Source organism: Panthera tigris, chromosome X, assembly GCF_018350195.1.
Source record: "Panthera tigris isolate Pti1 chromosome X, P.tigris_Pti1_mat1.1, whole genome shotgun sequence".
In the NCBI taxonomy this organism is placed as follows: domain Eukaryota; kingdom Metazoa; phylum Chordata; class Mammalia; order Carnivora; family Felidae; genus Panthera; species Panthera tigris.
The window spans coordinates 107,055,534-107,116,758 of record NC_056677.1 but is presented as its reverse complement, the minus strand read 5'-3'; the positions used below and the strand labels follow the sequence as shown (position 1 = coordinate 107,116,758).

At 40.0% G+C, this 61,225-nt stretch overlaps 2 protein-coding genes across 4 annotated transcripts; one reads left to right on the top strand and one right to left on the bottom strand.

Moving 5' to 3' along the window:
* Nucleotides 1-5,627: 5,627 nt before the first annotated feature.
* Nucleotides 5,628-6,665, top strand: GPR119 (G protein-coupled receptor 119). Its single transcript, XM_015538999.2, has one exon. The coding sequence runs from the start codon at nucleotides 5,628-5,630 to the stop codon at nucleotides 6,663-6,665; it is 1,038 nt and encodes a 345-aa protein (XP_015394485.2).
* Nucleotides 6,666-21,071: 14,406 nt separating this feature from the next.
* SLC25A14 (solute carrier family 25 member 14) lies at nucleotides 21,072-50,997 on the bottom strand. 3 transcript variants are annotated; one of them, XM_015539004.2, is made up of 11 exons: nucleotides 50,916-50,997; nucleotides 50,050-50,206; nucleotides 44,640-44,733; nucleotides 42,497-42,644; nucleotides 39,550-39,644; nucleotides 38,173-38,258; nucleotides 34,473-34,568; nucleotides 30,236-30,360; nucleotides 29,140-29,275; nucleotides 22,461-22,541; nucleotides 21,072-21,512 (listed from the first exon to the last, which is right to left on the bottom strand). In XM_015539004.2, exons 2-11 carry the CDS (start codon nucleotides 50,182-50,184, stop codon nucleotides 21,471-21,473), a joined length of 1,038 nt encoding a protein of 345 aa, XP_015394490.1. In that variant the 5' UTR covers nucleotides 50,185-50,206; nucleotides 50,916-50,997; the 3' UTR covers nucleotides 21,072-21,470. The 3 variants fall into 3 exon arrangements, with proteins under 3 accessions (XP_015394490.1, XP_042830832.1, XP_015394491.1); XM_042974898.1 differs by lacking the exon at nucleotides 50,916-50,997 and adding an exon at nucleotides 50,307-50,322; XM_015539005.2 differs by lacking the exons at nucleotides 50,050-50,206; nucleotides 50,916-50,997 and adding an exon at nucleotides 49,673-49,901.
* Nucleotides 50,998-61,225: the final 10,228 nt, after the last annotated feature.

The following is a 61,225-nucleotide window of genomic DNA, read 5'->3' as shown; positions in this document are numbered from 1 at the left end:
CTCATAAGGTGTTACTTGAATGTCCAAAAAGCTCTGAGCATAGTAACGATCACAGATCAGGCACTCCATCAACATGCTGGAAGGGGATGTTGACAGGGGAGAAAGACAGGACAAGCAGTTAGAAGGCTATAATAGTGCAGATGAAAGATAAGAAAAGTGCTAAAAGGGAGAGGCACTAGCAATAATGGAAAGCAGGAGTGGGAAGATAAGTGGAGAGGTATACATGAGTCCAGAGTCATATATTTCCTTGGACTCACAGTAAGAAAAAAAAAAAAATTCTCGTCCACAATTACTGGGCTTTAGTGACCCAACAAGGGGGAAGGGTCTTCTATTTAATTTGAGCTCAAGCACCTGTAAAAAAACCCAAAGCATAAAAGTGTCAGCATTAAGGTTGAGGTAATAAGATGTGCAAAGGCACAGAGTCACAAACTGCCAAAACAAAAAGGGGGGGCGGTGGTCTCTATGGTTGATAAGAGGACAAATTCTTGGTGGCTGTTCCACACAAGCTTCTGGCCTGAGAATTTCCAACACCTGCTGCTTGTATGAGCTGTGTGGCCTTGGACAAATAAGTCACCCTCTGCATGCCTTGGTTTGCCCATCTGTAAAATTGGAATATTAACAGTACCTACCTTATAGAATTCTTGTAAGGATTAAAGAATATGTTGTACATTTAGCATGGTACTCAGCATTTTAAAGGCCCCATAAATATTAGCTGGTATCACTGTTGCACGACGGCTCAGAAGCCCCAGAAGTCTAGGGCTGTTTCTTCAAAGTGCCTCCCACTGTAAGAAGTGACTAAAGCCTCAAATACTGATCCACCCACCCCATTTTGCCCTGCCATTTCTCGCCATACACACACACACACAACCTCTTTCTACAACTGTAGCACTGGCAGGTAACAAAGTGTAAGCAAAAGCAAGTGTAAAACTATGTGTATACATAATGTACGTGTGTGCACAGAGGCATTTGGCTGTGGTCTGCAAAGGGCCTTTGCAAAGTGGTGCCTGAGCTGAAATGGGGAGAAGGGGGTTGTTATTGAGGAGGTTTTATTTTAAGTTTATTTATTTATTTATTTATTTATTTATTTATTGACAGAAAGAGAGGGAGGGGGAGAGAGAGAGAGAGAGAGAGAGAGAGAGAGAGAGAGAGAGAGAGAGAGGGAGGAGATGCCAAACAGGCTCCACACTGTCAGTGCAGACCCCGATGTGGGGCTCAAACTCACAAACTGTGAGATCGTGACCTGAGCTCAAGTCGGATGCTTAACCAGGCGCCCCTTTCTTTTGAAATTACATGAACACATCCTCACTGTGAAAATACATAACAAGTCAGTATTCCAAGTAAATTGTGACAGTCGCTTTCCATCCCGGCTTCTCACTCCCCTCCTTAAAGCTATTCACTCTCTGTTAACATGTATTTATGGTGATCTCTGTGCACTTCTACACACATAAAGCTGGGGTTTGGGATTTTACTTTTGTAAGTGGGTCCAGATGCTACATACTGATGTGTGACTTGATTTATCAGTCAACAATAAGGCTTGGAGGGCTGCATCAGGACATATAAGCCTATCCCATTCTTTTCACACCACTGCGTAATATTTAACAGCAATGGATGTATGGTCTAGTCATTCACAGAGGGATATTAAATGTCACTGCTGCTTTTGTCCCTGGGCAAGATGCAGCTAAATCATACAGGCAGATGGCTGGTCTACGCACTACAAGTAATCAGGCATCACTTGTCTTGGATATCTTCCTAGAGCTCCTCTCCCAGGGGCCTGGCTCCAAAGGCGGGCTCTTTTGAAGCCTGGCTTCTCCTCCACACTCATTCCAGTTGAAACCTCTGGTCCTTGGTCCCATGCCCTCAGGGTGTACAAAGCACCCCATTGCATCCTTAGCCCACTACAACCAGCATTTAATGCTTTGGTTATGGGATAGTTTGACCAGAGAATAAGCTCTCTCGTCCTTTACCTTCCTCCCCTTTGTCAACCCCAACTTGTTTACCTTGTCAATCAACACTCCACTCTGGAGACTCTGAGAACCCTCAGCCTTAGGACCATAAGGACTAACCACTGGCCTTCCAGGAAGGAACCACATTCTCTGTGGTCTTGACCTCACAGCATGGGCAAAGCCAAAGGACACACAGCTGAGTCTGTGTGGTAGTGTGAGAAAGGGAACAGAAAAAGCCAAGGAGGACACAGAGGTGGGGACAACAAAGAAAGAAGGGAGGGAGCTGAGGAACGGAAGACTCCCAGGGGCCCATCAATAATAGGTTGCATAGGGACTGAAAGACAACGCAACGGGAATAACGATGTTTTGCAGATGTTTTGCACTGCTGCAGGAATTATCTCTAAGGCCTTCCCGACAGGTGAGCATTCAGGCTCTGCTTGCATAAATCCAGTGACAGGGAGCCCACTCTTTTCCAAAGCTTCCTAGATTAGATTAAATCACCTTGTGGATGCCTAAGGAGATAAGACAGAAAACAAGAGAGTGTTGATGGGTAAAAGAAATAAATGTCTAGGACATGAGCAAAGGAAGATTACACTGAGAAGAGCATCTTTAGGGGATGGAGAGAGAAGATGTGGGCAGCAGAGAACACTGGTATGGTAGGCACAAAAATGCCCCCCTCCAAAGACGTGCATGTCCTAATCCCCAGAACCTGTGAATATTTTACCTTACACAGCAAAAAGCACTTTGAAAATGTGACATGGGGAGGATATCATTGATTATCCAGGTAGACTCAATATAATCACAAGAGTCCTTAAAAGAGGGAGGCAGGGGGCGCCTGGGTGGCGCAGTCGGTTAAGCGTCCGACTTCAGCCAGGTCACGATCTCGCGGTCCGTGAGTTCGAGCCCCGCGTCAGGCTCTGGGCTGATGGCTCGGAGCCTGGAGCCTGTTTCCGATTCTGTGTCTCCCTCTCTCTCTCTGCCCCTCCCCCGTTCATGCTCTGTCTCTCTCTGTCCCAAAAATAAAAATAAAAAACGTTGAAAAAAAATTAAAAAAAAAAAAAAAAAAAAAGAGGGAGGCAGGAGGGTCAGAGTCAGAGAAGATGTGACTACAGAAGCAGAGGTTGGAATGATGTGTCATGAGCCAAGGAATGCAGGCAGCCTCTAAAAGCTGAAAAAGACAAGGAAATTATTTTCCCCTAGAGCCTCCCAAAGGAACCCAGCCCTGATGACGCCTTAATTGGAGCCCTGTGAAACCTGTTTCGGACTTCTGACCTCAAGAAGGGTAAAATAATACATCTATGTTGTTTAAGCCACTAAGCTTGTAGCAGTTTGCCACAGCAGCAAAATAAACCAACATAACCAGGCACCCGAGAGTAGGTGCTGGGAAAGGACACCTTTAATGTGCATACGGATCACCTGGAGATCTTGTTCCAGTGCACACTCTGCTTCAGGAAGTCTTGGGAAGGGCCTAAGATTCTGCATTTCTACCAAGCTCACAGGTCCTACCAATGCTCCTGATCTGATACACACTTTGATTAACAAGAGACTAGAAGACACTCGATAAAAGTACCTGTGTAATATTTTATAGTTCATGAAGCCTTTTAATATCCATCATACCTCGTTCTGTCATCCCCACAACCTTGTGACATAGGAATTATTGTCCCCATGGGACACACGAGGAAGCCACAGCTGAGTCAGAGAGGTGAATTCATTTCTCCAAGAAAAATCACAGAGATAGTGTCCTGACTCCAGAGCCTGTGTTTCTACCAATGAACAGTGGTTCTCACCGCTGGCTGAGTATTATAATCACATGAGGAGCTTTCAAAACTCCGGATGCATAGGTCACACCCCAAACTAATGGTATCAGAATCTCTTGGTGTGTGACCCAAAACATCAGTATTTTTGGTCACCAAGTAACTCCACAGCACGGCTAAGGTTAAGAACCATTTCAAAAAAAAAAAAAAAAAAAAAAAAAGAACCATTTCACTAGAGCACTGGTTCTCAAATGGGGTCCCTGAATCAGCATCACCTGGGAACTTGTTAGAAATGCAGATTCTCAGGCCCAGACATAAATAATCTAAAACTCAGGGTGAGGCTCAAGAATCTGTGTGTTAACAAGCCTTCCAAGTTTGAGCATGGGCTTCAAAAGGACCATCTTGACTCCTAGACAAGAGCTAGGGAAACTAGAGCACACCTTAGATCCAGGCATAAAATCAGGCCAGGTACTAAGCAACCTGAAGTCAGCTTCCTAATGGAGGTACCAAAGCATAAGAACTGTTCTCAGACTGGCAGCTGGAGTACCAAGTCCCCATGCCACAGCCTTTGTGATCATTTGTAGGAGAGACCTCTGTCAAAAGCCCTCTCCGACTGTCAAAACATCCTGGATATAATATTTGCCTCCAACTCTGCACCTTGCTCTCCACTCCCTCACTTAAAACACTAACCTTTCCCATTTGTGCTCTCACCTGAACTGAGTAAATAAGCTTCAAACCACTCTTCTCCCCACCCCTCTCTTCTTGGTATCCAAGAGTAGCAGGCAAAAGGTTAGTTCTAATGTACCCGAACAAATGGATATACAACTTAAAATGGGAGTGACCTACACAGCGGCGGCCCTGCCTGAGCCCATCTCACCTGCCTCGGCAACACTGCCACCCTTCAGCCTAACACGATCCATAGTGGAAATGGAAAATTCCACAACCAAATATTACAGCAGACACTTTCCAGAATGCAGCTCGCCTCCTCTTCTCCTGTCCCAGAGAGACCTCGGGGCTACAGGATCAAGAAAGTCAAGGCTGGCAACCACGACTTCTGACCAGAGACACGTTTTCAGTGAGTATACCCAACAAACAGCAGCTTTAGACAGGGAGTGGGTTCTGGTCGAAACTGAATTAACAACTGTTAACAATTACCTGCTTTCATTTTCCTGCCTTTCTGAATCAGCCAAGATCTGAGGGATGAAAAAGAGGGGGATGACACCCCCTATTTTAGAGAATTAGACTCTGAGGTGTTAGGAAGCAAAAGATAGCTTAAATGCGTGGTAGCTCCCCTGAAAGTATGCTGGGCCTTGAAATAGTCTGCCCGCCCTCACTTCCCACTTCAACTGATTATGATCATCTTGCTTGATTGAAAGCAGTAATAGTAGTAACTGAGAATTTGTTATTAAGCAAATGCTTAATTAAGCTGAGATCAGTTGTTAAGCTAGTACTTGAAGCTTGGGAAAAGAAGAAGTAGGAGTTTAATATCAAGCTATGGAGGAAGAAAAAGTGTGATTAGAGTCAATTATATCTTCTGCCAGACAGGAGATCAGATGAATGCCCCAGGCCCTCCAAAGAAAGTCCTTGAAGCATCAATGGAGGAAGAGAGCCTGGCGAGACAGTATGCACAGGTACTTGGGAGTTGTCTAGTAACTTGGTAGTTGGAGGGGGAGGGACTAGCACAGCGGCCAGGGGGAGGGCTACACAGGGATTGCTGCCTTCAGAGAGCTGGAGAGGCAAGAGGCTGAGGACTGAAAGAGAAAGGGTGAGTGAATCTCATTGATCAGCAGGATCTGAAAGATGGCAAGCTGCCAGTCGTGGCCAGATCTCTGATGCCCCTCTGAACCCAGCCCTTTCTCTCCCAGCCCGTGAGAATTTGAGCTGGAGAGCCAGAATGCCCTGGTAAGTGGAAATCCTGCCACTTCAAGACATGGAGTCATCTTTTCCATTTGGAGTGACTCTTGCTGTCCTGGCCTCCCTCATTATTGCTGCCAATGCACTAGTGGCTGTGGCTGTGCTGTTGCTGATCCACAAGAATGATGGTGTTGGTCTCTGCTTCACCTTGAATCTGGCTGTAGCCGACACCTTGCTTGGTGTGGCCATCTCTGGCCTAGTCACAGACCAGCTCTCCAGCCCACCTCGGCCCACACAGAAGACCCTATGCAGCCTTCGGATGGCATTTGTTACTTCTTCCGCAGCTGCCTCTGTCCTCACAGTCATGCTGATTGCCTTTGACAGGTACCTTGCCATCAAGCAGCCCCTCCGCTACTTCCAGATAATGAACGGGCTCATGGCTGGGTCCTGCATTGCCGGGCTGTGGTTGGTGTCTTACCTTATTGGCTTCCTCCCACTTGGAGTCCCCATATTCCAGCAGACTACCTACCAGGGTCCCTGCAGCTTCTTCGCTGTGTTTCACCCACGCTTTGTGCTGACCCTCTCCTGCATTGGCTTCTTCCCAGCCCTGCTCCTCTTTGTCTTCTTCTACTGTGATATGCTCAAGATTGCCTCCATGCACAGCCAGCAGATCCGAAAGGTGGAACAAGCAGGAGCCATGGCCAGAGCATACCGGCCTCCTCGGACTCCCAGCGACTTCAAGGCTGTCCGCACTGTGGCTGTTCTCATTGGGAGCTTCACTCTGTCCTGGACCCCATTCCTTATCACTGGCATTGTGCAGGTGGCCTGCCAGAAGTGCTACCTCTACCTGGTGCTGGAACGGTACCTGTGGCTGCTCGGTGTGGGCAACTCCCTGCTCAACCCACTCATCTATGCCTACTGGCAGAAGGAGGTGCGGCAGCAGCTCTACCAGATGGCCCTGGGAGTGAAGAAAGGGCTCACTTCATTCCTTCTTCTTCTCTCAGCCAGGGATGGTGGCCCAGAGGGGCCCAGGGAAAGTTCCTGTCCTATCACCACTATCTCCCACTCACAGCTTCATGGCGAAGATGGTGAGGGCAGAGAAGTTTCAAAGTGACTTCTCCCTCTCCTCTCTGGGCCCCAACTAGGAAATCAAAGCTAGGGGAATGAAAGTGCTTGCTTCAGACAGTTGACTGCCCCCACCCCAGACTGAGAGGAACTGAGGTAGGGTGCTGACTTTCTTCTGTAACCAATTTCTCATTTGCAAATCTCCATTCCTCCCTATGCTTCTTTTGCAATTAATCTGTCTCTCCTATACAGGTAGGTAGAAAGAAATGTACTACTGAAATAATGCTAAAAAATCAAATCCTATTCTTGAATACACTACAGCAGCAGTATCCAACATAAGTATAATGCAGGTCACATATAATTTTAAATGTTCTAGTAACCGTATTTAAAAGGTTTAAAAAAGGCAATGTTAATGTTTCATTTAACCCAGTATATCTAAAACATACCTTCAATATGTAATCAATATAAAAATTACTGCACTGTTTTTTTCATGCTAAATCTTTGCATCTGGTGTGTGTTTTACCTTTCAGAACCTCTAAATCCAAACTAGCCATATTTCAAATGCTCAACAGCCACATATGGCTAGTAGCTACCATATTGGACAGCACAGCACTAGAGACATGAGGTTGTTCCTCTCAACTCTTTACTATAGTGATGGCTTTGGTAAAGTGAGGAGTCCTGCCCTCCCTGATGTAAATCAGACATTTTAAGTAGTGAGTTTGCCTGAAATGTAGGAACCTGAATTAGATTCTACAGCTTGTCTTCTCTCGCACTTCATGGAGTTCAAAACACTGTTTCTTTGGAAATAGCCAATCTTGTGGTTATTTCTGCTACGACCCCTCCCATTCTACCACTAACTCTGTGGGGCCCCTTCCCCTCAGTTGGCTTATGGTCACTTGTAGCTACTTGATGAGAATGCTGAACCACAAATTCTGAGACCCTAGAAGTGAAGGAGGTGGAAAAAGGGTTAGGTACCAAGAAAGGCACTGCCAAGCTCTTAAACACTCTTAAATCTGCATTTTCCTAAGAAACTCAGTCACATAAGGGGATACCTCCAACATGTCCCAGGAGACCAGCTGAGGAACAGGTGTCTCATCTTGCTTTCTGTGGGTACAAAAAAAAAAAAATGGCTGTTGGCAGCCAGGAATTATGGCCAGGCTCCCTCTGGGCAACGCTGGCAGCAGAAATTCGAGAACAGACTGGGAAAGAAACCCAGGAATTATGCTCAGTCTTCCTGAGCTTTCTTGTAACCCTTTCCTCAATCTCCTGGTCTCCACAGAGGATTCTTAGAAATTTGTCTCTTGAGGTCCTAAACTAGATTAACTCCCTAGAAAGCTGCTGAGTGGACAACCAAAGAAGGCAAGAAGAAACCAATACAGTATGGATTAAATTTGAATTTGGTGCCAAAACAACCATGGAAGGTTAACCCTTTGATATCTCTAAAATGATGGCCTGAGGATGCATTTGAGTCCAATGTGTAAAGGCTAATTCCAAGAGGCCCATGAACTTTTTCATTCACATCTGAAACTAAAATGTTGCAAACCAGGATGGAATCCGGCTGTCCTCCTCTCCACAGGATGGCACCACACCATGATGTTTTGCACTTGGGTTTTAATTTCCCTTCAGTCTTAGACTAACTCCCAGCTTGTATCCCTCAGTTGTTTGGAGGTGAATGTTCATCCCTTTCCACTTCTATACACTTGAAAATTCCCTTCTTCCTATTTTCACCCTCTACCTTCAGCACAAATGGCCTGTTTCTCGCTGATCTATTCTAATACACACCAACCCTCCTTTGGTAGACTATTTTGTGCAGTTGCTCTGTTTACCACAGTGGCCCAGAGGAGGACCATGCTTGCCTTCACCAGAGCAGGCTTTATGTTCCTACAACTGAAGAACTTTTTGGCTCTCAAGCGAATGATGGAACCCCAAGTGCCTTGAAGTGCTGAGCACGCAGCAAGTATCACTTATGCCAGCAATAGGCACCCTCTTGGATTGGGTTATGAGTTACTGGGAACTACGTAAAACACAAACAGTGACGGGGTTTGGGGACAAAATGGGAAGCAGGCTCAAATCAATGCCCTCCTTACTGGTGGTCCAAAGCTTAACTTCCTGGCCTTGCTGCAAAGGACTGATCTTGCCAAGGTAACACAAGCAAAGTGGAATGAAAATTATAGGAAAAAGGAACTGAGGGGAAGCTAAGTGAATGCTGTGGTGTTAGGCTCAGTCTAAAAAAACTCTGCTATTCCTGGGAGGCAGTATATTCAGTGGAAATCACAAACTTTGAAGTCCAATAGACCAGTGTCCAAATTACCATTCAGTTGTTTAATTGTCAAAGCTACAGCTTCCTCATTTGTAAAACTGGGGTAATAATGCCTACCTTATATTGTTATCAAAAGGATTAGCTCAAATAATGTATAGGAAAATGTCTAGTAAATGACAGCACATGGTTAGTGCTCAAGTAATGTTCTCTTCCTCATACTTAAAAATCCTAAAGAATAAAATATCCAGCTGGCCAATTTAAAGGAGTCTGTCATATCTGTAGATATTATGGCCTCCAGGACAAAGACAGTTAGGCTCCAAACTGTGAATTCCTCAACCCATGAATGTTTTTGAAAACAAGCGGTGAGAGACAACTCAGGTTGAAAGAGACAAACAGTAAATCTCAGGATCAAGGGACAGCAAATACAAACAAGGCCCTATTATCATACATTTGGGTTTAAGAGTAACCGCAAATAAGAACACTGTGTTTAATAAGCCACCAAGAGCAGAGATACAGAATAATATGCAAAAAGTCTAATGGCTTTCTTTGACACAAGCTCTGGCACAGATACCGGCATGCACTGGAGAGGAAACATTTAGATTTCATTCATACATCTAATGGTGTCTCCTGATGGCCTTGCAGAGAAGCCAGATCCTGTTCAGCAATTTGATCAAAATAGCCAAAAGAAATTAACACCGTGGAGGACAGAATGTAGATCAATCGGTCCCATTTATAATTTCCATAAAGAGCTTGTGAATTTGTTATAAAAACTGTGACATGACTAAGTGTTCTACTAATTCTTTGGGTAGCTAACATTATTCATAGCACAAATGTTTCAGAGAGGACTACTCACAAGAACATAAGAACACACAGCCCTCTGTATAGGGGAACTGTGAGTGGTGTCACAAGTGTTAGAGGCAGATTGCCCTTATCTACCAAACTCTCCTGCTTGTATAATAAGTCCAAGTCTGAGAGTTGGCCAGCCAGAGTTAGCCTTAGTATATCTTCTCCTCATATGGAAAAGTATTTAGTGATTCAAATGGAAAATGAACTTGTGGCTTTGATGTCATTCATACTTTCTCAGTCATTGGTCAAACTGAATAGAGACCAATGAAAACAGCAGGCACAAGAGATACTTCAAGGACACACATAGAACAAGAGGAAACATGGTGTTGATAGCCGGGCAACAAGAGCAGCAATGGACCCAAGGCCAGACTACAACTCCTTGGCTGCCATCAGCCACTCATTTATTTTGTGACTCCTTCAGTAACTCCCATGCCATCCTTCAAACTGCTGACTGGTCTGGAATCTTCTCCTTTTAATTAACAAACCTTCATTTTTTATTTCAGCAGTCATATAAACTCAGTAATGGTACTTACAAGTGTCAACTGTTCTTCATTCATTCGTCCATCTATCTACCTACTCCAAAAACATTTTTTGAGAGCTAGGTGCTGAAATTGCCCCAGGTTTGCTGGGATTTCTTTCAGAGATCTATAATGATGTATCAGTGAGGTTCTTTTCTGATTATAAAAACAATTTTTGTTCATTTCAGAAAAAAATTTAAATACATAAAATCATAAATGTACCCATAATTGTACCATCCAGAGATGATCACTGTTATTCTTCATCTGTTTTCTTCACTTTATATTGTGCATATTTTCTTTTGTCAAAGTTTTCTTCAAAAACATGACTTGTAACGGTTTCATGTTATTTCATCATGAGTATATGTTTTAACCATTTCCCTATAGTTGTACATTTGTTATTTCCAATGTCTCACTGTTTTAATACCACTATAAATACCTTTGTGTATAAATCTTTGACACGTCTAGGGCGCCTGGGTGGTTCAGTCGGTCGAGTACCCGACTCTTGATTTTGGCTCAGGTCAGGATCTCCTGGTTCGTGAGACTGAGCCCCATGTCAGGCTCTGCACTGACAGCATGGAGCCTGCTTGGGATTCTCTCTCTCTCCCTCTCTATCTGCCCCTCCCCTGCTCTCTCTCTCAAAATAAAATTTTAAAAAATAAATCTTTGGCACATCTGTTTAATTCCTTAGGATAAATTCTACAAAGAAGCATTACTAGGTCAAGAAGCATTAAACATTTATAAGAATTTTGATTCACGTTTTTGCTGGCATTTCTCGAAGTGTAATGTTTCCCTAGGGTATTTGCTAAGAGAGGTCAAGAATGAGCTATAAATGAACAGACCACACGGATATGAAGATCTCATAGCAATAAAAGTTGCTTCCTGAAAGCATAAACTGTACTAAGGGGTTTACCAGTTGTTTTCTTAAAAAAAGGAACCCTATTTATATGTCCTACTGCTGGAGTTAATCTGTAAATTTAGAAATCTGGACTAATGGGACACAGCAGATTAAGAACACCTCTCACAGTACAACTGCATCATCAATATGGTACTGTCTAATATCCAGGTATTTCAGTGTTTTCACTCTTCAAGTTTTCTGAGGTAGTTGTGTTGTGCAACACCGTAAAATGCTACGTAGGCATGAGAACATGAAAACGTAATCACATGGAGCCAAGAGACCAGTCCTGATGCAGTTGAAGCCTTGAAGCCATAGTTTTGCAGTGTTGCTGAAAGGGAAACGTGCTCCACCTAATGGATCAACCGTGCAGGGTAAAGTACATGAGAGCTTAACATGCTACTACCCAACCATATGTTCGCTGGATTTACAAGCTGTTGGGACCATAATCACCCACTGGGCTCAAAGAGCCCTCTCATAAGGAGTCCTAGAAACCACCAATGCAGCTGCTAAGGGTCTCAGAGTCTGTTTTAATGCAGTTCCTTGTTCTTTAAAATGCCTGCTACACAACGGGACAGGCAGGATCCATTTGCTCCAGCGCACTGGAGGAGACTAAAGTCACGTATGACCAAGAGGCTGAGGAAGGTCTCTTTATTTGTTTAGGTTTCGTTTTATTTGGTGCATGTTGCCCAACAATCCCATGATTGAATCAGATTTCCTATTTACTCTAATAAATCCATATCAGTTCCAGTTCTGTCTCAGTTGTGTTGACATTAAGGCACTAAAAAGCTGATAAACACTCTGAGATAACAGTCATTGGCCCAGTAAAATGCCATGCAGTCTTACAAAATTGTTCATTGTGCTTTTACCACTCATAATATTTTTGCAGATTTGCCCACTGAGCCATTCAACAAATACTAAAGCACTTCCTACAGACAAGCAAACTGGTACCCTGTCATTTCAGAAGTGGTTCCCAGAAATGATAGCTGAATGACTATGAGGTTGTTTCAAATGAGGAAAAGATTCATAATCCCAAATTCAAGCTACCACTTTAAGATTGCCAGGTCCCTTAGTAATCTTATACAATGATGCATTAAATTGTTTTTATTTACTAAATAAATGGGAAAGACAAGTATGCATAGTGTTTATAGTGAGTTGGGCACAGCCCAAAATACAACTGAATTCTGATGCTGAAAAAGTGAATAGAGAGAAGAAACATCCTTTAGTGAAATCTCAGGAATTCATACAAAGTAGCCACTCTTGGAAAATATTTGTTTTTTAAAAAGCAATTTTATGGAGCACCTTGGGTGGCTCAGTCAGTTGGGTGTGCAACTCTTGATTTCAGCTCAGGTCAGGATCTCACAGTTCCTGGTTCAAGCCCAGCGTCAGGCTCTGCACTGAGAGCACAGAGCCTGCCTGGGGTCCATATCTCTCTCTCTCTCTCTCTCTCTCTCTCTCTCTCTCTCTGCCCCTCCCCTGCTCGTTCACTCTCCCTCTCTCTCAAAATAAATAAATAAAACTTTTTTTAAAAGCTATTTTATGACTTTAAAACTTACATGCAATACCCTCACTGGGCTTGGCTAACAAAAATATTACCCCTTAAATGATATGCTTTAGTGAATAGAAAAGAACTATTTATAATCAGGTTCTTAGTTCAATTGTTCCTCCCATAAATTTGTTTATAAGCCTAACAATACACTTGTTTGCATTGGAGGAGAGAGGGAGAGAAGTCTAGCTCCACATCCAAATTATTCTATTTTAAACTAGTGGCATCTGTTTTAATAATTCCAAGTTCTTTAATAAATAGTATAACATACAACAGAAACAAGTTCCTGTGTGTATGGTGAACTGTGCTCACTTAGACTGGAAGAAGAAGGGGTGGGCTAGTGATTAAGGAGGTTATGGAGAAGAAAGGCTAACAGAGAAAATAGGGGGAAGAAGTAGAAAGTGGAGAATAAGAGGAAAATTATGTATTTGCACTCACAGGTCTCCAGGAAAATAAAGTCAGTGTTACAGTTAAGTGTCAAAGAGTGACCAACCACAACAACTATTGACCTTCTTTCTCCCAGGGTGTTATAAAGATAGGGGAATTAATGAAATCAATACTCTTTACTGCTCACCTGCCATAAACTTTAAGTGACCTTGGACAAGGCTGAGTCCATACACCCCTAGCATAGTGATTATAAGCATGGGCTCATGAGCCAGACTGCCTGGGTTAGAATCCTGGGTCTGTCATTTCCTAGGAACAAAGTATTCCACCTTTCTGTGCCTCAGCTTCTCATCTGAAAAATAAGAATAGTATCTACCTCCTAGAGTGGTTGAAAGAATGTAAACAGTTTTATAAACACAATACACTTAGAACAGTATCTGATACATAATAAAAGCCATAAGTATTAACTATTATCATCTGAGTTGCCTCATGCTCTAGCCTCTTAAAAAAAAAAAAAAAAGGAAAGAAAAACAGTGAAAGTTTTTTCATCTTATAGCCTGCAAATTTTGATCATTTTATCCCTTCAAACCTGGGGTTTGCTGCTCAGAAATGTCAGTTGTTTGATCTTCAGATGGCCGGTAATATGATGGATTTGCTCATTCTAATTTTTTTTTTTAATTTTTTTTTAACGTTTATTTATTTTTGAGACAGAGAGAGACAGAGCATGAACGGGGGAGGGTCAGAGAGAGGGAGACACAGAATCCGAAACAGGCTCCAGTCTGTCAGCACAGAGCCCGACGCGGGGCTCGAACTCACGGACCGCGAGATCGTGACCTGAGCCAAAGTCGGCCGCTCAACCGACTGAGCCACCCAGGCACCCCTCATTCTAATTTTTTTTAATGTTTATTTACTTTTGAGAGAGAGAGAGAGAGAGAGAGAGACAGACAGACAGACATAGCATGAGTGGGGGAGGGGCAGAGAGAGAGGGAGACACAGAATTTGAAACAGGCTCCAGGCTCCCAGCTGTCAGCATAGAGCCCCACATGGGGCTCAAACTCATGAACCATGAGATCATGACCTGAGCCAAAGTTGGACGCTTAACCAACTGAGCCACCCAGGCACCCTGGATTTGTTCATTCTAAAGGAAAAACATCCATGTGACCTTCTGGAGTTAATATGAATCAATCTTTATTTTGTAACCAAACAGCTTCATTGAAATTGGAATTAATATGAATCAATCTTGATTTTGTTACCAAACAGCTTCATTGAAATTCCTCACTAGCCATCCTAATCAAGCTAAACCACATGCTGGGTGGGCTTTTTTAAGTTTTATTGAGATATAATTTATATAGCATAAAGATCACCTATTCAAATCATACAATTCAATGTTTCTTAGTATATTTACAGAGTTGTGCAACCATCAACCATAATCTGTTTTTAGAACATGCTCATCCCAAAATGAAACCTTATACCCATTAGCAGACCTCCCCATTTCCCCCAGCCGTAAGCAATCACTAATTTACTTATGGGATTTGCCTATTCTGGACATTCTACTTAAAACTGGAATCATACAATATGTGGACTTTTGTGTCTGACTTCTTGCATTTAACATAGTGTTTTCAAGGTTCATCATGTTGTAGCGATGTGTCAGCACTTCATACCTATTTATGGCTGAATATTCCATTGTCTGGATATACTACAATTTCTTTACCCATTCATTAGTTGATATTTGGGTTGTTTCCATCTTTTTGTTATTATGAATAATGCTGCAGTGAACACTGGTGTACAAGTATCTGAGTCCCTGTTTTCAATTCTTTTGGGTGTATATTAGGAACAGAATTACTGGGTCATATGGTAATTCTATGCTTAACTATTGAGGAAGTGCCTGACTGTCTTCCAAAAGGGCTGCATTATTTTACAATCTCCCCTGCAATGTAGGAGTTCTAACTGCTTCACATCCTCACCAATTTCTGTTATTGTCTGGCTTTCTTTTTGACATGCTGGGCTTTTTACCTGGGAAAATCATTATTTCTCTTCCAAATCAGTGGTACCTGCTCATCCTTGTATTAAACCTTCTCATTTTGAGCACTTTTAAGAAATTAATAGATGGGGCACCTGGGTGGCTCAGTCCGTTAAGTGTCAGACTTCAGCTCAGGACATGATCTCATGGTTCGTGAGTTCGAACCCCACATTGGGCACTCTGCTGTCAGCACAAAGCCTGTTTTGGAGATCCTCTGTCCCCTTCTCTCTGCCCCTACCCCACTTGGGCTCACTCTCTCTCAAAAAGGAATAAACATTTTAAAAATGTATTTTAAAATAAAAAAATTGTAAAAGAAATTAATAGTTTATCTTTTAGAAGTTTTAGGTTTACATGTAAATTGAGCTGACAGTACAAAGAGTTTGTCTTGTTTTCTGACAAACAAGTTTTCAGCCAAAGCCCTTAGTTCCTTTAAAGACTGTTTCCTTGTATTCAACTGAATCTGAAAGTTTTCCCTTATCAATCTACCTTCAAAAGACATTGGTGTGTGGGTGCCTAGGTGGCTCAGTCATTAAGCATCTGACTTTGGCTCAGGTCATGATCTCACAGTTCGTGAGTTCGAGTCCCATATCAAGTAATCTAAAGCCCCACTTCAGTTGAGCATGAGCCCGCTTTGGGTGAACACGAGTCCTACTTAGGGTGAAGCCCACTTCTCTCTCTGCCCCTCATGGGATTTTCTCCTCCTCTCTCTGCCCTTGCTTGCTTGTGCCCTCTCTCTCGCAAAAAAAAAAAAAAAAAAAAAAAAAAAAAAAAAAAAAAAAAAAAAATTGGTGTGTCTATTTCATCTCTGATATGTCCCTAAAAATTCATTTTTCAATCAAAAATTACAATTTAAATATCCAATGGGGAGCTGTTACTTAAAGGAACTCTATAGTGAATATTTTTGTGAAACACTGAATTCTTCACACGTGTGAAATAATCACATGTGAAGATGTGAAATCTTCAAATTTTGTGTGGTAAGAGTCAGACCCTTACTCTCTGAGGCACCTTTACTGTAGTAGCCTATTTCACTATAGAAATGGGTTAGTCCTTAGTGTTCAGTCAAAGTGCTCTATTCATCATATTGGTTACCTGAGGGGATACTTTATTAATCCATGACTAAGGATAGGATAGGATAGGATAGGATAGGATAGGATAGGATAGGATACCTAAAATAAAAATAGCAAGTCAAATTCTTTAATTGGAACTACCTACCCATGATTATGGCTACTATATAAAGGCATTAATCTTTAAAGCTTTGCCAATTTGGATAAAGGTATCATCAGCTTCAAATTCTTTTTCTTCAAAATTTACATTGAAAATTATTGGCCCCTACTGCCCCTCTACTCTTTTTCTACCACTAGAATATTAGTCCTTTTTATACTTCACGCTGGTATTGTCATCACCAGTGTCCTCTGTGATGTCCTCCCCAAACTGTTTTATACTGGACTGGCCCAGGCTCACTTCTTGGACCTCTTTTCTTGCTACTGGCACTCCCTTGGTGGTCTCCTTCAGTATCATGGCTTTGCATTGCTTTAACCCTAGACTGGCTCCTTTCTTACCTCCAATAGACTTCAACTAAATTTGGCTTTCTCGGTGTGCAACCCTGCCCTAATATTATTCCCCATCCCCCTTCCCTGCTTTATTTTTCTATAAATGATTTATCACCACCCAATACACTATTTATTTTACTCATTAATCTTTTTATTATGTTTCCCTTCTGTGGACAAAAAGCTCTAGGAGGCAGGGATATCTGTTGAATAAACGAGCGGATAATCAGTTAAAAATATTAGGTGCATCTCCCTCCCCAAAGACCCCTATTTATCCTTAATAACCTACTCTTTGCCATCCCATCCTTATCTAGTAATTCAAAATTTAATTTCATTCCATTTAAATCCCACAGTATTTGCTTAACCTTCGCTATGTTTTAGGCCTTTTATCAGATCTTTGTGTACAGATCAATTCATTTTTTTCATTTAACAAATATTTTCTGAGTATATAGAACAGTGCTAGGCATGGAGAACATAACAGTAAACAAAATCAACAGAATCTCTATTTTTATGGAGCTTACAGACTGATGGGAAATTTAGATATTAACCAAATAGTCACACAAATATAGTATGTAGTTATAAATATGTGGCATAAAAAATTATAATGAGGTAAGTTATTTAGACTGGTAGAGAGAAAATCAATGTAAGGTTTCTCTAAAGGAATAACACTTAACCTGAGGTGAATAGAAAGCCAATTTCCAATATATATAAACCCTTCAAGGAACTACCTTTCAGTCTACACCCTTGTGAAAAACTGGCTTCCTTTTTGCTCATCTATTCAGGAATAAGAGGGTATCTGACTGGTGTAGTAGTCTTGGGGGGGGGGGGAGAGAAAGTGTGTGTGTGTGTGTGTGTGTGTAATATTATTCAGCCATAAAAAAGAATGAAATATCGTACTTGCAACAACTTGGATGTAGCCAGAAAGTATAATGCCAAGAGAGATAAGTCAGAGAAAGACAAATACCGTGTGATTTCACTCATACGTGGAATTTAAGAAAATAAACAAAGGAAAAAAACAGAGAGAGAGACAAACCAAGAAACAGACTCTTAACTATAGAGAACTGCAGATTACTAGAGGGGAGGTGAAGGGATAGATGAAATAGGTGATGGAGATTGAAGAACGCACTACAATGTATAGACTCGTTGAATCACTATACTGTTACACCTGAAACTAATAGCACACTGTATGTGAACTCTACTGGAATTCAAATTTCAAACTTTGAAAACAAAATTTTAAAGTGACAACTGAAAGAGGAAAAAAAATAAATGGTGAGATACCATTACACACCTATAAGAATGGTCAAAATCCAAAACACTGACACCAAAAGCTGGCAAGGATGTCGAGAAACTGGAACTCTTGTTCATTGTTGGTGAGAATGCAAAATGGTACAGCTACTTTGGAAGACAGTTTGGCAATTTCTTACAAAACTAAACATACTCTTACCATACCATCCAGCAATTGTGCTCCTTGTTATTTATAAGCAAATGAGTGGAAACTTGTGTCCACACAAAAACTTGCACATGAATATTTATAATAGCTTTATTCATAATTGCCAAAACTTGGAAACAACCAAGACATCCTTTAGCAGGTAAATGGATAAATATACTGTGGTACATCCAAAAGAAAAAAAAGAAAATGAGCTATCAAGCCATGAGAAGACATGGAGGAATCTTAAGTACATATTACGTGAAAAAGCCAATCTGAAAAGGCGACATCCCAACTATAGGACATTCTGCAAAAGGTAAAACCATAGAGACAATAACAGGATCAGTAGAGGGGTGCCTAGGTGGCTCATTTCCGTGCTAAGCATGGAACCTGCTTAAGATTTTCTCTCTCTCTCCCACACTGCCCCACCACTTGTGCTCATGCATTCTCTCTTCAAAAAAAAAAAAGGATGAGGGGATTACAGCGGTTAGAGAAGAGGGAAGGACGAATAGGCAGAGCACAGAGGTTTTACGGGCAGTGAAACCATTCTGTATACTATAATGATGGATATAGGTCATTATACATTTAACAAAACCCATAAAATGCATAACACGAAGAGTGAATCCTAATGTAGATGACAGATTTGGGGTGATAATAATGTGCCATTGTAGACTCATTAACTGTAACAAATGAATCACTCTGGTGACGAATTTTGATGTGGGGGAAGCTATGCATATGTAGGGGTAGGAGAACATGGGAAATCTCTGTACCTTGAACACAATTTTGCTGTGAACCTGAGACTTCTCTTAAAAATAAAGTTTACTGGAATGCAAACTGGTACAGCCACTCTGGAAAACAGTGTGGAGGTTCCATAAAAAATTAAAAACAGAACTACCCTACGACCCAGCAATAGCACTGCTAGGAATTTATCCAAAGGATACAGGAGTGCTGATTCATAGGGGCACATGTATCCCAATGTTTATAGCAGCACTCTCAACAATAGCCAAATTACAGAAAGAGCTTAAATGTCCATCAGCAGATGAATGGATAAAGAAGATGTGGTTTATATACACAACGGAATACTACTTGGCAATGAGAAAGAATGAAATCTTGCCATTTGTAGCAACGTGGATGGAACTGGAGGGTTTTATGCTAAGTGAAATAAGCCAGTCAGAGAAGGACAGATATCACATGTTTCACTCATACGTGGAACTTGAGAAACTTAACAGAAGATCATGGGGGAAGGGAAGGGGAAAAAATAGTTACAGAGAGAGAGGGAGGCAAACCATAAGAGACTCTTAAATACAGAGAACAAACTGAGGGTTGATGGGAGGGAGGGGGGAAAATGGGCGATGGGCATTGAAGAGGGCACTTGTTGTAATGAGCACTGGGTGTTGTATGTAAGTGTTGAATCATGGGAATCTACCCCCAAAACCAAGAGCACACTGTACATACTATATGTTAGCCAACTTGACAATAAATTATATTAAAATATGAAAATAAAAATAAAGTTTATTAAAATTAATTTTAAAAAGATAGTACTTTAGACTGTCAGTTAAGAAGGCACTGTGGAGTGGGAGAATGAGACAGAGAAGAAATCTGAGAACTATGTGCTAGTTTCAAATCTGCCACAATACAGTCATGTGACTTAGGACAAATTTTCTTCATTTTTGTGAACCATATTTTGTCTACCTGTACATAAAAAGTAGATTTCAGTAGGTCTTAACGTTTTTTGGGTTACTCCCCCTCCAGGCTACCCTCCACAACAGGGTTATCTTCCTAAAAAAATAAAAGCTGGTTATATTATTCCCATATTTTAAACTTCCTTTACCTGCCCCTCCTCCAGGATAAAAAAAAAGTCCAATTCTTTATTAGGGCACATACAGATCTCTCATAATTTGACCCTTCTGGTCACACTATTCTTATTTCCTTTCATTTTAGCCACAGTTCTGTACAAGTGCTTCCCAAAGTGCAATCTAAGGACCACCTGTATCAAGTACCTGTGATGAAAGCAAACTTTGCCCCAAATAAAGTTAGGATCCCAGGCAATGGATGTAAGAAACTACATTTTCATGAGATCTCCAGGCAAATCTGCCTCACGTAGTATTTGAAAACCCCTGCCCTACATTTTAGCCAAACTGAACTTTCCCCCACTCCCCTGCCTGGAATGTTCTTCGCTGCCTTATCCATATGGTAACATCTGCTATTTACCTCAAATGTCACCTGCGCTATGAAGCCTTTGGCCAATCCCCTAGGTAACTGGCTGTTATTCCCTACTCTGTGCTTCTAGCACTTTGTTCATCTTTTATATAGTACTTAGTACCTACTATAATTATCTAATTACATGTCTGTTTCTCCTCCTATAATGTGAGCTTGAAAATAGAGACTATGTCTTAACTTGTTTTTATACTCCCAACATCTAGGACGTAATAGACATAAAATAAATGTTTGCTGAATAAATGAATGAACGGATAAAAATGAAGAACTATTCATTCCACAAAAATTTGAGTGCCTACAATGTGCTAGGCACTGTTCTAGTACAAGAAAGTCACCAGAACTTTTTGCCTAAGAAATTTAGAACCCTGCACACAGTGTTCTATTTTAAGCCTCTTTTAACATTTTATCTGTAGAAACTTCCAAATGAGCCACTTGTTTATTTATTCATGCTTAGGAAAGAACAATTTGCCTGATGTTTAAGTGAGTAACACAACAGCTCAGACCCTGGAGCCTGCTTCAGATTCTGTGTCTTCTCTCTCTCTCTCTCTCTGCCCCCTCCCGCACTCGCACTCTGTCTCTCTCTCTCAAAAATAAATTTTTTTAAAAAATTTTAAAAATGACATTATGACAAGTGGCAGTGGAAAAACACAATGCACTTAGTCTATTTCCATAAATGTGCTTGAAGAGTCTAGACTCAATTTCACAGTAACCCCCTCTTTATCACCTTCTGGAGAATGTAACTTAAAGAGCTGGCAAAGGAGAAAGTAGTAAATGAAGACAAAGCCGAAGTGATTCTGCCAATAAATACTTTAATGAGAACCGAGGTCTGTAACATACATAGCAGTAACTGCCCTGGCCTATGCCTTCTGCTCTAGCTCAAGTTTGGGGCTAACCAACTACATTTAACCCACATTTGAAAAGAAGGCCATTTTAATGTCATCTATCAGTATCCATCTTCATAGAAGATACCAATCTGGGGCCAGAGTCGCAATGTTAACACTTCCTCTCACGGAAAAGTTAACATGGTAACACAAACACACGAACAATTTTGAAGCATCCTGTAGTTCTTCCATCAGGAGGCCCTTGGGAGACCAATGGTTCAGTAAACACTTACAACTTTGTCAAAATACATTAGAACACGGAAATAGGGAAAAAAGTAGAAACGCTGGCAGGGCTTGGCTCACGTATAATTCAGTTCTTAGATTTGAAGCCTCTTGAGCTGCTCATATGTAATAAAAAACTGAGGAGTAAGTCATGGAAGATCATTGGGTTGACAATGAAAGCTAAACCTAGTTCTAAAATTGTGTATTGCATTCTCTTACACTGAGGTAGTCTATCTCAGATTCTGAGTTGTACTTGCTTAAGACTTTTTAAAAACAATACCTGGCAAATCAAGCATGCATTGAGTGCCCACCACGTACCCCTTATGATTTGGCATTTAGCAATAAAAACAGATTAGAACTCTAACATACTTATAGTCTTCAGTGGCCAACAGGCCACACACACTCTCTCACACACACCCAAGAACATTAATGACAACATATATATAATTCAATGCTAAGAGTAACTGTTACTCTTAGGTGATCAGATCAATCCCAAGGAGAGAGAGGCATACTCCCTCTCTCAACCTATAGATTCCACAAGGGCAAGGAATTACTTTTAAACCCTGCAATGCTCACCACTATACACACAAACTATATACAACATTCAATTCTCTCTGCACAAAGGAGGCACTCAAACACAGCTAAAGAAAGAAGAGCCATCCGTGAGGAAAGAGACCTACTTGGCCTGGATTCCTTCACCCTATGAGTGTTTTCTGTCTTATTATTTCTCCAGTTGCTCTGGTCCTATAGTTAGGAGTAGGAAATCTGGACCACCTCAGCATGTAGTTTCCTGTGGGCAAATCCCAACAGGGTTTCCAAAAACTTCATAACCCCTTCCAGATTTGTTTGTACTTGTTTTGTTTTAAAGAGGACACTTTGGTACATCTTTTCCACTGCCTTTAGTTTGTACTAGACTCCAACTAAAAGCCATTTCTCTACTTAGTTCTGTCCTCAATGGTCACCATTAGAATGCTTGAGTTACTCACTTGCCTAAAGGTGTCAATAACCAAATTTTCCTTCCCATAGTAAAAAATTACCTGGGAGCTTAAAGCATCTGCTTTCATTCTCATATTCTAAAAGGATACAATGATGTTCCAGGGTCCAAGTCGAAGCCAGTTTGGCCAAAATCCTTTATAGAGTGCAAAAAATCCCTCATGTTTCCACATCTGAGGGAAAGATATAATCAAAAATAGAGTGAATTCCCCTTACTATGTACATCTGACAATTACTTTTATTTTTAGTACTCATCTTCCATGTCCCTCCCCAACAACTTATGGCTCCATTAATGCTGTTTTTCTAAAGCCATACATTTTGAATTCATATACAGTCTAAATCTACCCACTCATTCAACAAATATTTAAGCACCTTGCCTATGCAAGGTACTCTTCTTGATGCTGGGATAATAGTAATAACAGTAAACGAGAGAGAAAGTGTCTGTGGTAGCCAGCCTCCAATATGACCCCAATGAAAGCCACCACTAGTTATTCATATCCTTGTGTAACCCCTCTCACAACATACCAGGAGAGGTCTAGGTCACCAAGAAAATACAGCAGTAGTCTGTCACCTCCATTATGGTATAAAAGATGTTTTAGATCTAAAAGGCTCCTGCTTCTATCTTCTTCTCTCTTGAATTGTTCACTATAAAGTTAGCTGTCACGTCATGAGAGGCCCAGAAGGGGAGAAACTAAGGCTTCCAGCCAACTTCCAGAGAGGAACACAGGTTTAGTAGCCAACAGCTAATAATTCCTGCTAATAGCCACATGAGTGATCTTTGAAGCAGATATCCCAGCTCCAGTCTAGCCTTCAGATATGGCTGTAGCTCTAGCTGACATCTGACTACAACCTCACAAGAGAATCTAAGCTGAAATCACTAAGCTAAGTTGCTTCTGAATTCCAGACCCACAGAAACTGCGTGATCACAAATGTTTACTGTTTTAAGGAAGTGAGTTTTGGAGCAATTTGTTATAAAGGAAGAGATAACTTATACACTCCCTGCCCTCAAGGAGTGCACTCTCTAGAAAAGCTGACAAATACATAGATTGATTTATATTATATTCAGAAATGGAAGTGCTAATAGGAAAACTAAAGTAGGGTAGGGAATAAGGAGCTGAGCAGTCACTATCCTCCTCTGAGTCTGTTTCATTCTATCAACTTCTGTGTAATGCCATGGACTGCCTGATGTAAATGCTTTCAAGATTGCATGAGGAACAGTGCGTAAATTGCTTTGAGTTTAGGTTTCCTGTTTTATACAATGGGGGTCCTAAACACACCAACTGAGTAGTTATTTGAATTAAATGACATATTAAATGACAAAGGTCATAAACTGGTGGTGTGTTGAATTCAGCCAGCAGAAACAGTCCCTATTTTGTGTACTATTTTAAAATATCTATTAAGTAACTCCTGTGTGTTAGGCACTGGGTTAGACATTGCGATGTTATTTTGCCCTTCCCCTGGTGAAATAAAACCCGCCACTATACTAAATAATTGATATATTTGGATAGGACATTAATATGAGAATCCAGACTTGTAAATATCCCCTATCCCATCCTGTAGATTAAGAATACTCAAGATAATTATCCTTACTAATCATTTTTTGAACAAATAGTAACAGAATAAGGGGACTTTTACAGAATCATAGTGGTAATATGCTTTCCCCCAATGGATTACCAGCAAATGCTGAAGGTCTGAGACCAAAATTGACGTTGGAAAATTGTGAAATTCAGCCAGATGCAGATAACCTAGAATCATAGACTGCTAAAATGACATGGGACCTTAGAGATACAATCCAATATAAAAAAAATATAATTTATACATTAAATTATAAATAGTGTCACTTTCCTGCTTCAAGCTCTCCAATGGCTTCCCAGTGGATTTCACTGTAATTGCAAATTTTATGTGATGATCTATAGGATCCTACATGATTTAGCCCCTGCCAGTCTCTCCAGTTTCATTTCCTACTACTTTCTCCTTCATTTACCACACTCAGCCACACCAGCCTTCCTTTTAACCTCTGAACATATCCAGTTCATTCCCAACTCAGGGCCTTTGTACCTGTTCCCTCTTTTTGAAATGTTTTTTCTCTCAGATCTTCATCACCTTCTTCTCATCATTCAGATCTCTGCTCAAATATCACCTACCCACAGCCTTGTCCTGGCTATCCTGGCTGAAGTAGTTCCCTACTATCATTTCCAAGTCACTGTCTCATGCTCTATTTATGTCTTAATAGCATTTAATTCTATCTGAAATTATATTATTATCTGTGTGTTTATTGTCTGTCTCCCTCAACTAGAATGTAGTCTCCAGGAGAACAGGGACTATGTTTGTCTTGCTCACCATTATATCCCTACCACCTAACACTGTCTGACACAGGAAAGTTTCCAATAAATACCTAAATGAATATCTGTTGAGTACATGAACATACAAACACAGTAAGGGTCTCTAATACTCCCATGAGCCATATGAATCTTTAAAAAGCTCCAAAACAGTGACTAACTTCTATAGAACATTAGGACTGGGAGGCCCAGTGCCTGGCTTCAGACAGTTGTATGAAAACAAACACAAGAACTTTTATAGATAAACAGAGACAACAGACTACTTCATAAAGTTGTGCATTCATTCAATAAACAATCTGCTGTGGATAAAGTGATAAGATGCACATGGCCCTGCCTTCATGGAACTTACAGTCTACTGGGGCAGACAGGCATTAAAAGCAATTACAATAAAATGTAACAAATATAAATGTGATACAGCCACACAATGGAGTATCACCCAGCCATAAAAAGGAACACACTGATACGTACTAAGACATGAATGAACCTTGAAACATTGTGGTAAGTGAAAGGAGCCAGTCAAAAAGATCACATATTGTATGATTTCATTTATATGAGATATCTAGAATATGCAAATCTAAAGAGTTAGAAAAGTAGGTTAGTGGTTTCTTAGGACTGGGAGTGAGGGAACAGGGAGGTGATAACTAAAGAGTACGAGGTTTATTTTTGAATTCATGAAAATGTTCTAAAATCAACTGTGGTGATGACAGTCACACAAATCTGTGAATATACCAAAAGCCACTTTGAATAGGTAAATTTTACAATATGTAAATTAGTCCTCAAAAAAGATGTTTTTAAATAATAAAATAAATGTTGTCAGAGTAAGTACAAGAAACTGTGTACACATAACCTAGTTCATCAGTCAGGGAAGGCCTTTAGGAGAAAGTAACGAGGTCTGAAGAATGAATAGGAACTAGCTAAGTGAAAAGGATATATAGGGTAGGGTGGGGGCATCTAACAAAGTATATGGCATGGATGAAAATTTGGGAATGAAGGAAAGTCTACCAGTGGAAATTGTATAGTACATCTGGAATGTAGAATAAAGGTAGCAGTGATAAGGCTGTAGAAGTAAAAAGTGGCCAAATCATATAGAGCCTTGGGTCAACGAGAAGCCATTCAAGGGTTTTAAGACAGGGGTGACAGGGTAAGATTTGCAGCTGTTGGTTTCTATGGCAGAAATGAATGCAGAACTCCATTCACTAGTGCTCTGGGACTCTCGCTGATGAAGTAATAAAGCAAGATGCTATTATATACAATGACAATATAGAGCAATCAGTATAAAGAACTTTAACAGCAAGTAAATGAATGAGAGAGTGAATATAGGTAAAGGTTACTGCCAACATGAAAATATGTTTCTGACAATATAACACAGCATGGTGGTTATAAGTTTAAACTTTTGAATCAGACTCTGGTTTAAGTCCCAGATTTGCCACTTATTAGGTGTATAATCTTGGGTACTTAGCCACTCCCACCCAAGTTCCCTTGTTTATAAAATCAAAACATATCTACTCCATAGGGTTGCTGTGAGCTAAAAGATAGACTATAGTGTGTGGCACATAATAAGCATTCACTAAATGCTAGCTATTACTCTATTATTGTACATTCTATCTCCTGTTAGCCAACCTTCTTGAAAGAGTATTTTACACTTGTCTATTTACCCTTGATTCCTATGTGTTTACCTGTCTCTATTAGAATTAAAGTGTCATGACAAAGGCCAAAACTTTTCTGTTCACCAAACTAGAACAGCACCTGGCACATAAGACTTAAACATTTTTGTACTGGATGAATGAATAATTAAACACACTCCTCATGCACATCAATCTAGCTTTTGCAAACATCATTCCAGCAAACCTCCTCTAGAAAATATCAAATCCAACAGATAGTTTGTAGTCCTTATATTGGACCTCTCTATTCCAGTTGGCATTAAATAACTACTCATCTCTTCTTCAAACTCATTACTCCCTGGGCTTCCATGGCTCTTCTAAGTTTCCTCATATCTTTTGACTGTTATCTTTCGGTGTCTCTCCTAGGTTTCCCACCTGCCAAGCCCTTAGCAATTGGTATTCCTCAGAGTTATTTCCTTGGCCCTCCCTTTCTCTCTCTCTATACCAGTGATTGTCAAGTGGAAGGGTAAGCATGTCAGAAATAGCAAAGAGGGGCTTTTACCAAACTCTACTCCCCAAAGTCTGACAATCACTTCCTCTGTGAATCACTATTAGTGAAAGGAATGCATAATACTCTAGTGTGCTAGAAAGGCAAAAATGATGTGAACTCCTCTACGTTCTCTCCTTGGTCTCCCCCTCCACAGTTATGTAACACCTGTACACTACTGCTTCCCCAGGCTCCTATCTATATCCCTAAACTCTCCCCTGAGTTAAGACTAAGGTCTCCAAATATATCCACTGCATGTTCCTCATGCACTTCAAACTAAGTATCCAAAACTATACTGTCTCCTCCCACCCCACCCAAAAAAACCTGTTTTTCCTGTGATAACTGTGTCAATGGGAATCACCACACAGTCACCAAAACAAAGAACTGGGAACTTATCTCTGGCACTTCCTTTCTCTCACACCTCTCCACACCTACTCAAGCAAATCCTATTGACTTTATCAACTAAATTATTCTCAACTCTATCCTACCTTCTGCATCCCCACTACAGTGCTCAAATTCAGGCTTTATTGCCTCTATCTTAGATTACTAACAGCTTTCTAATCAGCTTCCCTATCTCTAGGTCATTGTTTCTCAAAGTGTAGTATCCAGAGTCTCAGTATTGCCTGAGAACTGGTTAGAAACACAAATTCTCAAGTCCCTATTCAAGACCTGCTGAATCAGAATCTGGTGATGGGCCCCAGCCATCTGCATTTGAATAAGCCCTCCAGGTGATTCTGAGGCAAGTTAATGCCTTAAGAACCACTGCTCTAGGCTTACCCCTTAGATAAATGGCTTTTCAACCTTAGGTGAACACTGCAATCACCTGAGGACTTTTAAAAATACTTTCAACCTGGGTCCCCTACCCCCATAAGTTCTGAGTTCATTGGTCTACAGTAGACACAGGAGCTGTGAAAGTTTCCCCAGGTGGCTCCAATGCACCTGAGAACCACTGTCTTAACAAACCCAAAGTGATCTAAAATACAAATCTGACCTGATTAAGATCTTTCAATAGCTCCCCATCAAGTTAAAAAAAAAAAACCCAAGTACCTCAGCATAGCATTCAATATCCTTTATAACCTATTTTGGGGCGCCTGGGTGGCTCAGTCGGTTAAGCGTCCGACTTCGCTCAGGTCATGATCTCACGGTCCGTGGGTTCGAGCCCCGCGTCGGGCTCTGGGCTGACAGCTCAGACCCTGGAGCCTGTTTCGGATTCTGTATCTCCCTCTTTCTCTGACCCTCCCCTATTCATGCTCTCTCTCTCTCTCTCTCTGTCTCAAAAATAAATAAATGTTAAAAAAAAATTTAAAAAAAAAAAACCTATTTAACCCCTTAGCCATCAACATAAGAAAGGCACTACAGTGTAGAGGTTAAGAATGTTAGTTTGAAGCCAAATGGTCTGAGCTGAAACCCCACTAGCTGCAAAATTTGGGGCAGGTTAGTTGATCTCTAGTGCTTTAGTATCTACCACATGGGGTAATGATGAGGATTAAGTGAATGAATACATGTAAGTCTCATTAGGACAGTTTCTGATACAAAGTAAAAACACTCAACAGATGTGAGTTATTCAAGATGCCACCATCTACAGGGAGCCTATCCTAAACTTCCAAATTAGACTAAAATTTCCTTCCATAGGTCCCTGAGTTTATCAAGTTTACCAGGCTGTGCTGATTATCTGTTTGTACACCTGCAGTATACTGTAATTTCTCTGTATCTACTAAAATGGTTCCTGTTAGATAATAAATGGTTGTTAAACTAAACTGACAGCACAGAGAAACCATATGGAAATGTCGTATTTTGGCCCCAAATTTGCTTTTTGTAGAAGGATGATCACCAGTGATTACACAACACATTTGTGATATTCAGTTTCCTACAAACATAGCATCGCAGAAACTTTCAAAGGCAAAGTGTAAGCAACAGCACAATACTGAACTGAAATTGAGTACCAGATTTTCTATTACAGGGTCTCTGTCTTACCTGAAGCAGGTAAATGTGGGATATCTTAAGTCCCTTCTATCTCAATAATTCTACATGGTGCTATTAATAAAAGTATCCTGCAGTCTCAAGTATTCAAACTGGAATGATAATATTAAGGACCACTGCATATCAGCAGATTGCCAAGGAGACAGCTTTTATAACTGGAAATTGTTCTGAGAGGCTATTAAAAATATACATAATGATTCTTCCATCTTCAAAATGATACATAGCAACCAAGAATAAGGACTGAAAGAATGCCTGAGACATCTAAAAAAATCAAAAATGCAAACCAAGCCTACAGTGTGCATACCTTTAAAATACCATCTAAAGTACCCTTGTAAAGGTCCACATGTCCCACGATTGCCCTCTGGTTCATCATGCGAGTTCGAACCACATCAACTGGATTGGAAGCCAGAGCACCAGCCAAGCCGCATGTAAAGCTGGAACTAAAAATGAAAACTTTAAGATAAACCACCTCACTTCCAACCCTGACTAAACAGAAATTATGCCAAACATAAATTCATAACTGTATGATGAGTCAGACTCATCAGATAAAACTTGGCACCTGCCCTTTCATTACAATCTAAAGAGAGAGGAAATGTGTTCTAAAGAAATATCATTCAAAAGGTATCCCTGTGGGGCACCTGGCTGGCTCAGTCCGTAGAGCATGTGACTCTTGATCTCAGGTAGTAAGTTCAAGCCCCATACTGAGTGTAGAGATTACTTAAAAATAAAATCCTTTAAAAAGTATTATGCCCTTCACTTTTCAATCCAAAACTTAGCCTTTGGTTGGGGGCGGGGGGGGGGGGGGCAATTTAGAAGTCTAGCAGGATCCCTAAGCAGAAACTAACACACATCATCTATTAGATATATAAGTTTTCATACCACAGCATCATATACCAAATGCGGTATACTTCGAGCAGTAAAGTATCATAAAAGTTCCAATATGAAGAGAACGTAGGATAAGGCTAGCAACAGTCTTTAGCCCAAAACTGTGGTTTTGTTTCACAGGCCCTATAAATTTTCACTTTTTTCTGATTCTCATTGAGAAAAGTTTGCTTTCTGATCCAAACTTAACCAAAGAAAATAACAGATAAAATTAGATATAGAGGCTGTGTATGAACAAATGCAAATCCTAGACATCTGATAGGCTGTTGTATTAGACACTGCTACCAAGTACAGTGGTAGTACAGTATCTACAGTATCTACCCACAGTACAGTATCTACCCACAGCATCTAGGATCTCTGTACAAGTATTAGAAGGCTTGAAGTTCTGGAGATAAGACAGAGAGGAGTATCTAGACCATCTGTACCCATTATTGATTCTACATGAGGACCTCAGTGAAAGATGCTTTTTGTGCTCAAAATAATGGAAATATGGAATAAGCACAGCCTATAATACTTACACAAAGTGAGTTAAAATTGTGTCTCCCATCACCCCTGACAATATTAAGTGCTTCTTTGTAATATCATAGACTGGTAACTCCACGCCCACAACAATGGCAGCCCGCTGAGCAGTTGGGACAACACCCTGCAATATGTAAGTGATATTACACACCAAAGAAATACACAGGTTAGTGACATAAATTGTAAAAAAGTGAACAAGGGGCACCTGGGTGGCTCAGTCTGTTAAGTGTCCAACTCTTGATTTAGGCTCAGGTCATGATCTCATGAATTGGATTGTGAGATCGAGCCCCACGTTCAGCTCTGTGCTGACAGTGCAGAGCTTGCTTGGGATTCCCTCTCTCTCTGTCCCTCCCATGTGCACGTTCTCTCTCTCTCAAAATAAACATTAAAATATGAGAGAGGAGCACCTAGATGGCTCAGTCATTAAGTATCTGACTTCGGCTCAGGTCATGATCTCGTGGTTCGTGAGTTTGAGCTCCACATTAGGTGAGCTCACGCCCCGCTTCGGGTGAGCATGAGCCCCATTCCAGGTGAGCCTTTCTGTCTCTGTGTCTCTCTCTACCCCCCAACTCTGCCCCTTGTGGGATTCTCTCTCTCTGCCTCTCGCTCACTTGAGCCCCCTCTCTCTCAAAAAAAAATATGATTTAAAAAACAAATAAATAAAAATAAAACAGAACAAAACAGGTTGGGAGTTGCAAAGTGACATAAAAATCCAAGTCTGGGGGCACCTGGGTGGCTCAGTCAGTTAAGTGTCCGACTTCGGCTCAAGGTCATGATCTCAAGGTTCCTGAGTTCGAGTCCTGCACTGGGCTCTCTGCTGTCAGCGCAGAACTCACTTTGGATCCTCAGGCTCCCTCCCTCTCTGCCTCTCCCCAGTTCTCACGCATACATGCTCGCTCTCTATTTCAAAAATAAACAAACATTAAAAAAATAAAATAGGGACTCCTGGGTGGCTCAGTCGGTTGAGCATCCAACTTCGGCTTAGGTCATGACCTTGCAGTTCGTGAGTTTCAGCCCCACAAGGGGCTCGCAGCTGTCAATGTGGAGCCTGTTTCTGATCATCTGTCCTTCTCTGCCCCTCCCTTGCTCATACTCTCTCTCTCTCAAAAATAAACATTTTAAAAAATAAAATAAAATGTCATTTACATTTGAAAATAACATACCACGGGGACAAGTGCTTTCTGGGATACCTGTTATAAAGTGCTCAATCATTTATAAATTCCCAAATTCAACTCATAAAGTGGAAGTGACGTAGCTGTGCTATCATCAGAAGATGTCTAATTCTGCTGGTCGGGCTGGCTGGCCCAACAGTGCCTTCCTCTCGGACACTTCCACCTGCTCAACAGTGTTAGAAGATGATCTTCACAGAAGACTACCTTGCTGAACAGTAACGCCCCAAATTGGAGCCCATGAGCCAAATTCAGGCAACAGACATGTTGTGTATGGCCTACACAGTGTTTCTAGAAGGCCGAATTAGCTGTCAGTGTATAAAAAACAGGATACTTCCCATAGGAATGCAGATTTTCAGCTTCTCTTGAAAGCCCAAACACTTTGGCCACACTGGACTCCCATCATGCAAGACAACAATGAATAGGGTCCACACTCCTCTCCAGTTCACCAGGGTCCCCATAACTCTCTACCATGTCTCCAACTCTGACTTTCACTTGTGCTGTTATTTCTTACAATGAAGTTAGAAAATAAAATGTTTCCAGTACTCATGTGACAATTAAAGCAGGAAAATAAAACAATGACAAAGGAGACCATGTGTTTGAAGAAAAATGTAAACCTATTTCCGTGTTGAAATGAAAAAATATTCCTGTATTTTTTTTAAGTTTTGAGAGAGACAAAGAGCGTGTGAGTGGGGGAGGGGTAGAGCGAGGGGGACAGAGGATCCAAAGCAGGCTCTGTGCTGACAGCAGAGAGCCTGATGCAGGGCTCAAACTCACGAACCTCAAGATCATGACCTGAGCCGAAGTCAGATGCTTAACCAACTGAGCCACCCAGGCACCCCTATTCCTATATTTTAATATGCAAATAATACACGTCTGTGTCAAAAGAGTACATAACACAATGTACTTCACTTCTTTATCTTACATGCCTGGACGATTTAAGCAGCCTGGATCATGAAAGTAGCTATGTTCCATTCCTCAAAACATTAAACATAGAATTACCATGTGATCCAGCAATCTCGTTTCTGGGTATATACACAAAAGAACTGAAATCAGAGTCTTGAAGAGATATTTTCACACCCATATTCAGAGTAGCATTATTCACAAAAGCCAAGCTACAGAAACAACTTAAATGCCCATTAACAGATGAACAGATAAATAAAATGTGGAAATAGATACAATGGAGTATTGTTCAGCCTTAAAAAGGAAGGATATTCTGACAAGTGACGACACGAATGAACGTGGAACAAATTATGCTAAGTAAAATAAGCCAGTAACAAAACACAAATACTGTATGATTCCACTTACATGAGGTACCCAGAATAGTCAAATTCATAAGAGACAGATAGAAGGATGGTCACCAGGGGGAGGGGAAAATGGGGAGTTGTTTAATGGGTACAGAGTTTCAGTTTTGCAAGAAAAAAGAAATCTAGAGACTAACTGTACAACAATGTAAATGTACTTATCACTACTGAACTGTACATTTAAAAATGTTTAAGATGCTAAGTTTTATGTTACGTGTATTTTACCACAATTAAAATTTTTAACTAAAAATAAAGTAGCTATGTTTTGACAAAAACTCCCTATTGTCATTCCTGCTTTGTCTTTCCCTTTGCATTAGTTTGTGAAAATATCTAGTTAGGTCCATTTTCTGGTTTTAAATTAGACTAATCAAGAAAGTGCACCCTGTTATCAAAAAGCAAACCTCAAGGATCATTAATGGATGCTAAGACCATTAAGTGAAAGGTTATTAAGTAACAGGATATATGCATGTTGCTAGAGTATCACCCTACAGGTTACCTGCTAATTACAAAGGGGGACAAATTTTTATCTCTTACAATGGTGAGACCTGGTGGACATCATCTTACCAAATAATCAAACTTGGCATCATTAATTGTGGGACAAAGTAATATGTGCTTCTTGCTTTGATACAATATGAAATATACAGTGTAACCTATGAAGTTCTCTTACCAAAATGTTTAATGTGAATCTAATCAAGTCAACAGACCTAACTTCCAGTTTGAAGGAAATACAGGGGAAACATTCTATAAGAAAACTGGCCTGGTCTCATCAATAAGGAAAATTTGAATACAGACTGGATGTTAGGTATTAAGGGCTTGTTAATTTTCTTAGATGTGATAATGATATCATTATTATGTATTATTATATAGGAGAATGTCCTTATTTCTTAGGAGATGCATAACGAACTATTTAGGAGAGTACCATGATGTCGGCAACTTCCTTTCAAATAAGTTAGCAAAAAAAAAAACAAAAAAAGAATGTGTGTGTATGTTTATCTGTGTACACACATATAAACAGATAAAGCATATATGACCAGATGTTAACAGTCATTTAATCTGGGTATATAAGGTGTTCACTGTTCTGTTCTTTCAACTTTTCTGTATGTTTAAAATTTTTATAGGAAGTTGGGGACAAATATGAAGGAAGGAAAAAAAAAAACACAAAGCTCTCTTCTTTAAGAGCCTATTAATGGATTTCCCATTCTACTATCTGTGTATATTCTACAAGTAGTCTTATTAAGTGATTAAAATAAGATAAAAAGTTATAGGAACAAAAACAAAAACAGGAGTAGATAGAAGACTGGAAGATTAAATGGCAAAATGTTAACAGTGATTATCTCTAGTTAATAATACTGGATTTTTTTCTTTTATAGATCTCAATATTTTTAGTACAATTTTTACTTTTTATAAGGTTAAGAAAAGCTGTTTTAGGTAATCAGAGACTATCACAAATATATAGTGCAGCGTTAGTACAAAACTGGCAAAAATATGTATTGAAGACTTAAATTCACTGTGAATTTAAACAAATCAAAATGACTATCTCAAGTAATGTCATTAACTTCTCTCACACAAACATCCCCAAACATTAAGCAGAAATGAAGAAACTGGTAAGTTTTGGTCCTTTCATAGGTGATAAGAAAGTTTCTTACCTTATGTTCTGGGTTACAAAAAATTAAACAGCGTAAGCTGACAATTCATAATTTTATGGCTTCGTATAAGAAGTATTCTTTGCAAATTTATAGGAAAGGGGCATAAAGAGTACTTACCCTCCACAGACCCCTGGCACCTTCTTGTTGGTATATATCGATGAAGCTGCCAATCATGCTGCCTTGGAACAGACTTCCTTGAGCCTGCATTCGAATCTAAAGTAAGAAGGGGTGAACATTTTGTTTTAACAGAGACCAAAATGAGAGGTTTCACTCATTTAAAATTAAGAAAACAGTATTTGGGAATTCTCAGAAATGTTACCCTGTTATTCTGATGAAATTAATGACAACCTATATATTTTAGAAGTGTAATTTGTGTAAAAGTATGTCTCATAAAAATGATTTTCATCAGGGGTGCCTGGGTGGCTCAGTTGGTTAAGTGCCAGACTTCAGCTCAAGTCATGATCTTGCGGTTTGTGAGTTCCAGCCCTGTGTTGGGCTCTGTGCTAACAGCTCAGAGCCTGGAACCTCCTTCAGATTCTGTGTCTCCCCCTCTCTCTGTCCCTCCCATGCTCATGCTCTGTCTCTCAATAATAAATAAATGTTAAAAAAAATTTTTTAATTAAAAAAATGATTTTCATTAGCCTCACGTTCCTTATACTAAGTCAATCAATTCTAGAGCTGGAAGAAATTCTGGGAAAAAGAGAACAAGTACTCAGTGAGGGTAGAAAATAATTCTTCTAAAATGTGATTAGTTGGGGCAACTGGGTAGCTCAGTCGGTTAAGCGTCCAAATTTGGCTCAGGTCATTATCTCACCATTCGTGAGTTCAAGACCTGCATTGAGCTCTGTGCTGACAGTACAGAGCCTGCTTTGGATTCTGTCTCCCTCTCTCTCTGCTCCACCCCAGCTTGCATGCACCTCTCTCTCTCAAAAATAAACAAAAATAAACAAAAATTTAAAATTTAAAAAAAAAAGCCACATGAAAGATTTGGTACAATTCCCCCCGTGACTGCACACATAGAATCATAGCAGCCAGTCGCTAAATACTAGTGGCCCAAATGTGGGCCTGATTTTCAGGATGCACAACTCTAGGTTTCAATAAATGTCTTTGGTAAATCAGGAGACAACAGCATGTTTTTACATGGAAAGTCAACTGCTACTACTAAGAGTTTTGAGATAAAAACCTAAACTCAGTTAAATCGGAATAGAAACTATTACAAAGATAAATTTTAAAAACTACAAATATCCTATGGTAAGTAGGAGACTTCTTTAAGGAGGTAATTCCTGAGCAGGGCTGGGACTAGGGTGAAGCAAGTAGGAGACTTCTTTAAGGAAGTGATTCCTGAGCAGGGCTGGGACTAGGGTGAGGCAAGTATGGCACTTTCCTCTGGCACAAAATGTAGGAGGGGGACTCAAAAAAAACCCTCAGTAATCCAAATAATAATGCAATATTTTAAGACATGAAAATGAATGCAGAAAAACCCACAATGAACCAAATATCAAAAATTTAACTAAAGACAGAATCCAACAGGATGAGATTAGGGTGAGGAGGTGAGATGAATTATACAAAATATTGATACTTTATTCATCGTGAATAATTTGCATTCATTTTAATTTTTGAAAAATATTGCATAAAAGTGTTATCTCTCGGGGTGCCTGGGTGGCTCAGTTGGTTAAGCGTCCAACTTCAGCTCAGGTCATGATCTCATGGTTCATGAGTTCGAGCCCCACATCAGGCTCTGTGCTGACAGCTCAGAGCCTGGAGCCTGCTTCAGATTCTGTGTCTCCCTCTCTCTCTGCCCCTCCCTGGCTTGAGCTCCTCTCAAAATAAAAAACGTTAAAAAATTTTTTTTAAATGTTATCTCTCTTGATTACTGAGGTGGTTTTCTTTTGTGCCCCCTTCCATTTTGCATCCACAAGGAGCACCTCATTTGTCTCATCCTAGTCCTGGCCCTGTTCCTGAGCAGTCCTGAAGGATAAATTCATGAGAAAATGGGTAAAAGGCATTACAGTCAGAGAGCTATATATACAAAGGCAAGGAAGCAACACATAGATCAAAGAAAGAGCTGTTCAAGGATATACGCAAGAACTGAACAACCCGATTATGATTATAGATCCTATATTGGTACCATCACAGTCTAAGTTTGTGACTCACCCCACCCCCAGTGCCTTCAGCCCTACCCAGGTATAAGAAAGGAAAAGGTAGATTATAGCATGGGTCAATGGTTGTAATTGTACCAAGCAGGTCAAAGGGACAGGAAATTGAAGTGAATCACTTAGGTGATTAAATCTAGGATCCACATGGATAAGAAAGGAAACTTTAGGGAGTTAAGTATTATTGTTCTTGAAAAGGTCAAGTGTAATTATATTGCAAATATTTTAGAGTTTTAGGATACAATCAGTTCTCTTCACAAATACTTACTCTTCAAATCAAAAGTGATAAAAAATTCTGTATATATTACTCTCAATTTAATCTAGAAAGTTCATTTCTTATCCTTTCTCCATCAACCATCACTGGTTTCTTTCTCGTGTGCGGTTTTTCATGTCACTCTCTTGGTTCTCAAAACTCTCTGAATTGCAATAGATCTCTCCTTCACTAACCTAACCACCTATGGTTTCAAATAATTAAAGCATATGTCCTCTTTTTTCTCATATTCCCTCTAAAATAACTCTCAAAAACTTGTGACCCTCTCACACATTATAACCATATATTTAGTGCTTTTAATTAATCCTAAGTTTACTTTTTTTTTAACGTTTATTTATTTTTGAGACAGAGAGAGACACAGCATGAACGGGGGAGGGGCAGAGAGAGAGGGAGACACAGAATCGGAAGCAAGCTCCAGGCTCTGAGCCATCAGCCCAGAGCCCGACGCGGGGCTCGAACTCGCGGACCGTGAGATCGTGACCTGAGCCGAAGTCGGATGCTTAACCGACTGAGCCACCCAGGCGCCCCTATTAATCCTAAGTTTAAATAAGTTAGTAACTATGTAGAAACTGTTTACCATTTTATGAGATAAAATAAGATGAAGATTAATATTATCAAATAAATGTTTCATCCTGTCTTTTGATAAAACCTGAAAGAAACCAATTATATTTTTAAAAATCAATACCACTAACCTATACTGTTCGAGTTTTGTATTCAGAATATCCCAACACAAACCAAAATATACCATTTAAAAGCCAAATCTCATCCTTAACGGAAATATAGGTAAGACAAGAAAAGACAGATGCATTATAGACTAAGGTACCTCAATTAGCTATTAAAGGAGTCTTCTCCAAAAACTATATTTTGATGTATCCCTTTGTTTGGTACCCCAGGTTACACCACTGGTCAATATACCATACTGAGATTTAAAATGGGTTGGGAGTATGCCTTTCTTTTGTAAAGTGGGAAAAGAACTATTAAAAATAAAAACACAAGTTCTTTCTCAGATCAATTTTAGAAGAATATAAATGGAAATGAGGTATCTGAAAACTGATTCCCTTAAAATTACATAGTCCTTGGAAAGAATCTTATACAGCTTTGCATACTCTAAAGACCAAAGGATCAATGCATATCATAATAAATTGACTATTATTTACTGAGCATCTACAATCTACCAAGTGTGATAGGCAGTCTACACATATTATCTCTAATCCTAAGCAAACCTATGCAATAAGTACTAAATTATCTTCATTTTACAAATGAGGAAACTAAGGCTTAACACAGTTAAGTGATTTGCCAAAGGTTTTACAGCTGGCAAGTGGAGATCTGACTCAAAGTTCATACTCTTTTCACATCACATTGCATACATCCAATGCTACCAGACCTCTCTTACCTTTAGTACATCAGTGGGGTTGGCTATAGCGGAAGATATCACTCCTGACACTACCCCACAGATCATATTAATTAGAAGAGTTTCATCTGTAAAAAGGAAAAAAAAATTCTGCTTGTATTAAGTACTAGTTTCTGAGAATAAAGTACTGATCTTTCAGAGGAAGGGAACCCTAGGCAATTGACTGTAAGAAATGAACCACAAAGCTTATGAAAATTAAAAAAAAAAAACCTCAAATATTTCTAGATCCCATATCATCACTGCAACATAAAAATTATAAAACATAAATCACTATTTTTTAAAGGTAGTTCTAAAGGACACTAGCACATGTCCTATTATTCTGTATAGAGCAACTGGCAATAGCCCACATAAATTCAGAATGTGGTACTTCTTCCTCAATCATTTCAAACACCTAAAAAATTTCTTTAAGTATTTTTCTGGAGAATCATCAACTCTAAAGACTTAGCAACAGAATTTTAAAAGGTAAAAGCTTACGGATAACAGAAAAAAATTACTTAAATATTAATTTTGACTGGCCTTGATATCTACTGGCCTCTATTTACAGGTTTCTGTAGTTCAAATGTGAAAAACTAGTCATTTGAAATTAAATCCACTCAGCCAAAAAAAAAAAAAAAGAAAAAGAAGAAGAAGAAACAGAGCATAATATTCTAAAATGAAAATTCCATCTTCACCATGCCTTCTTACCATGGAGAGCCTACAAACAGAAACTAGGTAAACCCAAGTGAAGCATCTGTGAAAGGAAATTATTTTAGGAAGTAAATCCTTCAGAATCCTCAAAGAAGAGGCTCCAGAAAAAGTCAATTTAGCACAATCAAGTAACTCAAAAGACATTACTAATCAAAAGGCTCTCCAGCTATCCACAACCATGCAACAGCCCTGTGGTAAAATAACCATTTAGTACCATATCAGGATAGAAATGCTACAGCAACAATAATAGAGACATAGGATAATGCTGAATGTGGGTAAGGTGGTCATAGGTACAACAGAATCTAGAATAGTCTAAAATTACTCCATCTAACAAAAGCTTATCAAAACTGGCAGCTACAGAAATGCTTATAGTTGAAGTCTTTTTGGCAATGAAGATAGCGTTAATTTTCTGGACAAACTTGTCCATGTTCCCTCTGTGATGACCAGAAGCCTTTTTTTTTCTTTGATAGAAAAAGGGACAAACTTAAAGAGCAGGTCCTTCTAACTCATAGATCACTCCTGCAAGGATTAATCCCAAGTCAGTATGAACTCGCTTTGTCCTTGCAATGACTGTCATCCACTCTCAAGCATCCCATGATGAATGCTTCTTAGTAAGCATGATTTTGATAATCCTCTGAGTATCACCCTAAAAGAGAAGAAGTCTATACTGACCTTCTAGACGTTCTACAAATAATCTCTTCAAGCTTTGGTAAATGCCAATTTTGATGGTGCCATATGATGCCTGTCTTAGCAAAGCAGGAGCGATTCTGCCAAAAAAAGAAAGAAAAAGTCAACTATACTCAATGTGCACTTGCAGATTAAACACATCTAGATAGTCTACTCATTTCCATTACTCACCTCATTCCACCCAACTACTTCAGAATATGCATTTATTCAAGCACAGTGGAACATTCACCAAGAGAGAGCACATTTGGATCATAAAACAAAACTATTTTTTTTATTTTTTTAAGTTTATTTATTTATTTAGAGAGTGAGCGAGTGCAGGGGAGAGTCAGAGAGAGAGGGAGAGGGAGAATCCCAAGTAGGCTCCATGCTGTCAGCACAGAGCTCGACACAGGGCTTGAACCCACAAACCATGAGATCATGACCTGAGCCAAAATTAAGAGTCAGACACCTAACCGACTGAGCCACCCAGGCACCCCAAAACTCAACAAGTTTAAAAGAATTGAAGTCATATAGAGTACATTCTCTGACTATAATGGAATCAAACTAGAAATCAGTAAGGAAAATCCTCAAACACTTGGAAATCAAACATCACATTTCTAAAATTTTTTTTTAACGTTTATTTTTGAGACAGAGAGAGACAGAGCATGAACGGGGGAGGGTCAGAGAGAGGGAGACACAGAATCTGAGACAGGCTCCAGGCTCTGAGCTGTCAACACAGAGCCCGACGCGGGGCTTGAACTCACGGACCGCGAGATCATGACCTGAGCCGAAGTTGGCCGCTTAACCGACTGAGCCACCCAGGCGCCCCAAACATCACATTTCTAAATAATCCATGGTTCACAGGAAGTCTCAAAGGAAATTTTTAAAATACATAGAACTGAATGAAAATGAAAATTGAACCTGTTAAAATACATAGGGCACAGCCAAAGCAATGCTCAGAGGGAAATTTACATCACGAAATGCTTACATTAGAAAGGAGGGAAATCCCAAATCAACATAAGTTCCTAACTCAAGAAACTAGAAAAAGAAGAGCAAAATAAAACCAAAGCAAGCAGAAGGGGAGGACATAGTAAAGAGCATAAATTAATAAAACTGAAAACAAAAATAGAGAAAAATCCAGCTTTTTTGAAAAAAATCAATAAAATTGATAAACCTCTAGCAAGGTTCATAATAATAAAAAGATGGAAGTCACCAATATCAGGAACGAAACAAGCAACAGCACTACAAATTCTGCAGCCATTTAAAGAATAAGGGAATACTACTATAAACGACTTTATGCTCATAAATTCAACAACTCAGAAGAAATGGACTAATTCCTCAAAAACTACAAACTACCAAAACTCAATCAGAATGAAACAGATAAAAATATGGGAATCATCAAAAAAACATGAAATAGATCATTTGAATAGTCTCATAACAATTAAAACATTTTAATTCATAATTTAAAAGTTCCCAAAAAGGAAATCTCCAGGCCCAGAAAATTTCAATGGGGGAATTCTACCAAACACCTAAAAAAATCAACACTAATCTTACATAATCTCTTCCAGAAAAAAGGAGAGGGAATACTTACCAATTCATTTTATGAGGCTAGTATTACCCCAATATCAAAACCAGACAAAAAGAGTACAAAAAGGAAAAACTACAGGAAAATATCTCTCATGAATTTAGATGCAAAAATCCTTAACAAAATATTAGCAAATTGAATCTAGCAATGTAGGAAAAGAAGTACACACAATTATTCACCTCATGGAGATTTTTTAAAAATCAACCTTACTTCCTAACAGCTGTACATGTATCTTTCATCTATCAAGAAGACACTAGAGCCAAGATTTCACCATATTTAAGTTCTGCTTATAAACTGAAGACATTCTCACTCATACCCCCTTTGAGATTCTTCCAAGTTGCAGAACTATACTTTAGTAGTTATAAATAGAAAGACGACAGCAGCTTGGATGGTTAAGATTTTAAAAATGATGACTAAATATGCATATTTCTGACTTTACTGCTTGCTATTAGAAAAAAATAATCTTGTGATTGTCCATGCTGATTAAAGAACAAGGTGAAACAGATGATCCATGATTCACTTGCTTCGAGATGTATTACTTGATTTTTTTCCCTAAGAAAATTGTCTTTCAAAATTAAGTCTAACATAGGTTAATAATAAAATTGATGTCCCTTCTCTGAGCAGTAAACTGGTAACCTAGATGCAGGAGTGGCCTAGGAAACTGGCAGCAGATACATGACAAAATGGGCAATAAACCACAAACCTATAACTAATTAAAAATTGACAAAAAAAGATCAGTCTCCCTCTCTCACATTCTGCATTTTATGCTTAAACTACCAGAATAGTATTTCTTTAAAGAGGAAAATTTTAAAAGAAGTATTTGGCAACTCAGGAAGAATACCACAGAAATGTAAGCCATTAATTGGTGCTGCTATTCACAGGGGCTATTGATGACTCTCAGGAAAACAGGAGAAAGCCAATGCTGCAATGAGATATCCATTTTAAAATATATCACGCAAAGCCAGATGAACACAAAATCTAAAGCTCAAGACTTACAAGCAAGTGAAATAGAAACTTGCACAGGAATATTGAATTAAAAGTTAGAATGGTGAATATGAAGGGCACACACTATCAGACCACTGAAATACATGGTTTCTTTGAAAAGTGTTTTGGGGCGCCTGGGTGGCTTAGTCAGTTAAGCGTCTGACTTAGGCTCAGGTCATGATCTTGCGGTTCGTGGGTCTGAGCCCCACGTCGGACTCTGTGCTGACAGCTCAGAGCCTGGAGCCTGCTTCAAGTTCTGTTTCTCCCTCTCTCTGCCCTTCCCCTGCTCATGCTCTGTCTCTCTTTCTCTCTCAAAAATAAACATCAAAAAAATTTTTTTGAAAGCGTTTCTATTCAAGAGGTAAAGAAAGAATCCAGTCTCACCCAGAATACAAAGCCAATACGCCTTCTTCTTTATAGATTCGGAACAAGGCATGAAACATTCCTCGGTATTTTATTTCTTTAAAACGGACATCAATGCTTTGGCCCTGAACTTGAAGGCGTGTTTTAGTCAGGTCCACAGGGAAAGTTCCTATGAAAGAACACACTGATTTATAAGTTTCTCCAAAGAGTCATGGTTAAATTTTGGCTGAATTTAAGCCAATGACAATTTGAAAACATAAGACAAAGTCCTTTTTATAACACATAGGGGATATCTCTACTAAGATATCTCTACTAAGAGTACCACTTTCAGAAGAGTTGTATGTGGTAAAGTGAAATATACTGTACTGTATCTAGGCAGTAGGATTTGGCCCACAGTATAGTTGAAACTGATATAATAAAATGCTTTAAGATGGTCCTAATATACTGCAAATACAAAATAATTTAAATGTTTTAATTTCATCTATAACATAATACAGTTTGGCATTTGAATCTTCCTCTGCACCCCCCCCCCACCTTGACTCCCCACTTCTTCATAAATCTCTCTAATTTTTCACAAAGAAGATGGGAAAGCATGGGATTGCTGTTCCAGGTACTCTTATATACTATTATAAAGTTTTGTCAGTTTTTTTTCTTTTATCTGTTTACAAGAAACAAATAGTTCCCTAACATTATGAAAGATAACAGCAAAGTCCTACTTGGCCGACTCATCTTGGTTCTACGTTTAATTCTGGACTAATAACTAACACAGTGCCTGGGAAATGTCTTGAACCAAACTTCTTTAGTTACCTCAATACACAAAAGTGGTCATTACATTGACAAAATGTGTTTTAGGGAATACTTCGAAGTCTAAAACTAACAAGGTGATTATGTAGGTCTGGTCACTTATGACTTTGGTATCATAACACCAGAGCATGTGCCAAGAAAGTCAACAAAGATTAATGGGTTGGGTCACTTACAAATAGCTTAGGAAAGAGAAAATTGGGAGATGAAAAAACACAGTCTAAAAAATATTTCCAAATTAAAATCAAATAGAGAAGAATCCAGTTTGATCTTATTAATCAATTTTCTTCTAAAATGGGACAGAGAGGCGCCTGGGTGGCTCAGTCGGTTGGGCGTCCGACTTCGGCTCAGGTCATGATCTCATGGTCCGTGAGTTCGAGCCCCGCGTCGGGATCTGTGCTGACAGCTCAGAGCCTGGAGCCTGTTTCAGATTCTGTGTCTCCCTCTCTCTCTGACCTTCCCCCATTCATGCTCTGTCTCTCTCTCTCTCAAAAATGAATAAACGTTAAAAAAAATTTTTTTTAAATGGGACAGAGGTTTGAAAAAAGAAGTCTGGGGGTGCCTGGGTGGCTCAGTCAGTTAAACAGCCGACTTTAGCTCAGGTCATGATGTCACAGTTCGTGAGTTCAAGCCCCCCACTGGCTCTGCACTGTCGCAGAGTCTGCTTCAGATTCTGTGTCTCCCTCTCTCTCTGCCCCACCCTCCACTCATGCTTGCTTTCTCTCTCAAAATAAATAATAAACTTTTAAAAAGAAAAGAAAAAAAGTCTGAATACTAAGAAAGTTATAAACAACTTAGCATAAAGGAAAGACCATTAGTACAAAAATATAGCAGAAACCCCTATATTATCGAACTCCCTTTATCTTTTCATGTACATTACTTAAACCTAGAGCAAATTAACAAATCATTAAACTATAAAAAAAATCTTCCTAAGTTTGACTTTTATTAAAATTTTTTTTAACATTTATTTATTTTTGAGCAACAGAGACAGAGCACAAGTCGGGGAGGGGCAGAGAGAGGGAGGGAGACAGAATCTGAAACAGGCTTCAGGCTCTGAGCTGTCAGCACAGAGCCTGATGCGGGGCTCAGACCCACGAACTGCGGGATCATGACCCAAGCCAAAGTCGGATGCTTAACCAACTGAGCCACCTAGGCACCCCCTAAGTTTGACTTTCTTAACCTCACTCACCATACCATTAGTAGTACTTTTTTAGAAAATATTACTCGATGGCTTAGAGACAATAGTTTTTAAAACAAAGTGAGCTTCTTTTCACTTTTTCTCTAATTTTCACCAAAAATAACTGTCACCATAAGCTACCATCTATACCATAAGAAGCAGATTCGTCAGTTTTCACATTCTTACCAAACTCAGCAACAATAGAGGCAAGGCCGCCATATACAAAGGGTTTCCAATTCAGACCAGACATCTCATGGCTTACAGTGGCACTTTTCTGGGGCTAAAAATAAACACAAATCAGAACAAGGCACAAGAGTGAGGAGCATTTGTTAGTGTTTGATCACATTATTTATATCAACAAAATTAGTAAATGAAGCAGATGTAGAGGAAAAACCCTACCAAGTGGAATGAAACAAAATGGGGGATCCTGTTTTATGTACTAGATGATCATGAATGTTTTCTTTACTGCCACTCTGTACGGGTAGGCGTGCAATTCCCTCAAAGATCAACTTGTGCCCTTCTTTCTCTAGTTTCTTTAATGTTATCCATAGCCCCACCCAAAGAAGAGGTTGTCCATCCAGCACAACCAACTTAGACATTCAGCTAGACAATTACAAGTGAAGGAACCTGGAGTTCAAATTATATAGGCTGAGGCATCTCATAAAAGCAGTTCATGGTATTCAGTTATCTTGATTCAGGTGCAAAGCAAAGGCTGACACCACTACCCTCTCATATTCCTAGCCCTCTCATCTCTCCACTAAACTGCAGGGTTTTAATTCATCTAGCTACTTCTAGCTATACACAGCTTCTCCCCACAAAGCCCAAGCTGAGCTAAGTATCTTTTCATCTTCTTCTGGTTCCCAGAGGAATGAAAATAATATAAATGATGTCTGTCTTCTCCCTGACATTTAACTTACATTCATCTAGTGACTCTTTTTCCTTGGTCTTTTTAAAGCACATACATACAAATAATGTTTTTCTTTGATGTTCTGACTTTTTAACAATGTATTCTACTCCCAGTCCCCTTGCCTTCTTCCCCATCCCACCCCCAGTAGACCTGTCATCTTCAATCTTTTCATTTTTGTTTTTCCTATCACTCAGCTATTTCTCTTGGATTCTTTTCCCCACAGTTCTGCCCTCTAGATCAGTGGTTTTCCAATTTTATGTGCACCAGGATAATCTAGAAGAGAGATTAAAACAGAGTGTTGGGCCACCCTCAGAATTTCTGATTAGTGGTCTGGGTCCTGCCTGAAAATATGCAAGTTTCCAGATAATGCTGGTGCTTCCATCCTTTAAGAACTACTACTGTTCTATGCATTGCCTCCTAAATCCTGGTCCAGCTGGAAGTAATCTTTTAAGATGGACTCTCAGATTTCTTTTAAATATTCCTTTTTCAGAACTTCACAGTACATATACTATTGAATTTCAAAAACATCTTCCAATGTTTTATGGTCAGGAATAAAGACTCTGAAGTAAGACTACCTAAGTTCAAACCCTGACACTACCACTTACTAGCTCTGTGACCAAGTTACTTAACCACTCTATGCCTGGGCTTTCTGCACTGTAAAATGGGGATAATTATAAATCCTATATTACAGGGTTGTTGTGAAAATTAAATGATATATGTAAAATACGTGAAAAAGTACCTGCCACCTAGTTCAACTTTTTTTAAGTTTATTGTTGCATGCTCTTCAGACTGAGCCAGCCAGGCACCCTCTAGTTCAACTATTAGCTACTATCATTACTACATTTTGAAAAGTACTAAAATTTACATTTTAGCAGATATTACTTACTGCCCACCTCCCCCACAGCCCAATCTGAGGTTAGCACCATTGAGTCACAGTCTCTTTTTAGAGGAGACAAGGTTTTGCTTTATTTCCCCAGAAGGAAATCTCTGTAACTAAGCACAAATGAACAATTTCCCAAAAGAGGATAGCAAACATGCAGACAAATGTTTTAGTTAGAGGCCACAAATAATTATGGAATAATTATGGATTATGGAATAATAATTATGGAAATAATATTCCATAATTATGGAAACTTCCTTTCAAGCTTAGTGGGATCAGCCAGTCCATCTGATATACAGAGTCGGGAACCGATAGCTCTTTGGGAGGAAAATTATTGAAACGAATTCTGGAAAACAAAGCAGCAATAGGCACTTCTAGTACCAGCTACAGTCTGAAATGAGTCTTGAGTACTAAATATTATCTTATTAACATTTTCAGTTATGCGCACATTTTATTACAATTAACAGTAACACATGACACACACAGCGAGAGGGGAAGCATGGAAAAGCAAGGACCATGACATATCCCCTCTCTTAGTTTGGTCAATGGAGAGGGCATTTTCCCCCCACAATTTAGAGATTTCCCAAAACAGTCAAGCATTTCAAATGGCTGCTATGCTTCTCTCCAAAGCTTTCTTTTTACAACTTCTTTCAATTCATCTCATTACAGAGAAAGCCTCTATCGGAACTTTATTACCTGCTACCCAGACTTTTAATAAGGAAGATGTGCTCAGGGAACCATAATAATAAATCAGTTAAAGGCAGGGGGCAGAGCCATAGCAGGGAATGGAATCTCAAGTCAGTCGGCCCAGTGGTTCCTTAATGAAATTTTTACAATTCTGAGATGAAATAAAGAAAATAAGGGCACCTAATACCTTTTTCTTCAGCCAAATGTATTTAATTTAAAGGACTATCTATTAGGAAATCCTGTTCTTCCTACTCCTGGAGCATTTTTTAAAATCACCTTTCTTGTATGAAATATAGTTGGTAGTTGACTTTGTTTAGTGCCTTTCTTAGCAAAATAAGACTGGCTACCTTAATTTATGTCTCCTCTCCACACTTTCATTTAAATATTATTGATCCATGAAATCCAAAATTCTGAGGACCACTGGCCAAATTTGACACTGCTACCACTGTCACCTTCCCACCCCCATCTGACAGTAAAATCCCTTTTCCTCCAATGTTAGGAAAGAATCTTGTTACAAAAAAGTCCTTTATCATCTTTAGTTAGGTCTGATTTTAAACCTTCTTTCCTCGTACTGAGCCAAAAGTCTGCCTTCCTCTAGTTTTCACCCATTTGGGGAGGTAATATTAAACGAATGTATTCTTTTTCCCTACAGGGTCCTTCAAGTATTTAAAGACAGCTATCATGCCCTCCTATATCTTATCTTTCTCAGGGTAAATACCCACAATAGTTTTCATCACTCACTATATTATACTTCAATTACTACAGCTGAAAATGGCAGTCATTTTTGTGAGACCATATCACACTACTGAATCATTAAAATGTCACCTTAAAACCTTTAAGTCTGCATACATGTCATGTCATACCTATTCCACAGTTGTGCAATGTTTTTAGAACCTTCATTCACCCCCTTCTATATCTTAATTTCAGGCACACAGGATGAGGCTTATCTTCCAGTTGCTCCATGTTATTTTTCTCTTAACTAGCTAAGATCCCTGAAGGCAAACACCATGTCTCACAGTACTTTTCATAACCCTTAGAATAGCTTGCACAGAATTGGGTACACATCTATTAAATACTTGGTTGGTTCCCGTGTAATATCCTTTATCTATGTATGCAGTGTGTACGTAAAAGATTATGTGAGAACTTAGAAAGTTAACTTGCTGGACCAAAGCAATGCTACACTCTGTAAACAACATTTTGTTTTTGTTGATCGTCAGAGGTTCTCTGCCTAATTCTCTTCCATTGATTTTGTTGCAGAGAATTACTTGTGTAAAAGACCCCAAGCACACTAAAAATGATTTTTACTTGTGAGGGCTATCCCCAGATATGGATAAAAGGAAACAAACCACATCTGAATTAAAACAGAAACCTTAAATATTTATCGCATAAAGAAGCCAATGAAAATGTATTTAAAATGCAAACGTGTATACTGAAGTCTGACTAAGGAAAATCTGATAGCCTAGAGAGTGGAAGAAAGTCCTAGAATACAAGTTACATAGCCCTACATTACTCCAAAGATCTGGTCAGAAAAATCTTGAGTGTTTTTCTCACTTTCTCCTTTTAAAAAGAGTAGGCATTATAGATACTCAGACTTGGGAAGTAATAATGGAGAATGAAGCAAATATTTATTGAAAGCATACAAAATGCCCAAACCTGCAACATGCTATGAGTATAAACCTCATGTTAAAAAAAAAAAACAGAACACATGCTCTAACATCAGGACAATATTTATCATTCAACCTATCTTTCCTGGATAATCAAGGAGATTGGGGTGGGGATAAAGTTGTATGAAATTCAGTACTTGCCTTTCAAGAGCTTATAGTCTGGTGGAAGAAATCAAAGTTGCTCATTAGAGAAAAAATTAAGTATTAAATTACATAGTACAAACTGTAAGAGCAGGAGCATGGTAAAGGAGACAATCAGCATGGGCCTGAATAATTTGAAAGGCTTGTGGAGATGAGAGAACTTAAAATGGGCCTTGACAGAGTACAGGTAGAATCAGGATAGGTCTAGGTAAGGGAGGGGTGGAGGAGGAAAAGAGGATGAACAGAGACACAAACATGGTGGGGGGTGGGGGTGGGGGGACACAGCATGTGGAGGCAGGCATCAGCATAGCTTGTTCTGAGAAGGAATAGTGCAACCTAACCTGAACAGAGAATTCTCTTAACAGATTGATAAAATTATCAGACAAGAAGTATGATAAAGAAACAGGCTGAAAGGCTTGAAACCAAAATGTGTGTTTGGCAGGGTGGGAGGGAGGCTGTAAGTTTTTGAACAGGGAAGGGACTTGGGGAAATCCACATTTTAGTTAGCCTACTCAGGCTGCCGCAAACAGTGGATTCCAAACAGGATAGGCAAGGAAACTAGCTTAGGATGTTGTGAAGTAAAGCAGATAAGATGCTTGTTGACAATGAGGTTAGAGATAAACTTCTAAAATGGAGACACAAAGGAACTTGATGATGTAGGGAATGAAGACAAAAGTTCACAATAACTCTAAGCATCCCTAGCCTGGAAAAAAAAACAAGGAAACACTGACAGCAAGCTACAAACGTCCCTGCTGTTTGTTACCTTATCTGAGAAACTAATTCATGTTGAGAATAGCTGTCATCCCAATTAGTTAGCTGAACTGCATTTTAATAGATGCCTTCAATGCCTTGACCTCAAAGAGTGGCAGGGGGTAGAAACTGAAGGGGAGCATCTTTTAACAGCATCCCTCACACTAACACAATGGAGGTGTTTGCTTACTCCGCTTACAATCACGGCCGCCGTTGCAAACTTCACCCTTAGAAAAATTAGGATTATTCCAGGAAAGATACCCATTCACCCTCTGGGTAGCAGGATCTTGCCAGTTCCTCAGCTGTCAGAGCGAGTTCGTGGAGAGAAGGGAGGCGCCTGAAGAAGGCGGCCTCCCAAGGGGGTCGAGGAAGCAGGGTTCAATCGAAGAAGTAAAACCACCGATGCCAGAAGAGTGAAAGACAGGGAAGGGACTCAGCTGAGGGGAGAGAGAGATCAAAGGACCGTTAAGCCCCTCCCAGGCCGGGAACCAGGCCAGCCCGGCCCCGCGCGGCCTGGCGCGGCCCAGCCCCGCTCCCCAGCCTGGATGTCCAGGAGCTCCCCCTCACCTGCTCAGGCTCAGCGGACGACTGGGAAGCCGAGGCTCCCACAGTCGGAAGCGGCACCGCAACGCCAACCCGGAAGCATTGAAACCAACGGAAGTAACCAAGTTGTCGCCTCGGCAACGGTGGTGGCTCCGGCATTCCAACACCGCCTCCTCAAAGCCTAGAAAAGAAGGCGCAAAATGAGAGGCGGGAACTACAGAGGTCTAAGAGGGGGAGTCGAGCAGGCTGCGGGTGCAAAGGCTCAGAGAGGGCAACCTGACTTTTGGGATGTGTAGGGAGAAAGAAGGAAGGCGTGACGATTTGGCAGCTTCTGCAGTTCACGTGCTCGCCAGTTGGGGGCAGACATGTCGCCTCGTTCCCGCGTTACCAGGCAACTGGCGCGTACCAGGACTACGGGGGGGGGGGGGGGGCGGGGTTGCGGCGCGTACTAGGAGCAGGAAGGGGGGGGTGGCGACGCGTATAGGACTAGGAAGGTGGGGGCAAGAAGAGTGGGGCCAGCCAAACCTAAGGGACGCGAGGGGCCTGCCGACCGTAGTGAAGGGGTGGGGCAAGGCGCCTGCGCGCAAAGTACGAAAAAGGAGGGAAAGTTAGGGGGGCGGAGCAAAGGAGTTAAAAGTAGGAAAATGAGGGTAAGGAGTGAGCGGTATTTAATGAAGTGTCCGAAGTCATTAAGAAAATAAAGATCAAGTAAGTAAATAAACCTCAGCACCGACTAGACGCCAGGTATTAGCGACTGAGGACTCAGACTCAGGCCCTGTACTCAAAGCACACGATTGAGAAAAAGCAGATTGGAAACAGAAAGTGGGACCACAAAAAGTTAGAGTCTTGAGAGTAGAAGTGCTGACGGGGGAGTCCAAGCTAATCCGTACCTCACAACCAGCCGGAGAATGACGAGCGAGCGAGCAGGTTGACCAAGCCCACTGACCAGCTTCTGGCCCCCTGGTACCAGAAGGAATGGTTGCAAAGCACCCTGGGTAATTCTGTTGGCCAATGGACTACTTTTGATTTTCAAACCTCGCACGCGAACGTTCCGAAATCACGCGAGGATACGAAACAACAGGGCTTATGTGGTGAGTACAAGGAAAAGCGGGTAAATGCCAGGAACATCACATAAGTGATTGTTGAATTAACAATCACATAAGTGATTGTTCAATTAATGCTTGGAACACCTTTGTTGTGAAAGGACCTTTCTCATTGTAGTTAACACCTTGGTTTTTACCCCTATTAAAAAATTTCTTCGGGCAGCACACATAATACCACCTGATGTACAATGATTACCAAGCATGAGGCAAATAGCTTCATGTGCAGACAACTACTCAATGAGACAGGTACTATTATTTTACCCTTTTGGTAGATGAGAAAACTGAGGTCTTACGAAGTTACTAGAGTAACTTGGTAATGGCAGAGCTGGGATTCAAATTTGGGTCTGACTCAAGAGCCTAGGCTCTTAATGACCATGCTATACTGATTCAGCTTTAATAATTCCCTTGTTACTTTCAAAAACTTTCTTACTAAAAATAGATAATATAAAAACCATGTGCATGCATTACAAAATTTGAATTCCCTTCCATTTACATCTAAGCAAAGCACTCCCTTCTAGCCAAACAGGCTCATAGCTTAGAATCCCTATTCAGAAGAACTGTACTCTCACCAATGATGTGAAGTCTATGTCTCCAGTGGGGACCTGGTCTTGTCCCTCACATCCAGGTCACCGAACCTTGTAGAATTTAGGCCCCCTCTGTGAGCAAATCACCCAATTTTTCTACAAGACAGCACTTTTGCCTCCTCAGCCACTGCTACCACCAGCTAATCTCACTGATCACCTAGATAAACCTGTTAAAAAGGAACTTTGTTTTCAAATGACTTATTTTAAAAGTTCTACAATAGATGAATTTAAAATAGCATTTGTAGCACCATTATAAACACATACCACACTTTTAACACATTTGCTATTTGCTTATTTTATTTTCAACATTTTTCTAAAACATACAAAAGATCTAATCCTCATTATCAAAGTTGGCTATTTTCCTTTTTAATTACCTTCTATTTGTAGTCTCTATCACACAGACCAGTATTTAATTATACTCTGTCTTGTGTTATGCCTGAATTCTGATATCTCCAAGAGATAAAGTATTGAAGAAGATAGAATACTGGAATCTTCAAGTTGGAAGGAGATTTAGAGGTTGCTTCTATAATATTCATTATGAACAGTTATTCAGTCTCTGTTAGAATACTTCCAGTGTAAGTACACATCACAAGTCAGCCATTATACTATTTTTATTCAATGACACAAGAGAGTGAAAAGGCAAGGTACAATCTGGGAAAAGAGATTTTTAATCCATATGTCCTACAAAATCTCACATCCATTATAAAGAACTCCTAAAACTCAGCAATAAAAACAGAGACACCTCAGGGCGCTTGGGTGGCTCAGTCTGTTAAGCATCTGACTCTTGATTTCAGCTCAAATCATGATTCCAGGATTGTGGAATCAAGCCCCATGCCAGGCTCTGCACTGAGCATGGAGCCTACTTAAGATTCTCTCTCTCCCTCTGGCCCTCTCCCCGACTCGTGAACATGTGCTCGCTCTCTCTCTCTCTCTCTCTCTCTAAAAAAATTTTTTTAAATAAAAAGAAACACAGGCAACTCAGTGTGTATATAGAATATCATTCAATCATAGAAAAGAATGTGATCCTGCCATTTGTGACAATATGGATGTATCTAAAGGGTTTTATGCTAAAACAAGTCAAAGACCAATACCATATGATTTCAATTATTTTTTTAAGTTTAGTTATTTATTTTAAGAGAGAGAGATCAGGGAAGGGGCAGAAAGAGGGAGAGAGAACCCCAAGCAGGCTCCGCAGAGACCAATGTGGGGCTCGAAACCACAAACCATGAGATCACGACCTGAGCCAAAATCAAGAGTCAGACGCTTAAACAATTAAACCACCCAAGTGCCCCTGATTCCACTTATATGTGGAATCTAAAAAACAGGGGAGCATGGGTGGAACAGTCCGTTAAGTGTCTGACTTCAGCTCAGGTCATGATCTCATGGTTCATGAATTCCAGCCCCAAGTTGGGCTCTGCGCTGACAGCTCGGAGCCTGGAGCCTGCTTCAGATTCTGTGTCTCCCTATCTCTCTGCCCTTCCTCGGCTTGTGTTCTCTCTCTCTCACACAAAAGCAAATAAATAAGCATTTTAGAAAAAAGGAATCTGAAAAACAAAAAAACCCAAAGAGTCATAAACACGGAGAACAAAACTGGTGGTTGCCAGAGGGGAGGGGGATGAGGGAATGGGCAAAATAGGTGAAAGGGATTAACAGGTACAAACTTCCAGTTATGAAATAAATTACTCACACAGATGAAAAGTACAGCATAGGAAATATAGTCAATAACATTGTAATAATGTTGTATAGTGACAGATGTAAGTACACTTACCATGCTGAGCAATGCGTAAACATATACAATTGTCGAATCACTGTTATACACCTGAAACTAATATAACATTGTATGTCAGTTCTACTCCAATAATTAAAATTTTTTTCAGGGCACCTGGGTGGCTCAGTCGGCTAAGTGTCCGACTTCGGCTCAGGTCATGATCTCACGGTTCATGAGTTCAAGCCCCATGTGCTGTGCTGACAGCTCGGAGCCCAGAGCCTGCTTCAGATTCTATGTCTCCCTCTCTCGGCCCCTCCCCTGCTCATTCTCTTTCTCTTTCTCTCTCTCTCTCTCTCTCTCTCTCTCTCTCTCTCTGAGTAAACACTAAAAAAATAAATAATCTAAAAAAATTTTTTTCTTAAGTCTCCGTGAAAAAAAAGACAGGAAACTCAATTTTTTTAATGGGGAAAATACTTGAAACACACTTCATAAAAGAGTACGCCCAAATGATCAATAAGCATATGAATAAGTGTTCAGTATTATTAGGCATATAGAAAATTAAAATTAAAATCACAATACAAACCCACCAACATGGCCAAAGTTAGAAGGACTGACAAGAAGGGGGTTGGTGGAAAGCATCTCAAATTCTTTTACACTGCTGGTGGAAGGCTGTATTAGTTTTCTATTGCTGCATAAAAAATACTGCCACAAATTTAGCAGCTTAAAACACCACACATTTATTGTCTTCTGGTTTCTGCAGATTAGGAATCCAGGCACATCTTAATGGGGTCCTGGGCTCTGGGTCTCACAAGGCTGCAATCAAGATGTTTTTATCTCAAGACTTGATTAGGAAAAAATTCACTTCCAAGCTCACTCAGGTTGTTGTGAAATTCACTTCCTTGCAGCTGTAGCACTGAGGGCTTCAGTTTCTTGCTCGATGTTGGCCAGAGGCCACTCTCAGCTCCTGAGGCTGTCCCAGTTTTCTGCAACATGGCCCTTTCCATGGGCAGTTCACAATATGGCCACTAGCTTCTTTCACATCAGCAGAACGAGAGCCTAAGATGAGGTTTCATCAACACAGAATTTAGCGGGACAATTATTTTCCGTGATGAAGTCTACACCTATTTTTCAAAATTACAATAGCTTCTTTTTCAGATTATAAAAAAGTACATAGTCATCATAAAACATTTAAACTGTACACAGAAGTGGAAAGAACGTAAAAAATCACCCCAAAACCAAATACCCAAAGGCTACTACTCTTAACAGTGTGGAGAGCCTCCTTCTAGCCCTCTCTCGGGACATACACACATAGTTATGCTATCATTCTTGTGATGTGCACGTTTCTGTCCCATGCTCCTACAGGGTGGCCTTGTGCTGAAGTCAGTGTCTCTGCTACCTCTTACCTATGGTCCTCCCACATTTCCCCAATTTTAAAAGTTATGTATCTTTATAGAGGGAAAGGGAAAATATAAAAACCATAAACAAGGAGATAAAAATGCAAAAGAAGTAAAATAAAACGTAAACATCACCCCCACTACCCAGATAACACCATTAACATTTCTATGTGTTTCCTTCCAGTCCCCTCAACTACCCAGGTATCACCATTAACATTTCTATGTGTCTCCTTCCAGTCTCTCCATCTTTTACATAATTGTATATATACCTCATAAACCTTGTCTTACCTCCTGGCTTCTCACAAATCTCACTCCCTCACTCCTTCCCTTGCATCCTGGACAGCCAACCTCTCCCTCCATTTATCCTTCTTATTAGCTTCATGTTCTTCCCAGGGTACCAAAACAAGAAAATCCTCTTCTAATCCTGTGTCACCCTCCAGATACTGCCCAATCACCTTCCATTCATAGCCCTTTAAAATTCTTAAACAATATTTTACTTAACCCAATATATCCAAAGTAATATCATTTTGGAACATAATCTGTATAAAAACTATTGAGATATTTCAGTTATTTATATACTAAGTTTTTGTGTATTTTACACTCACAGTTCATCTCAGTTCAGACTAACTTTCCAAGTGCTCCATAGCCACATGTGGCGAGTTGGCCACCATACTGAGCAGAAGAAATCTAATTCATTGCTCCATCTGATAGATGATTACATACCTCCCCCAACCAAAAATCATCTAGTGTTCTGCTATTCAAATGTGGCCAATTAGTAGCATCAGCATCACCTGGAGCTTGCTAGAAATTCAAAAATCTCAGGCCCCACACAGGACCTATCTAAATTAGAATCTGCATTTTAGCACTATCCCCAAGTGATTCATTTGTATTTGAAACTTAAGAAGTCTGGTCTGCCTTCTATTAAACACTTCCAGTAGCAAGGAACCCCCAATTCCATCCCCAACGAAGCCTGCCCCTTCTTTAAATGGTTGTAATTATTAGAAAAACATTTCTTCTTTATTGAAGATTCCCCGTAAGCCTGGCATTGTGCTAAGAACTTCACATCAATTATCCATCTCATTTAAGCCCAACACTCTATGAGATAGTTGCCAATTTTGACTCCTTTTGTTGTGGTCACTGTTTATTGTGATAAAATATACATAATCATAAAAATTTACCATTTAACCACTTTTAAGTGTACAATTCAGTGGTGTTAGCTACATTCGCAATATTGTGCAACCTTCACCACTCTCCATTTCCAGAACTTTCATCATCTCAAACTGAAACCTATTAAACAATCACTTCCAAAAAAAAAAAAAAAAGAGGTTAGAGTGGGAGAGAGCCAAAGCGTAAGAGACTCTTAAAAACTGAGAACAAACTGAGGGCTGATGGAGGGTGGGAGGGAGGGGAGGGTGGGTGATGGGTATTGAGGAGGGCACCTGTTGGGATGAGCACTGAGTGTTGTATGGAAACCAATTTGACAATAAATTTCATATATTTTAAAAAAATAAATGAATAAACATTTCCACATCTCCTCTCCCCCCAACCCCTGATAACCATCATTCTTTCAGTCTCTAGGAGTTTGACTATTCTAGGTACCTCTTATCAATGAAATCATACAATATTTGTCTTTTTGTGTGATTTATTTTGCTTAGCATGTTTTCAACATTCATCCATGTTATACACTGTATCAGAATTTCCTTCCTTCTTACAATAATTATTCCTTTGTATGTATGTACCACATTTTGTTTATCCATTCATCTACTGATGGACATTTCGGTTGTTTTCACCTTTAGGCTATTGTGAATAATGCTGCTATGAACAGTGGTGTACAAGAATCTGAGTCCTCGCTTTGAATTCTTTGGGGTAAATACCTAGGAATGGAATTGATGGATCATATGGTAATTCTATATATTTAACTTTTTAAGGAACCACCAAACTGTTTTCCACAGCAGCTGCACCATTTTATCATAGCCTTTAAAAAAACAGTTGTTGTGGCTATTTTTCAGATCAGAAAAAAGTTTTTAACCCTTTTATGAAAACTGGAATACAGAGAGAAAAAAAGATTTTTAAAAAATTATAATCCCATTATCCAATGAAACTCTTCACATGTTCATACAGATTCTTCCAGGATGTATCTTTATGACAATTGTTCCTTAAAATAAAGGTTTTGGGGGTGACTGGGTGGCTCAATCGGTTAAGTGTCTGACTCAATTTCGGCTCAGGTCATGATCCTGCAGTTCATGGGATCAAGCCCCACATCGGACTCTGCCCTGTCTTGGTGGAGCCTGCTTGGGATTCTGCCTCTCTCTCTGCCTCCCCCTGCGCCCCCAACCTCTTTCTCAAAAGAAATATATAAACTTTTTAAAAGAGAAAGGTTTTGTTACCATGGAATTCTAAACATGCTTTCGAAGGAATATTTCAGAAGTGTACTTCCCTTAAAAATATACCATTTTTCAAATAATATGCAGCCATCAGAAATTATGCTTCTGAGAAGTATGCAATCATAATGAACTTTATCTTCTATTGAATGCCTCCTTTTTTCCAGAAAGTCACCCATGCTGACTCTAATCCTCACTACAACCTTGTGTAGGCTTTACCACTGGATGGACCAGGTTTTGCCAGCTGTGTGGTCTTGAATAAGTACCCAACCTTCCCATCCTTAAGTTTCCCCAGCTGTGAAAACAAAGAACCTACTAGCACCAACCTCTGGGGTTACTGAGCATTCAAATGAGACGATCCGCATAAGGCATGTGGAACGGAGCCTGGCTCGTCATAAGCACTCAGGAGATGTCTATGTTCATCAAGTAAATTCGGGTTGCCCTGGCAATTTAAACATGCAAAATGAGGTGCAACCATGACAGTACTCGAAGAACGTGTAGCTGAACACTTTGATAATCCTGGGGGTGGGGGAGACCTTCTAAGCATGCTATCAGAGGCAGAGACATCAAACAAAGAATTATTGGAACCAGGGGCACCTAGGTGGCTCAGTCAGTTACGCATCCGACTTTGGCTCTGGTCATGATCTCGCGGTTTGTGAGTTCAAGCCCCGCATCGGGCTCTGTGTTGACACCTCGGAGCCTGAAACCTGCTTCGGATTCTATGTCTCCCTCTCTCTCTACCCCTCCCCTGCTCACGCTCTCTTTCTCTCTCTCTCAAAAATAAAGAAGCATTAAAAAAGAAGAATTATTGGGGGCACCTGGGTGGCTCAGTCGGTTGAGCCTCCGACTTCAGCTCAGGTCACGATCTCACAGTTTATGGGTTTGAGCCCTGCATCAGGCTCTGTGCTGACAGCTTGGGGCCTGGAGCCTGCCTCAGATTCTATGTCTCCCTCTCTCTCTGTCCCTCTCCCGCTCGTGCTCTGTCTCTCAAAAATAAATTAAAATGTTTTAAAAAAATTAAAAAGAATTATTGGGACCAACCACACAATAAAAATCATGGCTGAAAACACCAAGAAGTTAGAAGATAAGCAATAATTTGGGGGGGGGGAATGTAACTAATTTGACAGGCAAAAGGTCTTTAATATACAACAAGCTTTACAAATTAAATAAATACAAACACTTAAAGGTATTTTCGCAGAAAAACAGGCAAAGGATAGAAACAGTCAAGCAAGGGAGTCCAATGTGGCCAATTTATGCATGGGGACATTTTGATGAGCCCCACCGGCACAGCCGCTGTGACGCAGCCGCCCGTTCCAGCCGTCTCCATCACAGTGCACTCCCCCACCTACCCTCTCTCCCCAGCCTGCAGTCCAGAGGACTCTCACTTTGTATTTTAGTGCTTTCTGCACTATTTACATTTTCTTCTACAAAAGTGTTGCTTCCAATCGTAAAAAATAAAAATAAAAAATCTTTTATACAGCGTAAACCTCCAAGGAGAAACTAAAATCATCTTTATAAAAGAAGTTTTATGGTATTAAATATAATGTTTGCATACTCTAATCCTGAGAGAAAAGTTGGGAATTTCGTTGAGCATTTCCTCTACGTCTGGAGCTGAGACTAAGGAATCTTTTGTGCTTTAAATACTTTCCTTCCCCTCCATTCAGTGTCAGATAGATAGGTAGGTAGGTAGGTAGACAGACAGACAGACAGACAGTTGCAATTTATTCATCCATTCACTGGATAGGTACTTATGGAACACCTGTCGGGTGCCAGGCATCGTGTTAGGCACGGGGACCTAGCAATGAACTAGAAACAGTCCCTGCCCCCTTGAAATAGACAGTCTGGTTGGGGGAGGGGTGAACAGAAAGGAAGTCCATATTCAGGTGGATGACATATTGTCAGGTGTGAAGAAAAATGAAGCAGGGAAAGGACACAGAGAATGGCAGGGGCTGCTGTTTTGGATTAGTCAGGAAGGCCACACTATCTAATGTGATATTTGTGGAGAGGTGTGAAGGAGGTGAGCGAGTGAGCTATGAGGATTTCATTCCAGGCAAAGAGAACAGTAACAGCAAAGGCCCCGAAGCAGGACTGAGCCTGGTGTGTTTGATGAACCCTGAGGTCACCAGGGTGGCTGGAGCAGGGGGATGAAGGGGGACAGCAGTAGGAGATGAGGTCAGAGAGGTCATGAGTGGAAGGAGATCAGGTAGGGCTGTGTATATCATGGTAAAAACTTTGGATCTTCTTTTTAAGAGTCTGGAAAGGTTGACATAATCAGGAGAAAGCAAACCTACAAAACATAGAGGTGTCTATCCTTTATATTTTCAAATGAAAAAGAGAGTAATTCCCATTAAAACAAATGACTCCTAGTTATATGTGATTATAGACCAAATGGTGCCCAATCCCTAACCATCCTTTACTCCCCCATCACTGAGACCTTAACCTCAGATTGGCAGGGTTTAGCAATAGGGATTTGGGTGTTATGAGGAAAGAGTTAACAGAGCAGGTCTGGTGGCTTACTCCTTGTCTGTCTCCAGGAGAACCATGAGAGACCCTTAGGCAACCCATGAGGATCTAAGTGTTGTTTTTAACACCAACGGATTGATGATTTTGTTGTGTACACCTACAGTAATAGGCCATGGCCATGCTATCTTGTTATGATTACTTTGCACAAACATGAAGATTGATGATGTGAACCTGGTTTCATTGTTGGGGTCCTGAATCTCCTGGTCATGGCCACTCGTCAATAAGATGTACATATGTGACCAGCCTTCCCATCTGTGATCCAAAACCTGAGACTCAAAATGGTCTTTACTGGACACAGATATTTCATGTGTATCCCTGAAATTCACTGCTACAAGACACTGAAAGAGAAATTAGAAAGTATTTTGAACTAAATGAAAATGAAAACACAACCTAACAAAAGCTGTGGGCTACAGCTCAAGCAGTATTTAGAAGGAAATTTATTGCCCTGAATTCCTATATAAGAAAAGAAGAAACAGCCTCAAATCAATGACTCCAGCTTTGATCTTCAGGAACTAGAAAAATAAGAAGAAATGAAACTGAAAGTAAGCAGAAGAAAAGAATTATTAAGGCAGGGGCAGAAATCAATGAAATAGAAAACAGGGAAAAATAGAGAAAATCAATGAAATCAAAAGCTGGTTATTTCAAAAGATCAACAAAATTTATAAACCTGTATCCAGACTAATCAGGAAATAAAAAGGGAAGACACAAATTACCATTATCAGAAATAAGAGCAGAGATATCACCATAGATCTTCCAGACAACAAAATAAGGGGATATTATAAACAACAAACAATATAGGAAATTTAGATAAATTAGACTTCTTCAAAATTTTTAAATTTTTGTGCCTCAAAAAAAATTAAGGAGTGTCAGGGTGGCTCAGTTGGTTAAGCACCTCTTGATTTCAGTTTAGGTCATGATTTCACGGTTCATGAATTTAAGTCCCTCATCAGAGGCCACGCTAACAGCATGGAGCCTGCTTAGGATTCTCTCTCCCTCCCTGTCTCTCTCTGCCCCTCCCCTGTGCTCACTCTCTCGCTCTCTCTGTCTAATTAAATAAATAAACTTAAAAAAGAAAAAACTAAAATAAATTAAAAAATAGACATTTTTGAGCCTTAGAAGACTCTACCAAGAAAGTAGAAAAACAATCCACAGAAAGGGAGAAAATATTTGCAAATCATATATCTGATAATAGTTTTAGTATCTAGAATAAATAACTCTCATAATTCAACAGAAAGAGAAACAATCCAATTAAAAATGAGTAGAGAGATGGGGTGCCTGGGTGGCTCAGTTGGTTAAGTGTCCAACTTTAGCTCAGGTCATGATCTCACAGCTTTTGAGTTCTAGGCCCGCGACAGGCTTTGTGCTGATAGTTCAGAGCTTGGAGCCTGCTTCAGATTCTGTGTCTCCCTCTCTCTCTGTCTCTCCCCCGATCACACTCTCTTTCTCTTTCTCTTTCTCTCAAAAATAAATACACATTAAAAAATAGAAAAAAATGAGGAGACAGAGA

What these genes read in the sequence shown, in the direction of transcription:
- GPR119 (XM_015538999.2), top strand. Translation starts at nt 5,628, where the DNA reads ATGGAGTCATCTTTTCCATTTGGAGTGACTCTTGCTGTCCTGGCCTCC.
- SLC25A14 (XM_015539004.2), bottom strand. Translation starts at nt 50,184, where the DNA reads ATGCCGGAGCCACCACCGTTGCCGAGGCGACAACTTGGTTACTTCCGT. An exon ending in GTGCCAGGGGTCTGTGGAGG is followed by an intron (nt 30,361 to 34,472) that starts GTAAGTACTCTT and finishes TACATATTGCAG; the next exon opens with GGTGTTGTCCCAACTGCTCA. An exon ending in TTGGACCCTGGAACATCATT is followed by an intron (nt 21,513 to 22,460) that starts GTATCCTTTTAG and finishes CTTACTCCTCAG; the next exon opens with TTTTTTATTACATATGAGCA.